The sequence below is a fragment of the Muntiacus reevesi genome, chromosome 2, assembly GCF_963930625.1.
Source record: "Muntiacus reevesi chromosome 2, mMunRee1.1, whole genome shotgun sequence".
NCBI lineage: Eukaryota > Metazoa > Chordata > Mammalia > Artiodactyla > Cervidae > Muntiacus > Muntiacus reevesi.
In genome coordinates, this window is record NC_089250.1 from 205,175,145 (window position 1) to 205,245,555 (window position 70,411).

A 70,411-nucleotide genomic window follows, 5' to 3' on the forward strand; every position below is an offset into this window, starting at 1 on the left:
AAACTGCCTGTCTTCTGCTCCCTCCAAAAACTCCAGAAAGAAGACAATCTAGACTGAGGAAATCGACCTGTGCTATTTGTTAATTCTTCAAGCATTCCAGTAGGGGAGAAAAAACAACTTTCAGGAGGGGTGAAGTTTATTTTTTTTGAAGTTTATTCTTTAAAAAAAAAATTTTTATTTGACTGTGCTGGGTCTTAGTTGTGGCATGTGGAATCTAATTCCCTGACTAGGGATTGAACCCAGGGCCCCTGCATTGGGAGTGTGGTCTTAGCCAGTGGACCACCAGGGAAGTCCCAAAGTTGATTCTTTTCCTTCTCAGCCTTCCCTTGTTCTTTTTGATTTTGCCATAGATCATTTCTCGCTTCTCCAACCTCCTGCAAGATTCACCTCGATTCTGCCTCGTCTGTCCTTCCCTTGACTGGCCAACTCCATCCAGAGTGGCCAATGAAATGAGGTGGTAGAGGCAGTGGGTGAGCAAGTGGTCAAGGGGAACCAGCCTGTTTCCTTCCATGATGGGGACCACGCAGAGCGTGAAGGGGAGGTGGGGGCAGGAGGCGGGCAACCCTGGAGGTGACACAGTTGGAGATTCAAGAAACATCTCCAGGGGCAGATGGCCCGGGACAGTGGCCCAGATCCCCTCAGAGCAAGAGGATTAAACACACAGAACCTAGAGAAGAAGCAAAGGCACATGTTGGTTGGTTTTGGTTTTTTTCTTGGTATGTCTCTTCTGTTATGACAGCTGAATTGAGATAGAATTCAAATACTGTATACTTCACTTACTGAAAGTGGACCATTCTGTGATTTTTAGTCTGTGATTTTGTACTCAACACAAAGTTGAGCAACCGTCACCTTAAGTTTAGAACATTTTCATCACTCCTCAAATCAACTTCATATCTATCAGGAGTCACTTCTTGAGCCCCTGATAAATCTCCCACCCTGCCCTTCCACTCCCACCCCTCACACCCTGACCTCTTCCACTGTAGGCACTCACGTACTTTCTGTCTCTGTAGATTTGCCTGGTCTGGACATTTTGTGTAAATGATCCACTTTGGTTTTGATTTTAGTTGGCTTTTTTTTTCCCGCCTTTTTTTTTTTTTTTTTTGGAAGGTGGGTGGGTGACCACTGAAGAGTCTTACAAATGTGGGTTTGGAACATTAGAAGCTGAGAAGCTCTTTTGGGGAGACAAAGGTGACAGAAAAGAAAAGCAGAAAAGAGAAATAATTTTTTTTTATTTTTTTAAATTTTATTTATTTATTTTTGTGCTGAATCTTCGTTGCTGCACTGGCTTTTCTCTAGTTGCAGTGAGTGGGGGCTACTTTTCCTTGTTTGGTGCAAGGGCTTCTCGTTACAGTGACTTCTTTTGTTGAACAGCAAATGCTCTAGGGTCCACAGGCTTCAGTAGTTGCAGCACGTGGGCTCAATAGTTGGGTTACTGGACCCCACAGCACAGGCTCAGTAGTTGTGACACATGGGCTTAGTTGCTCCTCAGCATGTGGGATCTTTCAGGATCAGGGATTGAACCTGTGTCTCCTGCACTGGCAACCGGACTTTTTACCATTGAGCCACCAGAGAAGCCCTGTTTTATTTTTTTATTGCTCTATTTCTCCTTTGTTTTTAAGACACCTCAGATGTCAGGAAGAGAGAAAACCTAAGTAAATGAAAGTGAGGAATGCTATAAATTAATATGTCTGCTTTTATTTCTGTGAACAATTTCTTTACCTGTTTTTGCACAGCTGTGCCTTCCCTTTGCCAATACTGTAACATGTAAAGAAACCAGTCATGGAGTCAAGTCAGGAAACCTGGTTCCTCCTATTAGCAGCCTGACTCAGCTACTCTCAAGTTCTCTCTTCTGTAAAATGAGGGGCTTAAAAGATTATTTCACCCTTTTCTCCAACATCATCTCCTGAGTGGCAGGCAGTCAGCCTTTTTGACATCTGTTCACAGTCCCTATTTTCTTTTTAGGTGCCATCATAGACTTTTCCTCTATTCCTGGAATTTCTAGGTATAGAATGTAAGGAGGATGAGAAGATAGCAATGTAACTTGCTTAAAATTTATATACTAGGGCAAACATTTATGAAGAATTTTACACGTGCTACTTGGGCTGTTTCACACTAGTAAGGAACACTAGAAGGGACCTTAGAGAACATCTAGTCTAATCCCTTCACTTCAGTATACGGAAACAGGCCTAGAAATAGGATATAACTAGTGAATGCCAGAGCGGGCCCAGTTCTGTAGCTTCCCGATGCCTATTCATTTACATTAGAGGAAGTCGAAGTCCAGGGGCTTCCATGAAGGACAGGGCCTACCAATCGAGGCAGGCTCGTTGATCAGCTAGAGTCCACTCCCTCTTTTAACAGCGGTTTAGAAGAGGTGCAGTCTCGGCCTGTTTTCTCGCAATTTACTGGGTCTGGATCCAGACCTCCGGGCTTGCACTGTAGCATGAATGAATGTGATCGTAGAGGTTCTGCCAGCAGAGGCACCTCTCCCTGCGTCAGGCCCGGGCGATTACTCCTGGGGAGGATTAGGTGTCCTGGCCTCTGAGGTCCCCTTCCCAGGCAGGCGTCTTCTAGGTCCCCGCGTAACCCCAGCCTGGGGTGCGGCATAATTGGGTTGGGGGCGTGGCCAAACAGCTGCAAACCAATCCCAGGCCCCACCGTAGGTAGGGGCGGGAGGTCCGCTCCCCGCCCCTCCCGTTTTCCTCTCAGCTGCTGGAATGCTGGGTGGTGACCTAGGCAACCACCTTAGCTTGGCGCCCACCTGCCAAATCCGCTTCGTCCCGCCCCTCTTGGAACAACCAATCGGGAAGCGAAGTCCTTTAAGGGGCAAAAGAAGAAAAAGGACGGCGATTTTGATTGGCTGATTGGAAGAGTCAAGTACAATCTCTGGCGTGACCCTGGGGCGAGGCTCTGGGATCTCGCCCAATTTGGAAAAGGTGAGCTAGGGACATACACTTTTGAGCTAGCAGAGAATGAGCTTTGGAGAACTGAAAATTCGGTGTTTCCAGTTCGAGGTAGCTTCTCTCCTAGGTGTAGGAGAAGACAGTGGGAGTCCAACAGCCACCCTGTATAGTTCTACTTCTTGGTAGTATTGCGAAGAATATAGGGATTTAATGTTTAAATTTAACATTTATTGAGCACCTGCCGGGTGCCAGACACTGGTCTAAATGAACAAATCAGTTTCCTGCCTTGGAGCTTGTATTCTAACAAAGGTAACGACAAGGCAATGTGGGGGAAAAGTAGAGCAAGTTAAGAGAGAGCAGGTTGGGGCTTCCCCGGTGGCTCAGTAACTCAGCGACTACTGAAGTCCCTGCGCCCTAGAGCCTGTACTCTGCAACTAGATAAGTCACCGCAGTGAGAAGCGCACACACTGCAACTAGAGAAAAGCCCTGGCAGCAAAAGACCCAGCACAGCCAAAATTCAATAACATTATATTTTTAAAAAAGAGGGAGCAGATTACATCGTTAAATAGGTGGCCAGTTTGGACACCCGTGCCAAAGTGAGATCTGAACAATGAACTGAAGGAAGCAAGAAGGTTAGCCAGTGGGCTAGCTGGGAGGGCATCCAAGGCAAGAGGGAACATCTGATTGGTGTTACTGAAAAACAGCCAGGAGAAGAGTGTTGCTGGAGAGTGTGAGTGGCAGGAGAGTAGGGCGGGGGCCGGGGGTAGGGGGGCGGGGATTGAGGGGCAAGGGAGTGCAGATCTTACAGGGTCTTGTGTGCTTGTTTTGAAATAGGGAGCCACCGCAGGGTTTCTATCAGAAGAGTACCATCACGTGGCTTATATTTAAAAATAGCCCTTCTGGGGAATTCCCTGGTGGTCCAATGGTTAGGGTCCTGAGCTTTCACTGCTGAGGGCAAGTATTCAATACCTGGTTGGGAAAATAAGATTCCTAAGATCCCTTAAGCCGAGAGGCCAAAAAAAACTTAACAAAACAATTTTGGCTTCAATCAGTAACTAATCGAAGGGGCAAGGATGGAAGCAAGGAGATCTGCTAGAAGGTAACTGCAATAATGCATGTTCGTGTGAAGGAGATGATGACAGTTTGGTCTGGACCAGGGTAGTGGTGGCACAAGAGGTGACTAGTGGTCAGATTCTGGATGTATTTTGAAGGTAGAGCCCAAATGATTTCCCAAAAGACTAGAAATGGAATGTGAGATAGAGACGGGAATTAATCACTCTAAGGATTTTGGATTGAATGACTGAAGGAGGACTTGCCATCAGTTTATATAGAAAAAGCCCGGGGTGGAACAGACTTGGGGTCTTGGAAAAATCAGTATTTATAGATGGGGTTTTTCAGTCAGAGAAACAGGTGTGCCCAAAGCACATAACAGAGTTCCTTAACTCAGTCAAGGGTCAAAAAAGCTTCCTCTCATAACCTATGATGGAAAATACTTAAAAAAATAATATATGTGTATTTGTATAACTAAATCACCTTGCTGTGCACCTAAAACATTGTAAGTCAACTATACTTCAATTAAAAAATATATAAAGAATGTCCTATGGGGGAAAAAAAAAGCTTCCTCTCACCCCAGTGATTCTCTAATCAACGACGAGGTCATATTAGGATCACTTGGGAAATATTTTTGCTCTAAACCACCGGGGCAATCTACTCTACTAAATCTTGATTATGGTGAAGGGCAGGGGAAGGAGTGGTGGCTACCAGTCAGTCCAGCAAGGAAAGACTGAGCCTCATAAGACAGAAGGAGAGATGGGTATCTACTCTCTAGTAAAGAGCTCATCTTGTGGAACAACTATTTCCTTCCCTCAGGTTGGAATTTGGCCATCAGGGGATAGGAGCCCTAACCACTGGACCACCAATGAATTCCCCACAATACCTTCTAAAGTTCTGCATGAAGAAGCATTCTGTTTACCAAATGTTTACTGGACAGAGAAAAAGAAAGAGGTTCTTAGAGAACGTTTCTCCACAAGAGAGGCCTTCAATACCAGGAATGGTTAGCCAGGAAACATAAAAATGATTATAACACTGAATTCTGGCTTTATTGAGCACTTGCCTTCTAAGCAGCATTCGAAATGCTTTCTATTCATCAACTCATATAAGCCAACAACTATACAAGGGACAGGGAAATACCTTTTTTTTTAATTTTCTTTAAAGGTTTACTGAAGGGCCAACCAAAGAGAATAGGCAGCTTTTGCTTAAAAAAACCTGAACTTGAAGATACCATTATTAGCTCCATTTTGCAGGTTTGGAATCTAAGCTGAGAGATGTTGGTTGGGGTGTGAATCCAGGTTGTCTGGACTCCAGAATGTGAGTGCTTAACATCACTCTCTGAAAGCCACAGTTTCAGACTACCCTGGTGGCCAGGGGGTTAAGAATCTGCCTGCCAAGGCAGAGGACACGGGTTCCATCCCTGATCCCCCATGCAGAGGAGCAGCTAAGCCCATATGTTGCAACTACTGAAGCCCGTGAGCCCTAGAGCCTCTGTTCCACAACAAGAGAAGCTGCCAAGATGAGAAGCGAACACACCATAACTAGAGAGTAGCCCCTGCTCACTGCAACTAGAGACAGCCTGAGTGCAGCAATGAAGACAGAACAGCCAAAGATAAATTATTTTTAAAAGGTATAGTTATACAACATAGTAAATCAACTATACTTCAATAAAAAATTAAATAAAAAATAAAAACTGTATTTCATAGTGAAGGGGCTTAATTTCTTCTGTATTAAATAACAACAAAGATCCATTCAATAAAATATTTAGTAACACAAGCAGAAACATGAAAAACGGTTTTATTGGAAATATTCTAACACGTGTTCTGAACAAATAACCAAAAAATAAATAAGGACATAAAAAGATAGGAACAGATGAAATTTTGACCTTGAAAACAAATAGTGTACCTTCATTTCAAGTTTCATGGACAGTGACAAACTTCAATAAATATTAAACGACAGAGAATATTTTGGTAAATTTTGAAAAGTGGAAATTCTAGAAGTCAGTCTCAGATCAAAATGCAGTACAACTAACAGTAATATAAAACACACCACTCAGAAACTGAAAACCATAAATAACATCTCAAATTACCCTTAGGACAAGAAGTAAATCAAGAATAAAAAGCAAACTATTTTGGGATAATGATAATCATAATAAAAGGATACAGTCAAAGCTACCTGCAGAGGCGAAATTAACAGCATTCAATGCCTTTAGTGTCAAAAAAAGAGAAAAAAACGAATGAATTAAGCATGCAAGTTGAGATCTCTGAAGAGTATAAAATACTCCCCTACTCCCCAAATGGGAAATACTTGAAGTAGAAAACGGAAAAAAAAGAACGCCCAGAAGCCCAAGAGGAGGAGAGATGTACCTTCTGGCCTGCGGACAGGGAAGCACCTTGGTGCTCCACATGAACTTGGCCCCTGACCTGTGCTCTTGAACATCCCCCTTCTCGCTCCGCCTGACATGCTCATCCACTCCCAAGGCCTCAGCATGCTTCAGCCCCTTCCCTGCGTCAGCACCGCAGCTCCTACGCCTTGTGCCTCTCTGGCGGCATCTACACGTGCCCTACAATAAATCCTCTCCACCTGAGACCCCCTTTCTAGCAGATGTGAGATCTTCGGAACAGGAGCATGTCCTCCTCATCGTCATATCCTCAGGGCCTGGGATGTGGTGGGTCCTTGGCTGAATGGAAGCGTGAGCAGGGGGGCTCAAGCACGGATTCCCGAGTTGTATTTGGTCCCAAGCTGCTTCTGCTCCCCCGCTGCCCCGTCACAGGCCCCAAGCCTATGTCATGAGGCCTGGAATGAATTATTCCCATGGTCAGAGAACTAGCAAAGGAGGATCTGCCTGCTGGGATATTTAGTCAACCAATAATGACTGTACTGACAATGTCAATAAAACATGAGGATGTGGGACTTTGATTTTTTTTTTCTTATTTCCTCTTTCACTGCATAATCCTCTATCCTCAAGGCCCTATTCAAACACCATCTTCCCCAGGCGAACCTTTCCTGACTTCTCCAACCAGAAACAATCTTGCCTTTTCTGGGCTTCCAGGGCACCTGCCCCTCCCTCTGGTCTCTTGAAATGCCCACCTTTGGCTGTCTGTGTCTCCATCCAAATGGGCAGCCGACACCGTCTAGGCAGAACTGCAGGTCCGCCACACAGCACCACCCCTGGTAAGAGGAGGATGCACTGAGATGTTCTTCCTGGCACAACCCACCTTCCCCTGCATGAGTGGGGGTGGGGAGGGGACAGCACACCAGTTTAAATGGGCAGCTTGCCTAGATGACAGACACCATGCTAAACTCAAAGCAGACTCCCACAAACCTCGGAGACCATCCCCTGCACATTTTACGCTGCACCTGGCTCAAAAGGTTCACCCCCACCCTCATCCCCCAGCAAGAAAAACTCTCCAGCCAAAAACGAGGCAAGGAGATGGGAGTTTGCCGTCACGTTACCCGGGGGTTGCTCAGAGCAGCTGGGCAGATGTTTTGATCATCTTGTTTGTGCCCGGATGGACAAGGAGAGGGCCTTCAGGCACAGGTCTCCATCTGAGTGAGCTCCAGGGGCAAAAGAGAAGCCGATTTACTTTAGAAAGAACCACAGCGTGACTACAGTCACGACCCTCCAACTCATCCCCACTTGGCTCCCGGAACAATCTTTCTAAAACTCGGATCATTCCCTGTCACTCAGTCCCCTACTTGGAACCCTTCAATGCATCCCAGGAACCTTCAGGATATGGCCTGACATTCCAGCCTCCATGGGATCTGACCCCAAGGACCCGTCCACTGCCATCTCCAGCCGTGCACCCCTCCAGGCCCCCAAACAGCAAACTCCCTTAGGATTCCCCGGTCTGGTCCCTCTCTCTCCTCCACCTTTCTCTCTCACAGCATTTCATCCAGGACCGTGGATTCAGAAATCATTCATCTGTAGCAGGGCCAGATTTTCTTCTGGTCTGGACTGCTCATGTCAGCTCCAGAACAGTATAAGCCATTGTCTACTGACATCCTCACTTAGATGTCAAACACATCTCAAGCTCGACTGTCTGAAAGACCCTTCCCACCTGATCCTCTTACGCAGCTTGTCTTCCCCGCATCAGTAAACTCCACCATCCACTCAGCTGCTTCAGCCACTCCTGACTCCTCTTTCTCAGATGGCTCACACATTCACCCCACCCCCACCCCACTAAGTCCTGTGGATTCTACCACCGAAGTTTCTCAAACATCCATCTATTCTTTCCATCCATCCGGTATGTCACCGCCCCAGTCTAAGCCATATCTCCCTCCTGGATCACACAAGAACTTCCCCACAGGGTCTCCCTACATCTGAGCCCCTACAACACACAGTCACACAGCCAAAGGTGGTCATCTGTGTAAACAGAAGCACGTTACTCCAGTGAATTGGGGATAACAACCAGGCTTCTAGTTTTAAGGGGCTCCCACTGGCCAAATCTGGGGCAATCTGAGCACCAAGATAAGTAAGGCTCATAACTATAAGATTATTGGAAAATAAAAGAAATCTTAAAGTCCTTATTGATAATAAATATTAAATAAGTAGGCAGAGGAATGTCAAGTGGAAGGAGTCCTGGAGTTGACATTACCATTTTGTAACCATCATGATAAAGACTTATCTGATTCAGGTAAGAATCAGAAAGAGATAGTCAATTTCATCTATTTAATAATCTAGGGAATAGGACATCAGCATGGTAGTCATATAGGCTTCCCAAGTGGCTCAGTGGTAAGGAATCTGCCTGCCAGTGAAGGAGACATGAGTTTGATCTCTGGGTCACGAAGATCCCCTGGAGAATGGCAACCCATTCCAGTATTCTTGCCTGGGAAATCCCATGGACAGAGGAGCTTGGTCTATGGGGTCACAAGAGTTGGACGCGACTTGGCAACTAAAACAACAATATGGTGGTCATGTATCTCCGTGACGGCTTGTCAGTTACAAGGGAACTTTTTTTAACTAGAGATTGGAGAAATAGGACAAAATTAAAATCACTAAGGAGAAGCAGACAGACATTGTACGCCTCTTGTTGTCACACTGAGAAGGAAACAACAACATTTATGCAGTCTTACAGCCAGGAATTCTTAACCCATGTATGATCATGAAGAAACAGTAGACAACGCTCAAACGAGAAACATTCTATTAAAGCGGAAGACTGCAATTTTCCACCACGTCAATGTCATAAAAGACAAGGCTTGGAGGTGGTAGGGAGGTTCAAGAGGGAGGGGACATAGGTATACCTATGGCTGATTCATGTTGCTGTATGGCAGAAGCCAACACAATATTGTAAAGCAATTATCCTTCAATTAAAAATAAATTAAAAAAGAATTTTTAAAGATAGAAAGAAGACAAAGGCTACTATTCCAGATCAAAGGAGACTAAGGAGAAATGACAATTTAATACATCATTTCTAACCTGGATTCTGGACTATGTGGGAAAATACTACATCAAGGACATTATTGAGATAATTGACAAAGTGGATGGTAAATGAGATACCATATTGCATCGATGTGAAATTTAGTGAAGTGGATAACTTTACTGCATGGAGGCAGGAAACACTAAGTATTTAAGGGTAAAGGAGGACTTCCCTGGTGGCTCAGAGGTAAAGAATCCGCCTGCAAAGCAGGAAACTTGGGTTCCATCCTTGGGCTGGGAAGATCCCCTGGAGAAGGAAATAGCAACCCACTCCAGTATTCTTGCCTGGGAAATCCCATGGACAGAGAAGCCTGATGGGCTACAGTCCATGGGGTCACAAAAGAGTTGGACGAGACTTAGTGACTAAACAACAACAACAACAACCAGGGCAAAGGAACAAGATGTATGCAACTGATTCTCAAATAGTTCCGAATAAAAGTCCCATGTATATACTATATATATATAGACAGAACAAGGAATTTTAACAGAAGCTTTGAGTAAAGGACATACAGATGCTCTTCGTACTTTTCTGTAACTTCAAAATTATTTCCAAATAAAAAGTTAAGCCAAGAAACCCAGGCTCCTTGCATGGCCCACAAGGCACCTGCCGCCATCCCCATTCAGCCAGGCCAGTCTTGTGTCGGCCACATGTCCCAGCATACTCAGCTCCATGGACGCGAGCTGCCTTTCAGTTTTCCCAATGCACCAAATTCTTGCCCACTCTGGGCCTGTGTGCAGCACCCTACTGTTAACTTCTAAGTGGAGTTCTGTTCCCTCAACTCGATTCTCAGGAATATAGTAACTGTCCCTTTCTCAAAATGGCCTTTGAGCTCCCCACCCTCCAACCCAGTATAGAGTTCTTTCATAGCACACTGAACATTTTCTTCACGATAATTGTCACCGTTGGTGAGTCTGTATTTGGGGAGGATTGCGTGAGGTCCATCTTCTCTAGTGGCCTGAAAGTTCCCTGAAGCTAGGGGTCCTGTCTGTTTCATTCATGAATGTTTCCTCCACTTCCGTTCCTAGACCCTGCCAACTGCCAGGCACTAGCAGACAGTTGATTAAATGATGCAATCCACCGTGCAAGTTCACCCCCGAACCATTGGCAGCTCTCAGAGCACACACCTCACAGTCTCTCTGTAGCCCCAAGAACTGACTCAAGAGGCTTTGTCTGGGAAGGCTTCTGGGGTTGGCTCTTCAGCCCCACAACAGTGTTTGAAACTAGGAGGCCATGGTAAGAAGGAGGGGGAACTCAGGAGGAGCGACATGGTAAGGGGGAGAGGATTAATTCAGTTGGGAGCCTGGAAAATCAGAGAGGATATCAAGGAGGCAGTTGGCTACATCAGGCTGGTGCTCAGAGGGGCAGTCTGGATTAGAAGGAGAGATGAGGAATTCCCTGGTGGTCCAGTGGTTAGGACTCTGCGCTTTTACTGCCGAGGGCCTGGGTTCGATCCCTGGTCAGGGAACTAAGATCCCACAAGCCACACGGCACAGTCAAAGAATTAAAAAAAAAATAGAAGATATGTTCGGCAGTTGAAGCTGTGGACTTTAAGACCTCTCACAGTTCTGTACAAAAGAAAAAGAGTCCAAGGATGGGGCCCAGAGAACCTGGACTTAAGGGCTAAGCAGAGGAAAACATCTCTGGAAGCAAAGAAACATTGTCCAGAAAAATAGGTATAATATCATGAGAGTTGTCACAGAAGGTGAGAGAGGCCCCTTGAGGCACTGAATCCCATACATCTATGTTTCCTTCTTCATGATCAAGCTCAGCATCTGGCACCTGGTGAGCTGAGGAAGCCTGGCGGAGGCTAGGGGTTCGGACTTTCTGAATCCTGACTCCACAACGGCTGTGTGACTTTGGGCGACAGACTTAACTTTCCCAGACTCCAGGCCCTCAGCTGCAGAACAGGACTCATGCTAGTATTTACTTTATGGGGCTGCTCTCAGAATTTCCCGAGGCCATCTTTGGAGAGCCCTTTGATCCATGTTTGACCTACCATCTAGGGATGGATGAAAGTACAGACACAGCAGGAACAGGGTGGCTGGTTCTGACTAATAGGATTGTTTCTTAAGCTCAGCCAATAACAGGGCTTCAAACAATGGTCAAATAGCCCCCTCACCACTTTCTATTCCATGTCCCCATCTCTTGATTTGATCCCTATTAAACAAACCTAAGGTGGGTAGGCTCTGTTTAATAATGTCCTCTTTCTAAAGCCTCCTTCTGAAAACTGGCTTTGCCTCCAAATCCCTATCAGATGACGCTGGAGTTTGCCTACCTGATTGCAACTAAACCTTCTTTTTCAGGTAATGATGGTGATATTGCCTCCTCAACACAGCTACCTTCTGTGGGTACAGGTAGGTATTCTCAGGCTCCTTCCTGGGAGAAACCACTGAGGTTAGCCAGTAGCTTCTGGTCATCTCATCTCTGAAGGAAAGGCAAGTGGATGACCATTTCACAGCTTAGAAAGCACTTCCACACCGTAACCTCCCTTTCATCCTCACAACTGCCCTGTGAGGTAGATACAGCAGATAATAACTACATAGGTCCACACCTATCAAGCATTCACAGCGTACCATGCTTGTGTGAAGCGTTTTCATAGATGATCTCATTGAAACTCGCCAAAATTCTATGAAATGGGTTCCATCAGTTTTTTGTGTTTTTTTTTTTTTCTTTTTTTTTGCCATTTTACAGAAGAGAAAAAGTGGGGCTCAGAGTGGTTAGACCTTGCCCCGGATCAAAGAGGTAGTAAATAATGGATTCAAACCTTAGCCCGTCTGACTCCAAAGCCACATTGTTAACCTTCCGTCTTCAGTACTGCCTCACAAAGCAACTGCATTATCTCCCAGGTATCATTCTATCCATTAGATCGAAGCTCAGAGAGGTAACGTGACTTGTCCAAGGTCTCACAGCCAGGAACTGGCAGAGCTGGAATCCATAACTGGCTTTTCTGGCCCTAAGGCTCCTGAAAGGGTGAAGCTTCATGAGTGGACTTTACTGTATATGAGATAATTATTTCCACAGCAGATCTGCCTTGCCAGTCCCGCTCAGCTTAGAAGAGTGTTTTGATGCAGAAGTCTTTCCCAATCACGTGAGAACAAATGCTTAACAATAAACATCGAGGTGTTCCTGGTTCGAAGAACTCCACTGATGTCAAGTAGAAAGCACAAGAAGGAAACTGACGGAGTCCAAGGTTAAGGTAGACATTTCTGGAACTTAGAATGGGAGTACATAGGAGAGAATGGGTCACAGTCTAATGACTTTTTTTGGTAGCTGTTGCCATATTAAAACATATTTGTGGGAATTCCCTGGAGGCCCAGTAGCTAGGACTCCATGCATTTACTGCCGTGGGTCTGGGTTCGATCCCTGGCAAGGGAACTAGGATCCCACAAGTCACTAAAAACAACAAACAAAAAAAGATATTCATGGCCCCATCTGCTGTTATCAGTGAGACATTCTCACAAATTAAAGTAAATAACCTGTTTAAATGTATTGCATATCCTATACAAATCCTATGAATGATGTGCTGAGAAAAAGTTTTAGACACAAGTCTTTAAATTGGCAATTTCAACACGATTTGTGTAGTGCAGTTGATCTTGTTGAAGGTTTAAAACATTTTGTTTTCCTAACCCTAGCCAGTAATGTTCTCTGGTACTTTCCTGGTTTTGAATATTTGCTATAGCCTATAATTCTTTGGAACTGCTACTAAAAGTGTATTTCTTATTTATTATAAAAAGATACAGAAAGTTAGGAAATATACAGAATAATATGATTCCAGGAGTTCCTAAGATTTCCAGGTTTCCAATCCCCAATCCTAGATTGATATCTGTCAGGAATTTGGAAACTTTAGGCCAGAGAAACTGGATGAACATCCTTAAGCAACTCAATGGGATGGAAAACTGGGGAAAGGCCATCTTCCTTGGCCTCCAGGAGGGTTCCATCCAGGAGCTGGTCCAGGGCAGAGCTTCCCTGGTCACCATCCCTCTGAAGGCAGAGGTCTGAGAAGAGGGCACCTCAGGTAGCCAGGGGCTGAGCTTGAAGCGTTGGACTTCGCATAAAATTCCTATGATGTCACAAGTTGCATCCCAACTGCTGGTGCAAATGTTCACTTGCATTCCAGTGAGTATCTGCTCACTGTAGTATAAAAAGTGTTTTATATAATCACCAGGAGAAAAATGGATGCTTCACAAGCAGATGTCCTGTCAGACCAGCACCCCTCACTCATGTGCCAGCAGGAGAAGCGGTGCCCTTGGGCGGGCTGTGGGGTCAGGCAGGCAGACCTGGGTCCGAATGCTGGTTTGGCCACATTCTGGCTGTGTGACTTTGAGCTGGTGCCTTGACCTCTCTGAGACTTAGTTTCTCCTTCTGTAAAATGCTGATAATGAGAACACCAATGGCCCAGGGATGTGGTGAGGATTGAATGAGATCATTTCCATAAATCGCAAGGCCTGGCACGGGGTAAGCCCTCAATCAACTGGAGAAGTCGACATTTCCTAGGACAGGCCCAGCAGTGCAGCCAGCGAGCCGCTCAAAGGGTTCCCTCGCCCAGGGCCTTCTCCAGGTGGGGATTTTCCGGTCCGCTGGAGCTGTGCCAGAAGCTTCCGGCGCTCCCCGCCCGCCCAGGTCGGTTTCCTCCTATCCACGCGGGCCTGCGGGGAGGCTGGCCCCGTGGGAAGGTCTTGCTGCAGGTCTTTGGGCGCTGGATGAACCCACCCGCTAGCTTGGCCTCCGGGGAGGCCGAAGGGAGGGAGTGGGGAGGGCATGTGGTCTCCAGGAGCAGAGGGGGCGCGTCCCGGGCTGCCCTTCGCCGGGTGGAGGCTCGGCACCCCGCCGCACTCAGGCTGCGATGCGTCCTAGGCGCTCGACGGGGTCAGATTGTGCCCGGAGCCTTTCCCGCACTTGCGGGGCTGTCGATCCTGCTCTGTGCGGGTGTCGGTGGCGAGCCAGACGAGTGCTGTGACCTTAGGTTCGGGGCAGGCTGGGGCCGCGCGCCCCTGATGATCCCACGGTGGCCGTGGAGCTGGGAAGCTCTCTGCGCCCTCGGGGGGAGCGGGTGGGTGGCTGGATCTTGGGGCGGCCAAGGGAAGCCTCAGGGCCTCGCCTTGCCTGGGGAGCCGGCTCACCTCCCTTTCCCTTGGGGGATCGTCCGGGGTGCCCTCGGGGCCTTGCTTCCTCCCCCTGGAGCTCTGGGCTCCGGCGGCGGCGGCCCCGCGGAACTGGGCCGGGCGTTTGTCCGGAGGCCTCTTCTGGGAAGAAGCCGCCTGAGAGGCTCTGTTTTCAGGCCTTTCTCGTGAAGGGCTCTCCTGGTCACCCTCACTCCCGAATCCTGCAGGGAGGAAAGAAGAATCTGTTGTGTTTTCTCCGCAGCCCACCTGAGACTAGGAAGACCCTGCCTTGGGAGCCCTAAATCGAGCAACTTGGTGGACAGTCTGTAACCGACCCATTTCTGACAGCAGGTAGAGGGTGAGGCCAGGTCCTGTGGGAGCTGTTTCTAAAATCGGATAGAACCAGGCAGCTCTACACTTATTTGCAGTGTGATTTTAGGCAAGTTACACAACTATTTTACAAAGCCTCGGTTTGTTCAGCGATCAGGTGGGGATAATAGCATGGGAAGCATCTTGGGAGCCAGAGGCCGTCAGGAAGGCAGGGCCTGGCACCCCTTTGTTAAACTGGAAAGATCAATATAAACCTGTAAAGGGTAATTCCCTGTTTGTCCAATGGTTAGCACTCTGCAATTTCACTGCCAAGGGCATGGGTTCGGGTCCTGATCAGGAAAGTAAGATTCTACACAAATATCCAAAAAGAAAAAAAAAATCTCCATATGAAAAGTTTTTTTTTAAAAGCATACAACACAAAGAGAGAGGAAGGAAGATAGAAAGGGAGGGAAGGAGAGAGGGATGGAGGAAAGGAGGGACTTAAAAGTTCCCTGTACATGGTTGCATGCTTAATCTCTGTCATGTCTGACTCTTCAGGACCCCATTGACTGTAGCCCGCCAGGCTCCTCTGTCTATGGGATTTTCCAGCCAAGAATACTGGAATGGACTGCCATTCCCTTCTCCAGGGGATCTTCTGGTCCAGGGATGGAACCTGGGTCTCCTATACTGCAGGTGGATTCTTTACCATCTGAGCCACCAGGGAAGCCCAAGAAGCTCCACAAGTAACAGGAAAATCTTTACCGTGAACAGGTGCTGGGGCTAATGAATGGTCAGCTCAGGTTTGCCTCTTTAGAATAGTCTAACCTGGTCCTATGTCTGACCGGAACTTGCAGCCTTAGCTGATTCTGAGACAGCTGCCTTTTTCTTTTGGATCGAGTAGGATTACCCAAACTCCAAGAAGGTATAAAAATAATAACTGATACAATTACTGAAACTCTAGAAAGGTATAAAACTGGAACCTCAAGAAGGTGTCAGAATAAGGACAAGAAAAAGTTAAATCCATAGTCTTAGCCCTTTTATAACCCTATTTGATGGTGGATTTTTAAAAAATATTTATTTTATTTATTTATTTGGCTGTTCCCGGCCTTAGCTGTAGCATGTGGGATCAAATTCCCTGACCAGGGATTGAACCCCGGCCCCCTGCATTGGGAGCACAGAGTCTTAGCCGCTGGACCACCAGGGAAGTCCCGATGGTGGATTTTTTAGGCAAGTGGCATGTGGGATCCTTCTGGACCAGAGATCAAACCCATGACCCCTGCATTGGCTGGAAGATTCCTAACCACTGGACCACCAGGGAAGTCCTGATGATGGGTTTTAATAAATTCTGTTGTTATTGTATTTGTGTATCCTTAAAGCATATGAAGTAATCAAAAGAATCTTTTGATACTGAATTTGTATTTGCAGTTTAAATTAGTTAAGATAATTTAATTGGTTAAATTTATAATCAAAGCCTAAATCCCCCATAAAAAAATGGCTTTCAGTTTTTTCCTTTTTTTGTTTAATGGAGTCTAATAAATTGAACATTAAAGTAGTGGATATTTTTGCCAGCTCAGAAGCCTCCTGAAATATGAAGTAATCTCATCATGCAGCTTGTTCCCCAACCAGGGATTGAAACCCGGGCCACACCAGTGAAAGCCTGGAATCCTAACTACTAGGCCACCAGGGAACTTCCTGATTCTTACTTCACTTTAAAGGAGAAAATGTAGATAAAACACTAGACACAGGGCCTGCAATCTAGGACGCTTTCAGATCCAGTTCAGATGCTAATTTATTGGAAAGGGAAGAGGTTGGTAGCAGGAGCAGAGGCCAGAGAGACAGAACACAGCGAGGAACTATCACAGGCATGCTGTCATAGGTGGCTATTCAGTCATTCAGCAAACACTAACTGTGGGCCAATAAGGTGCCAGGCATTGGAGATACCCTGGTGAACAAGACAAAGCCTACCATCTTTCCTCCTTCCAAGTCCCACTGGCCATCTCTCTCTTGTAGCCACAAACTACTCACTACCACCCTTTTCCCTGCAGGTCATCCCTATGAATACATATGTGAGTGCATGCTAAGTTGCTTCAGTTGGGTCTGACTCTTTGCCACCCGTGGATGGTAGCCTGCCATGCTCCTCTGTCCATGGGATTCTCCAGGCAAGAATACTGGAATGGGTTGCCATTTCCTTCTCCAGGGAATCTTCCTGACCCAGGAATTGAACCCAATCTCCTGCAATGGCAGCAGGAATTTTTATTACCACTGGGCCACCTGGGAAACCCTTTCTATGAATACAGCTAAGACATTCCACTTGGCCTCTTCCCTGTCCCAGATTGGGCCACTGGGCTCACCAGAGAGTAAACCTGGTTTTGATGAAAGAGGCAGAGAGCAAAGGCCTCGATTCAGAGCATAGATACTCAGCTAATTTCCACTAAGTGGTTAGGAGCATGGGCTTTGCATCAATCAGATGGCATAGATCTGAGTTCTGACTCAGCTTCTTTTCATCCTTAACTTTGGGCAAGTAACCAGGCCTCAGTTTTCTTGTCTGTCTTGTGGGAATAATAATGTAATGCCTAATTGATAGGGTTCCTGTGAAGGTTAAATGAGGTTATGTATATATATGAGTGTGTGTGCGTGCATATTGTGCTTATATATGCTATCTATATCTATATATCTATATAGATATGGGCTCTGAGTAATAGTGTCTTCTGTTTTTACCTTAATATTGCTGACTTCAGGGTTTGTTCCTTGGAAGTTCTTGGCTATTTACTTAGATATGACCAAATGGTTTAGATCCAACCAGTAGATAAAACAATTTTTTTTTCTGAGTACTAATTCATCACCCTATTCAGGTCAACTGATGACCATTTTATTTTGTATTTTCCCCAAGTCATCAACAGATAAAAATAAGCCAGTGGAACTTCTCTGGTGGTTGGGAATCTGCCTGCAGATGCATGGGACATGGGTTTGATCTCTGGTCCGGGAAGATCCCACCTGCTGCAGAGCAACTAAGCCCGTGAGCTACAACCACTGAGGCTGTGTGCCCTAGAGCCTGTGTTCTGCAACAAGAGAAACTACTGCAATGAGAAGCCCATGCACCACAACTAGAGAAGGCCCTCAAACAACAACAAAGACCCAGTGCAGCCAAAAATTAAATAAATAAAAATTAAAAAAAAAAAACAGTGAAGAGTGTCATAAAGAAGTGTTCTGGGAAAAAAAAAATCTCTATAGACAACAGCTAGTGTGAGCAAGTGGTTGGGAAGTACAGTGTATCTGATCCCACTGGGATTAGGGCCACTGCTCATAGCAGTACATGTTGTGCACTGCACAACTCTTGGCGGGGTGCCCCTCACACTGTGGCGAACAGAGATCTGTAGAAGGAAAGGGCACCTTTTTCTAATTCACACCAAGTTGCTAAGAATTTATGAACTAGTTGAGGAGCTGACTGGTCTCTCCAGAGGAGCACATGTCCCACATTTTCTCATCTTTGGTGCCAGGCTAGGATCTAAGAGGGCTTCCCAGGTGGCTCAGTGGTAAAGAATCCGCCTGCCAAGCAGGCGACTTGGGTTGAACCCCTAGGTTACAAAGATCCCCTGGAGAAGGAAATGGTAACCTACTCCAGTATTCTTGCCTGGAGAATCCCCTGGACAGAGGAGCCTGGTGGGCTACAGTCCACGGGGTCACACAGAGTCAGACACTACTTAGAGACTACACAACAAGGATCTAAGAAGCCTCCGGCAGAGGGGGACGGCTTTCTCTCAAGGCCAAGACGGGGATTCCTGTCTGGCAGACAGAATTCTAAAGATAACCCTCTAAAATTCCTGCACCTTCATTTTTCAATCAAACGCTAATCTAGGTACTGCTGTGAAGGGATTTTTGGAGGTGTAATTAAAGATCCAAGTCAGCTGAGGTTAAGATATAGAGATTATCAACCCATCAGGTAGCTGTTTAAGAAAGTTTTCTCCAGCAGGTGGCGGAAGAGGAAGTCAGAGATGTGAAGCATGAGGGGGACTGGAGCCCTTGCTGGCTTGCTGATGAAGGGACCCGTGTGATGAGGAATGCAGTGGCCTTTTTTTTGTCCCTGTGGGATCTTAGTTCCCTGCCCAAGGATCCAACCTAGGCCCCATACAATGGAAGCGTGGAGTCCTAACCACTGGACCACCAAGGAATTCCCTGTGGTGGCCTCTGGAAGAGCTGACACCCACCCTCCACCCCGACAGCCAGCATGGAGACATCCTACACTGTAAGGAGCTGAATTTGGCCAACAAATGGAACTCACATGGAAGTGGATTTGTCCCCACAGCTTCTAGGTAAGAGTCCACCTCAGTCAGCAACTTGACTTGGGCCTTATGAGACCCTAGGTTTCCCTGATAGTTCAGTTGGTAAAGAATCTGCCTGCAATGCAGGAGACCCTGGTTCGATCCCTGGGTTTGGAAGATCCCCTGGAGAAGGGTAAAGGCTATCCACTCCAGTATTCTAGCCTGGAGAATTCCATGGACTGTATAGTCCATGGAGTTGCAGAGTCGGACACGAATGAGCCACTTTCACTTTATGAAACCTTAAGCTGAGAACCCAGCCAAGCCCATAGTCTCTGATCAACAAAAATGTGAGATAATAAATGAGTCTCACTTTATACTCTAAGTTTGGGCTCATTTGTTACGGAGCAAAGGAAAATGAATACACTTGGTTTCATGAAAGAACCTGGCCAGAGGGATCTCCCTAGTGGTCTAATGGTTAAGACTTTGCCTTCCAACGCAGGGGGTGCAGTTCAGTCCCTAGTGGGGAAGCTAAGATCCCACAAGCCTGGAGGCCAAGAAACCAAAACATAAACCAGAAGTAGTATTGTAATAAATTCAATGAAGACTTTAAAAATGCTCCACATAAAACAAACAAACAAAAAAAACTTTAAAAAAAGAGCCTGACTAAAGAGGTGGGAATCCTTTCAAGGACTCCCTCTTTTCCGCCTTCCTTAGAAGAGAGTTTCTCTTGTGGCTCAGCTGGTAAAGAATTCGCCTGCAATGTGGGAGACCTGGGTTTGACCCCTGGGTTGGGAGGATCCCCTGGAGAAAGGAAAGGCTACCCACTCCAGTATTCTGGCCTGAGTCCATGGGGTTGCAAAGAGTTGGACATGACTGAGCCACTTTCACTTTAGGAAAGAGAAATGTATCTATATTCCAGTTTCTTGATGTTTTTCCACTTGGGAGTTCTGCTTTACTCCTCTATAGACCAGGTTTTACAAGGGGAGGCCTGTCATGGTCCCATCCTCCCAGTGATGGTGGATGGATAAATCATGAATTCTGGGGTTTAGTAACATGGCCTAGAACTCAGGAAGAGGGGCGTCACGGGGGATCCCTCTTTTCCCCCTGACATACAGCCCCGGAAGAGCCTCTCTAGTCTGCTCACCTCTGAGGACCTGGAAGGGAGCTGCAGAGGTAGACGGACTGGAGAAGATGGCTGCCGGCACGTGAGGAGCCGTCAGTGAGGTTTCCTCTTCTTTATGTCTTAGCAGCAGGATAAGGGTCTTCAAATGTGTTCAGTACTGGTTCCTAAGGGCTGAATTGTGCACCCCCCTCAAATTCATGTGCTGAAATCCTAACACCTGCTACTTCAGAATGTGAATCTGTTGGGAGATAGGGTCTTTTAAGAGGTAATGAAGTTAAAATAAGGTCATTAAGGAGGACCCTAATCCAATATGACTGGTATCCTTCTGAGAAGAGGAGATTAAGCGACTTCCCTGGTGGTCCAGTGGTTAAGACTCCCTGTTTCCACTGCAGGGGCCATGGGTTTGATCCCTGATCAGGGAACTAAGATCCCACATGCACAGTTCAGTTCAGTCGCTCAGTCGTGTCTGACTCTTTGCAACCTCATGAATCACAGCACGCCAGGCCTCCCTGTCCATCACCAACTCCCGGAGTTTACTCAAACTCATGTCCATTGAGTCAGTGATGCCATCCAGTCATCTCATCCTCTGTCGTCCCCTTCTCCTCCTGCCCCCAATCCCTCCCAGCATCAGGGTCTTTTCCAATGAGTCAACTCTGCATGAAGTGGCCAAAGTATTGGAGCTTCAGCATCAGTCCTTCCAATGAACACCCAGGACTGATCTCCTTTAGGATGGACTGGTTGGATCTCCTTGCAGTCCAAGAGACTCTCAAGAGTCTTCTCCAACACCACAGTTCAAAAGCATCAATTCTTCAGCACATGCATATGGTATGGCCAAATAATAAATAAACAAAACAAATTCATGACACAGACACACAGAAGGAAGGTTATGCAGGGACATAGGGAGAAGGTGACCCTCTACAAGCCAAGAAGAGGGGCTTAGGAGAAACCAACCCTGCTGACACTTAGATCTCTGGCTTCTGGCCTCTAGAATTGTGAGAAAATTGGAGACTTCCCTGGTGGTCCAGTGTAAGACTTCCTGCTTCCACTGCAGGGGACACGGGTTTGTTGCCTGGTTGGGGAACTAAGATCCCACATGCCTTGCTGCATCACCAATAAATAAATAAAGCTGTGAGAAAACAAATTCCTGTAGTTTCAGTCTGCAGTCTGTGGTACTTTGTTATGGCAGCCCAACCAAACTAATACCCTGGCCTATTCAGGAGAACATTGCTCTCTTATACTACTTGCCTCTGTTTGAGAGTGGAGAAGGCAATGGCACCCACTCCAGTACTCTTGCCTGGAAAATCCCATGGATGGAGGAGCCTGGTAGGCTGCAGTCCATGGGGTCACGAAGAGTCGGACATGACTGAGCGACTTTACTTTCACTTTTCACTTTCATGCAGTGGAGAAGGAAATGGCAACCCACTCCAGTGTTCTTGCCTGGAGAATCCCAGGGACGGGGGAGCCTTGTGGGCTGCCGTCTATGGGGTCGCACAGAGTTGGACAAGACTGAAGCGACGTAGCAGCAGCAACTGTTTGAGAGAAGCTAAAATGCTGTTCTGAGTGGTCAGAGGAAATAAACTCATGAACAGCTAAAGAGAAGCTAACAAACCACTGAAGAGGACTAAGAAACCAAACCAAAATGGCTGTCTGAAGAGGCCTTTCAAGTAGCTGTGAAAAGAAGAGAAGCAAAAAGCAGAGGAGAAAAGGAAAGATATTCCCATTTGAATGCAGGGTTCCAAAGAATAGCAAAGAGAGACAAAAAACCCTTCCTCAGCGATCAATGCAAAGAAATAGAGGAAAGCAATAGAATGGGAAAGACAAGAGATCTCTTCAAGAAAATTAGAGATACCAAGGGAACATTTCATGCAAAGATGGGCTCGATAAAGGACAGAAATGGTATGGACCTAACAGAAGCAGCAGATATTAAGAAGCGGTGGCAAGAATACACAGAGGAACTATATAAAAAAGATCTTCATGACCCAGATAATCACGATGGTGTAATCACTCACCTAGAGCCAGACATCCTGGAATGTGAAGTCAAGTGGGCCTTAGAAAACCTCGCTATTAACAAAGCTAGTGGAGGTGATGGAATTCCAGTTGAGTTATTTCAACTCCTGAAAGATGATGCTGTGAAAGTGCTGCACTCAATATGCCAGCAAATTTGGAAAACTCAGCAGTGGCCACAGGACGGGAAAAGGTCAGTTTTCATTCCAATCCCAAAGAATGCTCAAACCACCGCACAACTGCACTCATCTAGCACGCTAGTAATGCTCAAAATTCTCCAACTGCTTCAGTAATACGTGAACCATGAACTTCCAGATGTTCAAGCTGGTTTTAGAAAAGGCAGAGGAAACAAAGATCAAATTGCCAACATTCGCTGGATCATGAAAAAGCAAGAGAGTTCCAGAAAAACATTTTTTCTGCTTTATTGACTATGCCAAAGCCTTTGACTATGTGGATCACAGCAGACTGTGGAAAATTCTGAAAGAGATGGGAATACCAGACCACCTGACCTGCCTCTTGAGAAACCTGTATGCAGGTCAGGAAGCAACAGTTAGAGCTGGACATGGAACAACAGACTGGTTCCAAATAGGAAAAGGAGTATGTCAAGGCTGTATATTGTCACCCTACTTATTTAATTTATATGCAGAGTACATCATGAGAAACGCTGGGCTGGAAGAAGCACAAGCTGGAATCAAGATTGCTGGGAGAAATATCAATAACCTCAGATATGCAGATGACACTGCCCTTATGGCAGAAAGTGAAGAGGAACTTTTTAGCCTCTTGATGAAAGTGAAAGAGGAGAGTGAAAAAGTTGGCTTAAAGCTCAACATTCAGAAAACTAAGATCATGGCATCTGGTCCCATCACTTCATGGCAAAGAGACGGGTAAACAGTGGTAACAGTGTCAGACTTTATTTTTTTGGGCTCCAAAATCACTGCAGATGGTGACTGCAGCCATGAAATTAAAAGAAGCTTACTCCTTGGAAGGAAAGTTATGACCCACCTAGAAAGCATATTAAAAAGCAGAAAAAGAAAGAAAAAAGAAATAAAAAGCAGAGACATTACTTTGCCAACAAAGGTCCGTCTAGTCAAGGCTATGATTTTTCCAGTGGTCATGTATGGATGTCAGAGTTGGACTATGAAGAAAGTTAAGCACCGAAGAATTGATGCTTTTGAACTGTGGTGTTGGAGAAGACTCTTGAGAGTCCCTTGGACTGCAAGGAGATCCAACCAGTCCATCCTACAGGAGATCAGTCCTGGGTGCTCATTGGAAGAACTGATGCTGAAGCTGAAACTCCAATACTTTGGCCACCTCATGCAGAGTTGACTCATTGGAAAGGACCCTGATGCTGGGAGGGATTGGGGGCAGGAGGAGAAGGGGACGACAGAGGATGAGATGACTGGATGGCATCACCGACTCGATGGGCATGAGTTTGAGTGAACTCCGGGAGTTGGTGATGGACGGGGAGGCCTGGCATGCTGCAGTTCATGGGGTTGCAAAGAGTTGGACACGACTGAGTGACTGAACTGAACTGAACTGAAGAAAGCAAAGGAGAGACGACAAAGCTGGACCCCTGAATGAAATGGCTCCAACTGAAGTAAGACTGATGGAGGAAGATTGTTAAAAGAAGGGCTATAATGGACTTCCCTGGTGGTCCAATGGTTAAGACTCACGCTCCCAATGAAGGGGACCCGGGGTTCAGTCCCTGGTCAAGGAACTAGATTCTCCATGCTGCAACAAAGCACCCACATGCTGCAAATAAGACCCGGTGCAAAAAATAGAAGGGCTATAAGGACTCAGATTTCTTGTCACCCATTTTCCAATTCTGTTCCTTTCAAGTTCCTGACCAGCCAGCCAAACCTTAGCAACCATCCATCAATTAATACAAGTCCATACTTCTGATCATTTCACCCACCAGACATAGTGAAGAGCCAAAGACACTGCCCAAAGTTCTGTCCACTGTGAGGATTTTTCTTCACCAGTGTCCTTCAGGTTCACCCAGCTGGTGGGGGGAGCTGTGGCTGTCCACTGACAGCTCATAACAGCCAGAGTCACCTGTAAACAGGCGTGCGTCTTTTCTTCATCAGTCAGCTGGGTGTAAGGGACACCCCAGAAAGGCACAGCCAGTGATGGAGGGAGAGAAGATCTTGCAACAGAAACCACCTGCTCCTGTAAATGGCTCGTAACTTCTGGACCTTTCCAAGGTTGGTCTCTTATCTCAGGTGATGATAGATTGCTGCTGTGGACACCCAACCTCACAGCTAGGCTGGTCAGACAACACCCTTTCATGATGAGTATCTCAGGTTACTTGGTCACCCAGTATCTGCTGGCTACATGTTCAGTTCCTTCCACGTCCCAAGAGCAAGCCAGAGACTGTTTCTTTTTTAAGTTATACAGTTTAAAAACATATTTATTCATTTGCTTTGGGTCTTAGATCTAGTTCCCTGACCAGGGATCGAACCCAGGTCCCCTGCATTGGGAGCTTGGAGTCTTAGCCACTGGACCACCTGGAAGTCCCTTAAGCTACAGATTTTTTAAGATATGTATTTGGCTGCATCAGGTGCTGTGCAACGGACTCGAGTTATGGCACATGGGCTCCAGAGTGCGTGGGCTCAGTAGCTCTGCTGCATGTGGGATCTTAGTTACCCTGACCAGGGATTGAACCTGCATCCCCTCACAGCCAGGCTGATTCTCAACCACTGGACCACCAAAGAACTCCTCAGCGACTGTGTCTGAAAAGTAGAACAGTTGTCTATAGGAAAGAGCCTACACTTAAGGAAAATCCTGCGAGTCTGTGCTTTGATTCTGCTCTTGGTGCTTGCTGGAACACCACTGGCTTTGCTGGATCATAGGTACAGAGACAGGGCGCCTTGAAGGTGTTACAGAACCTTCTCTTGCCCTGCTCTCTACTCAAAACTGGCACCTCTCAGGGGGCTTTACTGACGAGCTACATTGCCTCCAAAATCCATACATGCCTACCAAGCACTGTTCCTCTATGAGGGGGAGTAGGTTGTATGAGGAGCAACTGGTCTTTCACCTTGGAGGAGATATCTCTACATACTCCAGGCCACTGAATCTCCAGAAACTTCAATGGAGTGACAGTCCCCTGAATCTTTTCTATTTTTTTGGCTGTGCTGGGTCTCCATTACTACACGTGGGCTTTCTCTAGTTGTGACGAGTGGGGTCTACTCTCTAGTTGTGGTGCGAGAGCTCCTCATTGTGTGGTTTCTCTTGTTGCGGAGCATGGACCCCAGAGCACGGGCTTCCGTGGTTGTGGTGCAGGGGCTTAGTTGCAGCATGTCGAATTTTCCCGGACCAGGGATTGAACTCATGTCCCGGCATTAGCAGGTGGATTCTCAACCACTGAACAGCCAGAGAAGTACCCCCTGAGCCTTTAGAGGGCATTTATCTCCCACCTTCTAGTTTGCATATGTCTAATTAGGACAATTAGGACAAGTTACTTGTTACTTGCTGCTCATCAGATCCAATAATATTCTCAATATAGTGGACCAGTGTGGTGGTCTGTGGGATGTTAAGATGCTTGAGATCTTTGTAGACTATATTACAGCAGATCAGAATTGACAGATCCCTGGAGCATCCTGAAGATATACAGTGGCGTTGCCAGCTAAAAAGGAAACTGCTCTGGTGGACCTTGCATGTTGGTATGGAGAAAAAGCCAAGTCGCTAGTCAATTACCAAATACCAGGGGGAAGGTACTAAATCTGGGACAGCAGCTGCAATTGGAATCATCACCTGATTCAGTTCATGCTGGTTCAGTTATTCTCCATCTGACTTCTGAACAGGCCAGACTGGCGGGATAAACGGGTATGTGATATGTCTCACTACCCCAGCTTCTTTCAATTCTTTGGCATGAATTTCTGCACTTCTCCCAGGGATGTGGTATTTTTACTAGTTTGTTGTCTTTGTAGCAAGGAGGACTTTCACTTAGCCTGTCTTGCTGTATTGGTCCCCAGTCTGTGGTTCACAGAGACTATGTGGGGATTCTGCCACTATGACAGTTCTCAAGTTACTGCCTCTCAGCTCCAAATTCACGCTTTTGTATTTGCTCTGGGATACTGAACTGGATGGACTATGTACACGTTTCTCCTTGCAGTGAACACGATGTTAAGCTTTGTCAGTAGAGGGCGCTAGAGGGACATTGAAAGAGGAAGGAGCTGCTCTTCCTGGTTCTGGTACTGTTGAGGATCTTTTCTTGCTCCTGTTGCAGTTTTGCATGGACACATGTATGTGGGCATATCCAGTGGTTCCCTGCCTTAGAGGTGAGAGTGAGGAGTCGTTTGATGAGCTCACAGCTCCCAACTTGCAACCACATTGCCTTACCTCTCTCTCTACCTCCATGCGGACACCGCTGACCCCAGACCACACGCTGCCTTTGCAGTGACTGGACTCAGCGCTTGGACTCCTTTTGTACACCACCAGTCCTGACCCTCACACAGCTTTCTCTCACACTGATCTGCAGAGCATGCTTTTTCCAACACTTGACAACAGGAGCAGGCTGATTTTCTCCAGTACTGTGTTCTTACCAAGCTCACTTTCTCTAATGTTGACAGGGCTTGATTCCTTTATCAGTGCCGCTTTCTCCAGCACCTGGCTCTCACTGGGTGTATATTCTCTACCACGGGACTCCACAATGGCATGACTTTCTATTGTGCTGACCCCTGTACTGATAAAGCTCTCCAGCACCTGGCTCCTGTAGAGAACACCTCCTGCGATCTTGGTTCTAGCAACGCTCCATGATTAGCAGCTTCACCTGACACCCCAGAGGGCCGATTTCCAGGAAGTCACGTAGAAAGGCTGTCAGTAATTTGTCTGCCAGGTCCTTTCAAATGAAGTCTGATCTCAGCCTGGTGGGAAAGGGATCTTTCTTGGGCTCTCTACATCAGTCCTAGGGATAGTAGCTGATCTTAATATCTAATTCTGTATTCTTTAGAATTCTCTTTAGCCCTCGTTAGCCATTTCCCTCAGAGAAGGCAATGGCAATCCACTCCAGTACTCTTGCCTGGAAAATCCCATGGATGGAGGAGCCTGGTAGGAGGCAGTCCATGGGGTCGCTAGGAGTTGGACACGACTGAGAGACTTCACTTTCACTTTTCACTTTCATACATTGGAGAAGGAAATGGCAACCCACTCCAGTGTTCTTGCCTGGAGAATCCCAGGGACGGGGGAGCCTGGTGGGCTGCCGTCTATGGGGTCACACAGAGTTGGACACGACTGAAGCGACTTAGCCGCAGCAACCATTTCCCTATTATTCCTATCAATAGTTCTTTATGTTAAACTTTCCCATGGTGGCTTCTGCCTCCTGGTTGGACCCTGATTGATACAATAATTGGTTCTGGGAGTGGTTCTAGCAGGAAGACCCACAGAGATGGGATTTTGCAGTGATATGGTCACAACCTTGAGTGCTGAGCTCTAGTCAATGGGAAATGGAATGCTAATAAACCACACTATGCAGTTGCATCACAGTTGATCAAACTATCACCTGTGGCTGATTGTGATGGGGTGCCAAGTAAAGCATATGCCTTGGGAGTCCAACTGGCTGCTTCTCCTGGCTCCTATGGCAGTAGTAATAACTCTAGACTGTGTGGTAGGAGGGATTCTTTGCAGTGCACTTGAGTGATTAGAGAGAAAATGACAACTGAATTCACTGTCTTAACAAATTTGTTATGGGAAATCTAGGGTATCAATCAGGAAAGAATAGGGTGCAGAAATTTGGAAGGGTGCATCTGGTTAGAATCAGACAAAGGAGACAATATTGAACTCCCAAGTCATTCTGAGTCTCTTTTGCCATTGGAAGTAGCTTGCTCTCCTGTGTCTGATGAAACTAACTTTTCTCTGTTTGAAAACCCTGTGATAACTTTACCTGGGGCAAATGCCTTGAAAAGGGGTGCTCATTCCACTCAAAATTTGTCTCCCCTGCTGCCTATAAGTCTTTCAGTTCAGCTCAGTCATTCAGTCATGTCCGACTCGTCGCAACCCTGTGAACTGCAGCATGCCAGGCTTCCCCGTCCATCACCAACTCCCAGAGCTTGCTCAAACTCATGTCCATCGGGTCAGTGAGGCCATTCAACCATGTCATCCTCTGTCGTCCCCTTCTGCCTTCAGTCTTTCCCAGCATCAGGGTCTTTTCCAAGGAGTCAGTTCTTTGCATCTGGTGGCCAAAGTATTGGAGTTTCAGCTTCAGCATCAGTCCTTCCAATGAATATTCAGGACTGACTTCCTTTAGGATGGACTGGTTGGATCTCCTTGCAGTCCAAGGGACTGTTAAGAGTCTTCTCCAACACTACAGTTCAAAAGCATTAATTCTTCAGCGCTCAGCTTTCTTTATAGTTCAACTTTCACATCCACACATGACTACTGGAAAAACCACAGCTTTGACGAGATGGACCTTTGTTGACAAAGTAATGTTTCTGCTGTCTAGGTTGATCATAGCTTTTCTTCCAAGGAGCAAGCATCTTTTAATTGCATGGCTGCAGTCACCATCTGCAGTGATTTTGGAGTCCTCCAAAATAAAGTCTCTCATTGTTTCCCCATCTATTTGTCATGAATTGATGGGACCAGATGCCATGATCTTTGTTTTTTGAACGTTGAGTTTTAAGCCTTTAACTAGGGTCAAATCTCAACATATTCCAGGGGAACAGGTACACATTATGATCCAGAAAGGAACATCTTATACATTGGAAGAATTGTACTTTCCCAGGTGGCTGCCGAAGATGGCAGAGGGGCAGGTCCTGGTGTTCGATGGCCGAGGCCATCTCCTGGGTCGCCTGGCGGCCATTGTGGCCAAGCAGGTGCTTCTGGGCCGGAAGGTTGTGGTCGTGCGCTGTGAGGACATCAACATTTCTGGCAACTTCTACAAAAATAAGTTGAAGTACCTGGCCTTTCTCCGCAAGCGGATGAACACCAACCCGTCCCGGGACCCCTACCACTTCCGAGCCCCCAGCCGCATCTTCTGGCGGACAGTGCGAGGCATGCTGCCCCACAAGACCAAGCGGGGCCAGGCTGCTCTGGAGCGCCTCAAGGTGTTCAATGGGATCCCACCGCCCTATGATAAGAAAAAGCGAATGGTGGTTCCTGCTGCCCTCAAGGTTGTGCGTCTGAAGCCTACTTGCAAGTTTGCCTACCTAGGGCGCCTGGCTCATGAGGTTGGCTGGAAGTACCAGGCAGTAACGGCCACCCTGGAGGAGAAGAGAAAAGAGAAAGCCAAGATCCACTGCCGGAAAAAGAAGCAGCTCATGAGGCTATGGAAGCAGGCCGAAAAGAACATTGAGAAGAAAATTGGCAAATTCACAGAGGTCCTCAAGACTCACGGATTTCTAGTGTGAGCCAAATAAAATTGACTGTTTATTCTTCATGCTTGGCCTGGCCTGCCCTTCCTCCATCGCCACCCTAGGATGTGGGGGCCCCCAGGGGCTGCCATGCAGGTGCCACAGGCAGACGGGGTATAGCTGAGGGGCGTTAGTCAGTGTAGGCAGGTCCAGGGGCCGCGCAGGCATCGTTGGCCTGCGGCCTATTTGTTCGTGAGACTTTTAAGACATGAACAGTTGGAAAAACCAGTCCAGTTGCAATATTGGCAGAAATGAGCTGGAAGACTTAATTGGAATGGACTCGCATGACTTCCAGGGAGTCTGCTCATGCTTCCCCTGTGGTCGGACACTATACTCTGCAGCTGTTAGGATGAGAATGCCCAAACAGGGTCTCTGGAAGAGAAGTTTCAGCCGAGGGGTCATAGGCATCGCCCTCGTGTCTTCCCCATATTCTGTGATCCAAAACCAATAAATAATTTTGTTCAAGAAAAAAAAAAAAAAAGAATGGTAATACATTGCTAATATGCTGACAGAAACCTAAGAAGTGCATGAGAATGGGTTTTAAGGGTGTTAGAGCAATGAGGGTAGATTATAACTCTAGCTAGAGCCACATTCATTTATGGGTATATTTACTAAAGATCCCAGATTTAATGTGCTAAGAAGTTGGCACTAAGAAACTACTTGGTCAGCTAACTGAATTTTGGACTTAATAGCAGCCTACACTTAGTGAGGTCAAGATGCTACAGTGTTCCTGGCATCACACAGAAGAGAGAATCTAAAGACTTAGTGTGATTGATTAGATTTATCATGTGCAATCTGTCAACTGTATTCAGTGAGAGGACCCAGAAGATAATTTCTTTGCTAAAGCATTGAAGGGAGCACCTCCATGCTTTAAGTAATTATTCTCTTTTGTAAGCCAGGTATGACTATAGAGGATATCACTATTTGAGGAGGGGCTCCCTAATATCAGTGGGTATGATGGGATCTGGGCTTTCCTGGTGGCTCAGACCATAAAGAATCTGCCAGCAATACAGAAAACCTGGGTTCGATCCCTGAGTCAGAAAGATCCCTTGCAGAAGGGAATGGCTACCCACTCCAGTATTCTTACCTGGAGAATTCCATGGATAGAGGAGCCTGTTGGGCTACAACCATGGGGTTGCAAAGAGTCAGACATGATTGAGCAACTAATACACACATGAGGGGATCCAGACAAGGTAGACACATCAATTGTAAAGGGCAGCAGGGACCACCAGGCAATCTGATTTCTTGGCTAGCAGAGGTCGTTGGCAATGGTACTTGATCATAGTTCCTAGGAATGAAATAGATCGGAAACCTACTCCACTATTGTTGGATTTGTTTCCTTTCTGATCTTCTGTCTAGTTATTTTATCCATTGTCAAAAGTACAGTATTGAAGTCTTCAACAATTATTACTGAATTGTCTATTTCTTCCCTCAGTTTTGTCAGTTTTTGTTTCAGGTATTTGGGGGTTCTGTTTTTAGGCACCTATATGCTTATAATTATTAAGTCTTCTAGATAGGTCAACCTTTTTATTATCATAAAATATCTTTTGTCTCTAGTAACAAGTTTTGTTTTGAATTGTTTTGTCTAGTAGTTAGCATAGCCACTCCACATCTCTTATAGTTACTCTTGTATATCTTTTTCTATTTTTTTAGTTTCAACCTATTTATGTCATTGATTATAATGATATATAGTTGGATCATGTTGGGTTTTTTAAATTAAGATTTAAAAAATCTGCCAAATCTCTATCTTTTGACTGCAGTGTTTATTTACACTTAATGTAATTGCTAACAGATAGGATTTACATTTGTCATTTTACTATTTGTTATCTATATGCCTTTCACTTTTTGTTCCTGTTCACTACTGCTTTCTTTTTATGATAAATATTTTCTAGTATTCCATATTAATTACCTTGTTTCTTTTAGTCTATTCTTTTGAGTTACTTTTTCAGTGGTTTCCTTGGGGATTAAAATTACCATCTCTACACAGTTCTCATCTCTCCTTCTAGGACTCTCATTATGTGTAAATTAGTACACCTGATGATATCCCACAGGTCTCTGGGGACACTATTCATTTTTTTTTTTTTTTTTTTAATTCTTTTTTCTTTCTGTTCCTCATACTGTGTAACCTCAATTGACCTGTCTTCAATTGTATTGATTCTTCTGCCAAGTCAAATCTGGTACAGAGCCCTGTTAACTGAATCTTTCTTTTCAGTTGTATTTTTGTATTGTTAAGCTCCAGAACTTCTATTTCTATTTGATATGTATGTATGTATGTGTCTCATAATTATTTTGTTGTTGAAAATGACATCTCTTTTTTTGGCTGCACTATGTGGCTTGCAGGATTTTTTTTTTTTTTAATAATTTTTATTTTTTTGGCAAGTGGAATCTTAGTTTCCTGACCAGGGATTGAACCTGTGCCCTCTGTGTTGGGAGTACCAAGTTTTAACCACCAGGGAAGTCCTGGCTTGTGGGATTTTAACTCTTCAACCAGAGATTGAACCCAGGCCCTCAGCAGTGAAAGCATGGAGTCCTAACCACTGGATTGTCAGAGAATTCCCAATGATGACATCTTAAATATTATAATGTGGCAACTCCAAAGTCACATTCTACCACTCCTCAGGCTTTGTTGTTGTTCTCGCTGCTATTTACGAACTTTCCTACGTTAATTCTGTAAAGACTGTATTCTTTGTGCATGGCCACTAAAGTCTGTGCTCAATTAACTTGCTTAGTGGTCAGCTAATGATTGGACAACTAATGCCTTCAACTAGTAAATTTCCTAATCTTTTCTGAGGGACTGTGTGTATGTGTGCAACACTGCTTTAACTTCCACTTCTTGCTTGCACAGAGCATTAAGGTCAGCTAGAGGTGAGAGTTTAGGGTCTTCTCGGGTCTTTTCTACACATGCTTGTGACCTTCTAGGGATACCCAGGAATATGCCAGAGCTTCTCAAAGCCCTCTATGAATATTTCATTCCCTAGTTTTTCCTTTTGAACTTTTTTGGTTCAGCTTCTCTTTTTAAAAAAGTTTTTATTTTTTATTATATTGGCTGTGCCACATGGTTTGCAGGATCTTAGTTCCCAAAACCAGGGATTGAAACTGTGTCCCCTGCGCTGCTATGGAAAGTTGGGTTCAGATGCCAACTCCTGGGCCCATCGGGGATTTGAGAGGAAAGTAGGGTGTGGCATTTGCTCAGAAGGGACTTTACTTAGAAGAAACTGAAGATGCAGCTGCCTTGTGGATTAGGGGGACACCTCTCTAGTACAAGGTCTTGAATTCCTTAACTGGAATTTCTCCCACCATGGAATTAGACTCTCCCTGGCACCAAAACACACATGCCACATCTCTAGTTATCCAGGCAACACCTCTTGGATTCTTGTGTGCCCTTGAGAGAGAAAGAAAATCCCAACCTTGCCTCAGATGGAATTTCTGCTTAGAGTCACAAATTACAGTGTGCGTGTGTTTTGTTTTGTTTTAAATAATTGATCATTTGTTTGAAGGTGCTTCCCAGCTGGTGCAGTGGTAAAGAATCTGCCTGCCAGTGCAGGAGATGCAAGAGATGTGGGTTCGCTCCCTGGGTCGGGAAGATCCCCTGGAGTAGGAAATGGCAACCCATGCCAGTATTCTTGCCTGGAAAATTCCATGGACAGAGGAGCATGGCGGGCTACCATCCATGCAGCCCCCAAAGAGTCAGACACAACTGAGCACACACATACTTTGAAGGTGTACCCAAAACAACTTAACCAGCCAGGTCCCCACAAGTTTTGGTCTAGTGGCTAGGGTCCTCTTTGAAGTCTGCTAGTCCATTTCTCACCTCAAGTTTTACTTTCAAACTTGGTTAAAAGGTGGTTGTTGGGTTAAATCTAGGTTCTGTCACGAGCTGTGTGACCTTGGGACAAGACACCATAGTTAACTTTGCTATACCTGTTTCTTCATCAGGAAAATGATGCACTTCTTCTGAGAAATCGTTAGGAGAGTGAAATGGAATAATAGGGTGGTTTTCTAACTACATCCTGGAAAGCCTCAAATCAGACAATCTAGTGTTTTCCAAACTTCATTCACATCCCATCTTCCCAACCTTCAGACATTCATATACCATTTCTGCTATTTGCTTAATCTTGTCATTTAAAAATAACTTTCAAAATGAAAACACATTTATTCAAGATGGACACTACCACAAACAGGAACTTACCCTAAGGTGGTAAAAAATAAATACAACAATGTCAAAATGATGGTATCTATGTCAAAATGATGGTATCTAATTCTCACTGGCTGTGGTTATAAGCCAAAGCTCTGAGCTCAAGGCCTGGACTTTAAGAAAGGGGATTACCCCAGTCATAAAAGGCCTTCTATGGCTGTATATGAAATGTCCAGAAAAGGCAAATCTATATAGACAGAACATATAATAGATTAGCGATAGTCTAGGGCTGGAGGAGAATGGGATGATTGCTAATGCGTATGGTTTGAGGGTGATGAAAAATGTTCTAAAGCTGACTGTGGTGAGATTTGCACAACTCTGAACATACTTAAAGAACCACTGAACTGTCTATTTTAAGTGGGCAGATTGTATGGTACATGCTGTGGGACTTCCCTGGCGGTCCAGTGGCTAAGACTCCGCACCCCCAATGCAGGGGGCTGGGGTTTGATCCCTGGTCAGGGAACTAGATCCCACATGCCACAACTAAAGGTCCTGCATGTGGCAACGAAGACCTAAGATCCCAAGTGCCACAATTAAGACCCTGAGGAGCCAGATAAGTAAATGTGTGTGTGTGTGTGTGTGTATACATATATATATATACATTTTTTTTAAGAGAGAAAGCTGCTAAATTTTATTTATTTTTTCTCCTTCAGGTAAAGGATGCAAAGATACCTCAATCAGGACCACTATTACAGCTCACTATTACTTGACTCAGCCAGATCTGTGAGTACCACAACTTAGCCAGATCTCTGAGTACCACCCCCCATCATCTCCCTGTGGTAAGCTTTTGCCCCTTTATGAAAAGATTCTAGTTGTAAGCACTCAGTATTAGTTAATATTCCCCCAAACAGATCTGTCAGTCAAATCGCAAAAACTTGGTTTATATCCTCCCTACTTCGCCCCCGCCGTGCATCATGACTGTGGAGAAAATCGCCCTGAACCTCACTTTTCTTACTTGTAAAATGAGAACATGCTCCCGAAGTTGTAGTAAGGAGGGGACATATGCTGGACTGAGGATAACGGGGATATAGTAGTTTCCCTGGGCGTAAGTAATTAGAAAAAACCGACTGTGATCGGCTAGTCCCGGGATCCTCATGCCGGCACTACAGCCAAGGAGACTAAAGGCCCAGAGTGCCTCACATGCTGCCCCTGGGAGAAGATGTTGGTCAGAAACTCGGAGGAAGGGGACACGTCGGCACGGTGACCCTGATCTGCCGCAGCTAGGACAGAGAACCAGCCACACACATACCTTTGCTGGTTCCTCGCAACCCAGGGAGCAACCGCGCCCAGAGCGTCGGCGCCGGAAGTCCGCCCGCGGCCTCTCTAGGATGCCGGGCTCTGCGCTCTGTGCCCTTAACCCGTGCGACGCCGAGGCGCGCTTTCCTGGCTGTCGGCCGTTTGGAAGGCGTGCTGCCCTCCTTTGTTTCCAGAAGCTTCACCAAAGGCAGTGAGGGGAGCACGGCCTGTGGATCCAATTCTACAGACAAGGCGACTGAAGTCACCTGGCAGCTGAACCAGACCCCCGCTGCCCCGTTTAGGGCTATCTTCAGTGATTCCAATCACCCCGCTCCAGTTCCCTCACCATATCTTAAAATAGATACAGTAAAACCTCAGCTGAGGTTATTATCGATACAACGGACTTTTACTTTCTTTTCTTTGGCACTGCATTTCCTAAATTTCCTAGAGTGCTTGCAATCCTATCAGTGATTGTGAAACTTAAAGTTTCGAAATATTATTCACTTTACAAAAATTTGGTGTCCATATAGCTTCTCAGGGTACATGATCTGCACTTGGTTCACTCTGCTCCTGGTATATATATAGTAAGTCCCCTACATACCAACCAGTTCCTTAGGAGAGTTCATTCATAACTCCAATTTGTTCCTAAGTCCAACAAAGTTAGCCTAGGAACCCAACTATCACAATCAGCTACAGTAGTACTGTACTGCACTGTAACAGGTTTTTTTTAAATACTTCTCACACACATAATACATAAAAAACAAACACACAAAAATAAAACATTTTTAATCTTAGAGTACAGTACCTTGAAAAGTACAGTACAGCAGCTGGCATCCAGGGGCTGGCATCCAGTGAACAGGCAGGAAGAGTTACTGACTGGAGGAAGGAGAGGAGGTGGGAGATGGTAGAACTGAAGGGTCGTCAGCAATAGGAGATGGAGAGCAAGCTGCAATTTCACTCATGCCTGATGCTGATGGCACAGATTCTGGTTCCTTGCTGGATTCAATTCTATCTAGCCTCTTGAAAAAAAAAACAATCCAGTAATGGACTGAGTAGTAGCACTTTTTCTCTCATTATAGATGACCCAGTAGTGCTGGATAGCGTCCTGAACAACATTCACGTACCATTCTATGTTCAGGTCCTATGCCTCAAAAACTAAAACTGCCTCCTCAGATAAAATCATCTTGTCATTTCCATCATTGTGTATCACTTCAGTTCTTCTGTTACTTCTTCCTCTTGTCTCTCTTCGTCCTTCCTCTGGGCCTTCAATTCCATCAGGTCTTCATTAGTACAGTACAATAATTTCTCAAAGGGTTTCGGGAAGTTCCCAGGCAGCTACCATATCTGCACTCGTGGCCTTGCCACTTTTCCATTGTGAAGGTTGACTGTAGCTTTGAACCATGGCTGGCATTAAAGATGCACCCTCTGATTCTTCGCCCTGTTTCTTCTTCAAGCCTTCATAAAGGCTTTTTAGCTTTCTCTTGAATCAGCATTAAGGTGAGCCAGATTTGACACTGATGCTGATCCTGCATCCACACTCTGAGAAGTTTCTCCATCCCCTCTATCAATTTTCCATGCTTCTTTGACACTATTGTTGACATCATCGGCACAGTGGACTTCACTTCACATGTTCCATGATCTTGTCCTTGTTCTTTAGAATCCTGCTGATGGTTGAATGATTCATGTTTTAAGAATGAGTGACATCTACCATCTTTTCACTTTGCTCCGCTCTCTCAATTATTTTCATTTTTGTTTCCACCGTTACCACTTGCTGCTTCTTAGCAGCTACACTGCTGCTGCTTTTACACTTGCTTCTGGGCATCCTGGGCTTGGAATAAAGATACTGTTCTACTGTACTCTATACAGTACTGTACAGCAAAATACACCAAAGCACAACCACTCGTAGAGGATGCACGTGACAGTGTACACCAGACACGTGAACTAACTTACGTGACTGGACATACGAACACATTTGCATCGTGGAAAGTTCGCAACTTGAAGGTTCTCATGTAGGGGACTTACTGTATATGGAAAAGATAATATTGGCTCCATGTATCAGATGAGACAACTAAGGTCTAGATAGGGAAATGACTTGCCCAAGATCACACAGTACAAATCACCTGAACCTGGAATACCTCCATTCCTATTCTGTGTCCTGAACCCTTCACATCACCACAGCTGCATCCCAGAGCTGGAGCAACAAAGGAGGGGACAGGCAGAAAAGTCATTGCCAACAGACAAATATAAGGGAACAGAGTAAGTTATTGTGCTCTGCCCTTGCACTTGCCCGGTGCAGGGACCTGGGGGTCACCAACCAGCTATAGCCCTGCCTTCAACTGACTTGGAGAGTTCACCCATTGCTGAGTATGCCAATTCCAGATATGCATTCTGAAACTGGGCAAACAACTACAGGATGGGTTTGGGACCCTCTGAGCCCACTGTGAGAAGGACCTGAGTTAAAACTCAATGGATCATTTGATCTCAGTAAAGCTACGGGTCTCCAAGAGAACAGAGAGTTGAATGCTATAGTAGAAATGTAATAGGAAAAGGAGTAGGATTTGCCAATGGAGAAGGGAGATGGTCTTTCATTCACTGATCACTAACAAATGCCTACTACTTACCAATCACTACAGAAGGCCGTGCAACAGAAATGAACAACGTGGCCTTACTTTATCACAGGAAGTGAGATGTCAAGTGAAAGAGGAAGTCTGGTGACTAACCCAGAACCTGACCTAGTCTGAGGATCAAAGAACCTCCCTAAAGGAGGTGAGTGCTAAGCCAAGGCCTGAAAGATAGGTAGGCATTGGCCAGGAAGAAAGAGAAGAGGAGGAAGAGAAGGGTTTCTCTGGCAGAGGGAAGAGCGAAGGCTAAGACGGGAACTAGCTTGGTCAGCTTCTGTATGGTCGTGGGTCAGATGGTAGAGAGCTCAGGCAGAGGGGTGAGAGTGGTGAGTGAGTGGGTGAGTGAAAGTCGCTCACTTGTGTCCAACTCTTTGGGACCCCCATGGACTATAGAGTCCATGGAGTTCTCCAGGCCAGAATACTGGAGTGGGTAGCCGTTCCTTCTCCAGGGGAATCTTCCCACCCCAGGGATTGAACCTAGGTTTTCCCCATTGCAGGTGGATTCTTTACCAGCTGAGCCACCAGGGAAGCCCAAGCGAGAGAGGTGGACCGGGGCCAAACTGAGCAGGGCCTGGTCTGCCACGATAAGGAGTTTGGTGGGAGAACTGCATGGGTAAAGGTAGGTGGGAAAGAGCACCACGAGGCCCATGTGGCAGGTCAGGAATGAGGCAAGCACCCTGGAAAAAGAAACGAAGAGGCTGAGGAGGTGAGCAAGGACCAGGCTGGAGAGTTCAGACTGGCCTACTGGCCATGCAAGTGAACCTGAACAAGCAGAGCAAGGCGTGAAGGGGTGATGGGGACTGTGGGGACCAAAGAACACATGCTTCACCTCCATGGGCAGCCAGCCCTCTGTTCCTCTGGGTGATGACCATCCTTGTTAGCAGATTCTAATCTCGGAGCATCTGCTTTGTCAACGGAGGCCGGGAGTCCAGATTTTTACATGAAATCACTTGATTTTAAGTGCTGGCAACATGTTCAATACCATGTAAGTCAAGGAAGTCCTAGCCATAGGCCACTGGTTCTCAAATTTTGCAGGATATTAGCATCACCTGTGGAGCCGATGCCCAAGTCATGCCCTATACCACTGAACATGTCTGGGGCTAGAAGCTAGGCATCAAAAGTTCCCAGGTGGTTCCAATGTGCAACAAAGTTTGAGAACCACTGCTGTAGGCTGAGGATATCCTTTGGGTTGCCAGACAAAGTCATGGGGAGTCATGTGAAGTTTTAGAGCTAGGGAGCAGCAGAACGGTTGTATAAGGAAAATCAGTCCTTAGAAGGAAGGACGTGTAGTGTGGAGTGAGAAAGGGCCTGGGGCTCAAGAGGCAGTGGTGGGATCCTGCTAGGGTGACCAACCATCCCAGCTTGCCAAGGACTGAGGGCTTCCTGGGAATGGCACTTGAAAGGTTAACATAGGGAAAAGTCCTGGGCAAACCAGAATGCTTGGTCACCCTAGATTCTACCTCTGATATAGTTCTGTCTGGGGACTGATGGCGCCAGATATTCTAGAAAGGGCCCTGAGAAAAGGCTATCCATCTCTCTGGGATGCCCTTATCCAGGGCTCTGAGCACCAGCCTTGACATACTTGCACAGGGAGCTAGAATCAGCGAGGGGACTTGGAACCATCTGCTCTCTGCCTGGCAGAGCACTCCCAGTCAGAGCTAAGTGTACAGCCTACAACCCAGCAATAGGGAGGAACAAACCACTGATCCAAGCAACAGTGTGGCCGACTCTCAAAAACATTACGCTGGGTGAAAGAAAGCAGACACCAAGGAATGCCTACTATCAAATTCCATGCCTGTGAAGTTCAAGAACAGGTTAACCTAATCAAAAGCAAAATTAGATCAGTGCTGCCTCTAGGGAGTTGGGACAAGGAAGAGCCAACAGGAAACTTTCCAGGGGGAGACAGTGATGTCGTTGATAAGGGCTTGCATTATGCAGATTATATATCTGTTGAAACACAGTTAACGCCTGTGCATTTTGCTATATGGATAGTTTGCCTCAAAGGAAAAGAAAAACCTGGACTCTAGTCAACACTGGACTCTAATTGACATATATGCCAAAGTGTTGAGAGGGAAGTATGCCATTTTGTGCAGCTTATTTTGAAATGTATAAAGAAAATAAGAAAGGTGGATGGGTGGGTGGATAAGGATATGTGGTACAGCAAACAGTAAAATGTTAGAGCATCTAGGTGGTAGGTGTTCTCAGTGCTACCTGTACAATTCTTCCAATTGTGCTGTAAACTTTAAAACTCTATATAATAAAATATCGAGGAAAAAAAATCCTCTAAATCTGATCATGTTACTGCTCTGCTCACACCCCTTCAATGGTTTTTCATCTCACTGACAATGAAAGCCAGGTCCTCACAATGGCCTCAAAGAAGGATGACCTTACACTCTAGTTATCCCAGGTTTCATCTGTTATCTGGGTATAACTGTTAATACTGGGTTGGCCAAAAAATTCATTTGGGTAAGATTCATAATCCGTAACATTATGGAAAAACTCAAACAAACTTTTTGGCAAACTCAATACATCTCCTTTTATCCTCAAAGTTTGAATGACACATTATGGGCCTGACTTGCCTCTGAGGCCCTACTGACCTCACTTCCCTCCCCTCTGTCCTCCCATCCCTCCACTCCAGAGGCACTGACCTCATTTCCAGCCATGTGCCCCCTCAGGGCCTTTGCACTGGCTATTCCCTCTTTCTGGAATGTTCTTCACCCAGGTAAGCACAAAGCTCTCCCCCTTACTTCCTTCAAACTTTTCATCAGATATCTGCTCCATAAGGCCTCCCCTGAATTTCCAATTTCACAACTGCAGTCTCCTCTTTCCCCACCTCCCTTACCCTATTTTTTCTAAAGTACTTATAATTTTTTACATAAGATCTAATTTACTGATGATAAGGTCCATGAAGGCAAAGATTTATTTTCCATTAAGTCTATGCTGTATCCCCAGGGCCTTGAATAGTGCCAGGCAAACAGTAAGTGCACAATAAATACATGTTGCTATAATTAGCAGCTGGGTGGACAATGGATGGGTGATGGACAAGAGCAAAGCAGAGAAACTCATTGAGAAGCACCAGCAAAACACTGGGACCCCAAAGAAAGGGCCAGAAGGTGGGAAGATTATTTAGAACAGGGATTTCATGAGACAGAGTGCCTCATCAAATGTTGACTCTGACTTCTGGGTGCTCCCACCTTGGCCAACTCCTGGGATTGTGGGCCATTTCTGGGGAATCGCAGGGGGGCAATGCTGGGAACAGGTTGGGAGGAGGATGAGGCTGAGGACCTGTGGGGCATCCCAGGGGAGATGCCTTGAGGGCATGTGGCCCTGAGTCTGGAGGTGGGGGCACAACTTGAAGACAGAGACTTGGGAATCTTAATTCCAGGAGTAGGTGGAACCTTGCAAGGAGAGTTTTCATGAAGAAAAGAACTAGGTCAGAAAATGTTCATAAGGGATATTTTAGGGGTTAGGAAAAGGAGAGAATGACAAAGGAAAAGAATGGTGGGGCATTGGAGGCTAGGGCCCAAGTGCCAAGGGTGAAGAATTTCCAAAAAGAGAGTGTGGACGTGGGGAGGGGGCAGGGAGGGTATGGCAAGGTGATGGTCAGGGGTGTGGCTATGGAAGAGGTGGCCTTTAAAATTACAGAGTAGACTACAGAAAGGGTGCAGGCAGGCTTGGGCCGAGGGACAGATGCCCAGAGGCATCCACTGAGGCCTTGGGCCAGGAGAGGGATAAGAATGGGGGAGACTGAAACTTCAGCTTTTCAAGGCTACTTGGAAATAACTTCTTTCCCAGTCTCACTGGCAAGTGAGTCTCTGCCCTCTACCCCTACTGCTGAACATCCTCATCTATAAAATGGGGTAATAGGGAAAACAAAAACCATTTATTGAGCACTTACTATGGACCAAGCTGAGAACTCTCTCTCTCCATGTATCCCTTCATTTAATCCTCACAATCATCTCACCAGGCTGATATTACTATTATCTCCATTGTACAGATAAAATAACTGAGGCACAGAGAAGTTAAGTCCCTTGCTCAAGGTCACAGAGAGAATGAATGGAAATGCTGAGATTCAAACCCAGAGTCTGAATTCTGGGCCTTAATACTGTACTAATCCATACAAAGCACTTTACAGAGCACTCTCGTTACCCCATGGGGTGATACATGAGATGACCCACACAGCCCCAAAACGGTTGAGATTATTACCACATGTGCTGGGCTGAATCATGGCCCTCCAAAGATGTCCATGCCCTATCTCTGGAACCTGTGATGATGTTACTTTACACGGCAAATAAGATTCTGCTGATGTGATTAAATTAAGAATCTTGAGATGGTAAGATTATCCTAGATTATCCTGTAGGTTCAAAGCAATCAACTGAGTCTTTAATAGAGGGAGGCAGGAGAGTCAGAGAAGAAAAGGTGACAATGGAAGCAGAGAGAGAAAGGGAGTTTGGAGGATGCTACTCTTGCTGATGGATTTGAAGATAGAGGCAGGGGCCACAAGACTTGCAGGTGGACTGCAGAAGCCGGAAAAGGCAAGCACACACGTCCTCCCCTATAGGCCCTGGAAGGAATGAGCCCCTGCTGACACTTTTATTTTAATCCACTGAGAGTAATCTTGGAAATCTCTCCTCCAGAATGCTAAGGTAATAAATCTGTGTTGTTTTAAGCCACTAAGATTGTGATAATTTGTTACGCGATGACAAAAAATGAATATACCACATCACTGCACATCTGGCTCCCCTGACCAGCCTGTCTCAAATATTACTACTGCAGCTGCTATCAGGAAATACCCCTAAATTTTTTAAAAAGTTCTTTAAAGTTTCAATATGGTCTTCTCTGAACCTCAGTCTCTTCCTTTGTTAAAAATAGAGTTAACACACCTGACTCTGACTCTCTGCCAGGCATAGAGTGAAGGTTTCTTACATTATTTGAAGGTTCCCACAAACCACTGCAGCAGATGAGGCCTAGCTATTGTCCCCATTGCTCAGATGAACAAACTACAGCTCAGAGAGGGAAAGGAGCCCAGCATCGAGTCATAGGGCTAGTGAGTAACAGAGCCAGGACTTCTGACTTCAGATCTACCATGCTGAGGTGCGTGGCTCAGAGTCCAGCTCACGTGCCACCTCCTCAGAGAAGCCTTCCTGGAGAGCCTCAGCTCACTCATTCATTCATCAAATAGTTACTGTGACTGTTCTATGCTGAGTGTGCTGCTAGGCATGGCTGGGACCAAGTTCTGCTCTCAGCGGCCCACAGCCTAGTGGATGAGACAGATGCACAAACCCACCGTCCCCCAACACCCTGATCAATACTGGGACAAAGGGAGAGAAACAGACAGGGTGGTGGTGTGGGGGCCCAAACGGTGGGAGAAACTCACTAAGCCTGCAGTCAGGGAAGGCTTCCTGGAAGAGGTAGCAATTGAGATGAGGACAAGGAAGATTCCACTAGGAGTGTGGGCAAGGATCCACTGGAGGAATGGCTGACCAGAGGCAGGGAGGCACCAGACTGTAGCTTCCTGGGGGCAGGGAACAGGTTGGGTCATTGCACACCCCAAAATCCCACTGGGCCTCTATGTTCCTGTGTGTGAATGGGAATCACAGGCCTAGTAGCCTAGAGCTTTGGTAATTGCTGGGCCTGGGCAGGGCTGAGCAGGAAGAAAAGGGGTCCTGGGGATTCCCAAGGGCGGGACAGCCAAAGGCAGGGTCAAAGGTAAGGGGGACAAGAGAGTGGAGAGAGGGTGGGGGAGGCAGGGTCCTGGCTCGAACCCCCTTCCATGTCTGACTCAGGGTGTAGCTATAGGTAGATCCTCCTAGAGCCTCAGTGACCCCCTCTGAGAATTGGAGCATGAGACAAAACTGTCTCCAAAGACCCTCCCCAGCCCTGACGGGGAAACGACATGACACAAAATTACAAAAGGGTCTTTATTTGTAAAAAGCCAAAGGGGCCCCGGGGGCGACAGGACAGGCAGGCCGGCTTCTCAGGGGTCAGGGGCATTTGGGTAGATGCGCTTGAGTGGGGGGGCGCCCTCCGAGTCCTCGGGATCACCCTGGGCTGCCTCGGGGACAGATGGCACGGGCTCAAAGACGGGGTAAGCTTCAGGGGCCTGGAGAGGAAGGGTGGACAGGCGTGAGCTCCACCCCAACCCAGGAGTGCAGGCTCCTAGCCCTGCCTTCTCCAAAGCCTCCACTCCACTCCCTTCCCGGACTTGGGAGTCCAGCCCAGGGCCAGGACCCCAGGACGCAAAGTGCGTGTATGCTAAGTCACTTCAGTTGTGTCCGACTCTGTGCGACCCTATGGACTATAGCCCACCAGGCTCCTCTGTCCATGGGTTTCTCCAGGCCGGAATACTGGAGTGGGTTGCCATGCCCTCCTCCAGGGGATCTTCCCGACTCAGGGATCGAACCCACGTCTCTTATGTCTCCTGCATTGGCAGGCGAGTTCCTTACCGCTAGCGCCACCTGGGAAGCAGACTAAGTAAGGCGCCGGAAACAACAACACTGTTTGGGGGAAAGAGGTTGATAATTCTGGAAAACGAATCACACGGTAGTCCTTGTAGGAAACGTCAGAAGTTTGTGGGAGACTTTTTAAAGCTAAATTACATACTTAGGATTCAAAAAATAACTTGAAGGTGCACCACGATCTTTTCAGGTTTTTAATGGTCTTAAGTCAGCCCCCATCCAGCCTGCACGATTTTGTTTCTAAAACACCCTTTTCTTTTCAGTCCCAAGAACCCAGCCTAGAAACCTTTAGCTGTATCCAAGGCCTACATTTCCCACCTTGACCTCAAGAGTGCAGCCCTCAAGCTTTTAGCAACCCCACAGCTCCCCATTCCTTCCAAGACCTGGGAGTCCAGGTGGCCACTCTCACCTCAGCCTCCAACAATTCTGGAACAGGCTCCTCCTTGGTCAACATGGGGGGTTCATCCGTGCTGCCTGCAGGTATGCCCCCAGGATCTGAAACATGAAATTAACAGACGTTCCCTGAGCCACTGCAGAGACCAGGAGGGAAACCCCCGAGTCACATAAGCCTGTGGGCTATGGGAGCACTCCGTGGGGAGCCAGATCCCTAGCTGCAACCCAGAAAGAAAACACAGGAAGGACATGTAGGTGGGATCTTGACAGGTGAGTAGATCTGATCAGGTAGACAAGTGGGGAGCTGGAGTACATTTCAGGTAGAGGCAACAGAAGCTTGGCAAGCACAGATCTGGGTGCTGGACTCCGTGCGTGTGTGTGGGTGCTAAGTCACTTCACTCGTGTCTGACTTAGTACAACCCAATGGACTGTAGCCCGCCAGGTTCCTCTGTCCACGGGATTCTCCAGGCAAGAATACTGGAGTGGACTGCCATGCCCCCATCCAGGGGATCTTCCTGACTCAGGGATCAAACCCGAGTCTCTTTATGTCTCCTGCATTGGCAGGTGGGTTCTTTACTACTGAGCCACCTGGGAAGCCCAGGGTTGGACTGCCTGGGTTCAAATTCTGACCTTGGGCAATAACTTTATTTCTCTAAGCCTGTTTCCCTGTCTGTATAATGGGGATAATTGTAGTAATGACTGGGTTCCCTGATGGCTTAGTGGGTAAAGAATCTGCTTGTAAAGCAGGAGGCACAGGAGATGCCGGTTCAATTCCTGGGTGGGGAAGATCCCCTGGAGGAGGACATGGCAACCCATTCCAGTATTCTTGTCTGGAGAATCCCCATGGACAGAGGAGCCTGGTGGGCTTAAAGTCTAAAGGGTCACAAAGAGACACAACTGAGTGACTACACCACATGCATAGTAATTACCACACGAGACTGTTGTAAGGATTAAATGAGACAGGAAAAGCCAATTAGCACAGGGTCTGGCACATAGTAAGTGCTCAATAAATGCGAATTATTGTCTTTATATTAGTAAAGGTACAAAAGTGTGTGCTATGATCTATACATGGAACATAGGCCCAAATCAGGGTGTTCTTGGATGGGAACAATGAGGTCAGCAGGGGACAGTTCATGAAGGGCCCAGAGTGCCAGGTTGAGGAGTCAAAGTCATAGGGAGTCACTGAAGGCTTTGCAGCAGGAAAAGAACCTTGTCAAACTTGTGCTCAGTGGGGGTACAACTAGAGGAGGGGAGAGCCCGGAGACTGGAGCTAGGCGTGGGTGGGAGAGATGACAGAGCTGGGGAGGCAGGGGAAAGCAAACGCACGGGGGAAGTGAATCTGACCAGACAGGGGACTGACTCTAGGAGAAGACACAAGAGGAGGGCTCATGCCCAAGATCCTAGCTCATTGGCTGTGTGTGCTTAGGTAACTTACTTAACCTCTCTGAGTTTTGGTTTCTCATCTATAAATAGAGATCATAACCCTCACTGGGTTGTAGTGAGGGTTAAATGAGATAAAACATGGAAAGAGCTTAGAAAGGTGCCTAGCATACAGTGAGAGTTCAGTAAATATTAGCAGTTATATTATCACTTATTATTAATTACTCTTATGATCATCACAATTATTTTATCGTGCATGCATGTTCGGTCGTGTCCAACTCTATGGGATTCCATGGACTGTAGCCCACCAGCCTGTCCAGCAGATTACCCTGGCAAGGATACTGGAGTGGGTTGTCATTTCCTTCTCCAGGGGATCTTCCCGACCCAGGAATCGAACCAGGGTCTCCTGCATTGGAGGCGGATTCTTCACCAGCTGAGCTACCACGGCTGTTGTTGTTCAGCCACCCAGTCATGTCTGACTCTTTGAGACCTGATGGACTGAGCCACCAAGGAAGGCCCAGCAAATACATACTGGGCACCTCCTATGTGTTCCATGGTGTTCTGAGGATAATACCAGTGAACAAGGTCAACGTGGGCCCAACAGTCAGGAAGCTGACATGAGGTGGGAAAGAAAGCTATTTAACTAGTACAAAGCTAAATCTACATGAAGATCTCAGACAGTGATAAACGATCCACAGAAGCTAAGAAGCCAGAGAAGGAGAGAGACAGTCCCAAGAGGAAGGGCGGTGACTTTCCACAGAACTCAGGGAGGCAACTTAGGAGGAAGGGCTGGCAGAGGGGCAAGCTGGTGGCTTCCACTTTGGAGGGGAGAAGGCTCAGAAGAGTGGGCTCCTGGGAGGCACCTGGTCCTACCTCTCTCCTGGCCCAGCTGTGGGGGCTGAGCATCCTCTGGGACCCCTTCCGGTGGTCCAGCAGGTGACACAGGGCGGCTGGGCTGGGGGGTGCCCCCAGGGCTGGGCTCCGTGCCCTTCTGCAGGGAGCCTTCCGAATGGAAACTCTGGTTACTGTTCTCATCTGTGGGGGAAAAAAGCCAAAAGGGTTGGGTCTGAGGCCCCAGTCCTCTCCCTTAGTGCCCACAGCCCCCCACATCTCAGCATCCCTACCTACCATTGAGATCCAGCAGGATGAGAGGGCCGCCCCCTCGGGGACTGGCGCCCCTGCCCCTCCGCTCCCGGCCTCGGGATCTCTCTGCCCCTCCACCTGCCCTCCGGCGCTCCTGGGGGTTAGAGGGCTAAGGGTCAGAGGCAGCTTTCCGGTTAGCACTTGCCAAGCCCCCACTGTGCAAATAAAGAAACTGAGGCAGAGAGAAGCGGAAGGCCCTGCAGGAGGTGACAGGTTGTGCACCGCTGGGTTAGGTCTTGAAGCCGAGGTAGGGGCGGCGGGGGACCGAGGTCTGGTCGGGGGGAGGGGAAGAGGCGGAGTTGCTATTAATTGTTAACATCTGTCTGTGCTCCTGCATTTGAGCTCTGAGTGGAGACTGGAGGTGGAGGCCAGGGTGGGGAGGGGCTTGCCTGAGGTTACACAGAAGGGCGGCCTGGGACAGGGTGGTGGGGGAAGGGGGGAACGTGCTCACCTCCTCCTGGGGGTCCACCACTGGCACCCACTTGAAGATACGAAGGGAAGTGTCGCCCACAGTCACCCAGCGCTTCTCCCTGTGGGACAGTGGGGGGATTGGGTCAGAGAGGCCTGAGGGGAGGGCCACCCCGGGAGCGGGACACATCTGGGGATACCCCGAGATGTGGGGGTAATGCCCTGATGGAAGGGGCACTTTTGCTAAGAGGACACAGAGGGAGAAACCCTGCAGACCCGAGGGCACAGATAGATGGGGGGGGGGGTGCTTCTAGACAGAGTGTGACTTGGGGTCGCGGCTCTGCAGACCCCTGGGGTAACACATGGAGAGCTCGGACTCTGAGGCCGGCTGGGGACCTTAGCAATGAAGATCCTCGGGCACACTCGCGGGAGGAGTGTCAAAGCTTCAGGGGGCGGGGCATAAACGGGGGCTCCAGCTTCGGGAGGGCAGGACTGGAGAACACGCTTTGTAGACCCCAGGGTGTAGCCAGAAGGAAGATAGAGCCCCGCAGCTCCGGCGCGCAGCTGGGCGGCACACCTAACAGCTGGGGGCCACAGCTGGCGAAGCGGGGGTAGACTTATCTGGGGGAGGAGTGGCCCACTGGGTCCCGTCCCTGGCCCCGGGGCAGCGCTCACCATCTCCGGACCTTCTCGATGGTCGCCATCACCTTCTTGATGTCATCCTTGGCCCGGCTCCGGGTCTCGGCCCGCACGGTCCGGCCGGCCATGCTGGCGGGGCTGGGGCCCAGGCCGAGCCCGCGGCTGGGCCGCCTCCCGTCCGGCGGGCTCAGGCTCGGCGCCAGGCCGGGGCGCCGCTCTCTCGGCCCGTCGTCCCTCCGGGAGTTGGTCGCGCCCTCCCTCGCTCCCCCAACGCCTCCGCGAGTCCCCGCCCCGCTTCCTGCCGCCGCGCCCCGCCCCGGCCCGTCCCCGGAGCGGCCGGGAGGCGCGGGCGGCCAGAGCCCAGGCCTGGAAGTCGGCCGGCCCCGCCCCAACCGGGCCCGCCCCCTCGGGGCACCCGGACGCGCAGCGCCCCCTGCCCGCCGCCGAGAGGCAGGTTGGGGGCAGCTGGGCGACTGGACGCGCGCGGCGGGGCTGCGGCCGTGCGTTCAAACCACGTGGGCGCCAGGGGGCGCGAGAGGGTCAATGTCCCGTGTGAGACCGCTGAGCGTGGGGACGGCCCCGGGACGCTGCTTGTGTGTGTGTGTGTGTGTGTGTGTGTGTGACTATCAGGTTCTACACTGTGTGTGTGTGTGTGAGACTATCAAGTTCTACACTGTTCTACTACCCTTTCATCCATTCACTCAACAGTCTATTAACTGAGTGCCAATTACGTGCCTGACGCTGCATATAACTGATTCTTCACCTACCAGAACGTCTAAAATGAAAACGACTAAACCTACCAAGTGGAGGCGAGGAAGTAGAGCAACTAGATCCCTCATATTTTTGGGGGAGTGGTAGAGATACTACTTCGAAAAGCTGGCGGTTTTTCAGAGAAGCTATGATCCAACAGTTCCACTCCTAGGTCGTTAACAGCCAACAGAAATGCGTGGGTATGAGCACCAGGGGACCTTTACTGGAATGTTCATATCTCTGTAATAGCCTCAGACTGGAAACAACCCATCGACAGGGGAGTGGAAAGTGAATTGTAGCCTGTTTACACCATGGAGGACCCAGCAAGAAGACTGAGGTCCTGCTACCCCCAACAACGGGGACAAATCTCATGAAAGGAGTAGGATACAGAAGCACACATTGTATGATTTCATTTACGTAAATTTCAGAACCGACAACATCAATTAAGGGTGTGAGAAATCAGGAGGGCCGTCACCCATGGGATTGGGAGGGGCTAAGAGGGGGGTTGCGGGAACAGATCATGCTGTTTCTTAATCTGGTGCTGATTCCCAGGGCATGTTTACTCTTGGAAAATTCGTTGAACTGTACCCTTATGATGGTGTGCACTTTTCCCTACTTGAATGAAAAGTTTACTTAAAATGAGTATGTCTTAGTTGATTTTGTTTGAAGCTGTGTTTATCAGCAGACATGCTAAAGTTGTGTAGCTATGTGTGTGTGTATTTCAAGGGTGTGGGTACTGTGTCTGTGTGTTTTCCAGTGACTATGTTCAGAGGGATTAAGGTATAGGAAGGTGGTCATGTCAACATTTCTGGAGCCAAACTGCTGGGGTAAAATTCTACCTCTGCTTGTCCAGTGACCTTGGAGAAGTCACATCTCTATTTCTTCAACTACAACATGGGAATGAGTTAATATGTGTATAACTCTTAGAGCAATGCCTTGCACACAGTAAATACCCAATAACAGTCTCTGTTAATAAGTGTGATGGCCTCACCTGCTATGCCATCTGCCAGTTCATCCCTTTCTTCCTTTATTCTGGCAATAGTCTCCTCATGGCAATATACTCCCACACTCACAGGTCTCCTTCCCAATTTCTTCATTCACAAACCCTGCATGCTGTTGTCTATGGTCGCCCCATTAGATTGTGAGCTCCTTAGGGGCCCAGAGACCAAGAATGGATCATCATCTCTGGGTGCCAGAGCCCAGGACAGACTGGGTTCTTGGGAACCACGTGTGGGGATAAGTAAATGTATAAAGACCCTACAGCATTTTTCTGCATCAGGTTACTGGGTTGACCTTTGGGTCTGTCTTTTTCAGCTTGTTTCTGTTTGAGAACCCTTCAGGAAATGCGGGTGTGTCAGAAGTTCTCTTACTGGGTCTGGTCAGGTGCGACGAGTGGTCCCCTAGTAGGTGTGTCTGTGAAAGCAAGGGCAGAAGGCATCTGAAACAGGCCAGGGGTGTATGTCCTGGCAGGTGTGGTCTAAGCCTGAGGGCCCCCACCTTGGCCTCTCAAGCACCCGGCTCTCCCCTCCCCCAGACAAGAGGAAGGGCCGGCACATTCCTGGCCTGCCAGCTGCGCCCTCTCCTGCCCTCTCCCTCCCCTCCCCCCTCCAACAAGCTTTCTCCGAAAAGAGGGCCGGGCCGCAGATCGGAGCCTGAGCCTTCTCCTCCCATCGGACCTCAGGGCTGCCTCCAAGGCTCGGGCACCCCAAGCCTGAGGTCCCGAGTCCACCCTTCAGACAACCTGCTGCCCTTCTCAGATCCCCTTCGCGACTAGGCCGAGTGAGCAGAGAGGTGAGCTAAGGGCCAAGGAATCCGGCCTGGGACGGCGGGGGTGGGGTGGGGTGTGTGTGGAAGGGGGTAGATTGTTGGGGTCTGAGCCCTGATTGGCTACGCCCGGGCCACGCCCCTACCCTTTTCCCCCTTCTCCCCCCCTCGTAAGGGGGGCGTGGAGGCAACCAGGATCAGCCAGGGGCCAGCATGAGCCGGAGGGAGGGCAGTCTGGGTAAGGGGCTGAAGGGTCGGATGCCGAGCGCCCGCGGGGAGCAGGGGTCAGAAGGGCTGGAAGCTGGGGTCCGGGTCACCGCCACCCCTAAGTCCGGGAAGGGAGCGGCCTGAGCGGGGGAGAACAGGGCAGCGGTGTCAGGTAACGAGCGGGTGAGTTGTGGGCGAGCTGTGGGAAGGGCCAAGGGCCAGAGTTTAGAGGAGGCTTGGGGCTGTGCCTTCAGAGACTTGGGCTCAGGAGATAGATCACCAGTTCGAGCACACGACTGGGGTCGTGGCTGGAGTAGGACACCGGGATCCTGAGTATCGGAAAAGAATCAGAACTGGGAGCCAGAGAGAGGGGTAAAGTTAGGGGAGGAAGTCTTTGGGCCACAGGGGTAGGTGAGTGACAACAAGAAGCGAAAGTTGAGGCTGTTAAGGATAGGGACCCGCGGGGCAAACTCTGGCGGGGGGCGGGGCGGAAGTTGCCGGGCCAGGACTACATTCCCCAGTATGCCCTGGGCATGCGCGCTAGGCATCTCGGGAAATGTAGTCTTCCTCCCGGAGCGCCAACCTCTAACTCGTGAAAGCTGGTTACTGATTCACTGATGGGGCCCAGTGCCCCGCCCACGGTCTTGGGAGGGCCGTCTGGGAAGGAATGGGACGTCAGTCTCCTAATCTGTAAAATGGGCTTAAAGGCTCGTTTCAGTTTGAAGTTCTGTTCTTTGATGATGCTGAATTCCACCAACAATCACTGAGGTACAGAGACATGTGAGCCCTGTTCTCAAAGGGCTCCCAGGCTGAGGCAGATTCTCCTAGATAAAGAAGTCGTTAAAAGAATCACCTTGAAAGTATGAACTAATGGCCCTTAGTAGAAAGAAGAAGTTAATTTAAAAGAGTGTATCTGGAGGCTACACTGACGAATTTGAATTTGGCTTTAATAGGATTTCAACAATGGTTTGGGGACAGGGAATGCATTTCAGGTGGATCAACCATTTGGCAAATGTCTGGTGCCCTATTCTCCCTCAGTTGGAATGGGACAGAGCCAGCCTGGCTTAAAAATTGGAGAATTCAGAGTGGAGCCTCTGGGTTCAGGAAGAGCGAGCCTGGAAGAAGTGGTCAAGAAGCAAGGGGTTGGGGTGCTCTCATTCCTCCCCTGATTTTCCCACCAGAGGACCCCCAGGCTGACTCCTCAGCCTCACCCCTTACCCACTTGGAGGCCAAGATCCAACAGACACACAGCCTTGCCCGCCTCCTCACCAAATATGCTGAGCAGCTTCTCCAGGAATATGTGAGTTGGGTTGGGGGTGCGGGTACCAGGGGCCTGAGGAATGGGGAAGTATAGATTAAGGGGTCCTTGACCACTCATTTTCTTAACCTCTCTTCACAACTGCAGAAATTGGGGCTCCCAAGAGGGGTCAGCAACTGGCCATTGGTCATCATCCAGTAATTTGGAGGAGGACTTTCTCTGTGCCTCAAATGCCCCTCCATAGAGGGTCCCTCCTTGGTGCTTTAAGATAGAGGCAACCTGAAAGAGTGAAGGGAAGTTTGGCCTCGGGGTCAGAAAACCTAGGTTCTAGGCTCTGTATGATCTTGTCATCTCACCTCTGTGAGCCTGGATCTCCCCAGGTGTCAAAGGAGGCAGTTGAATAAGAGGAACTATGAACGCTTCTATGTGTGTTATGGAGACGGGCCATTTCAATCTAGGGCAGGGGAATGCCATCCCAAGAGGGCACTTTTACAGAGGAGGGAGGTTTGCCAACACCTTTGGTTGACCAGAGAACTCTGACCAATGAAACAAGGTGGTTCCCCAGATTACTCTGGTGCAGTGGAGGGAGCCTGTAGTTTCGAATCAGATAGACTACAAGCCTGCCAAATGGTGACCTTGGGCAGTGATGATAACATTAGAAATAATAACTTAATAATTATGACAGCAATAGTAGGATAATAAAACTAGGTTTGTAGTCCTGCCAGCCTTGGTTCAACTTCCAGCTTCTGCCCCTTCCTAGATCTGTGACCTGGGACAGGTCAGCCTGAGTATCCTCATTTATGAAATCATCACCATTGTCAATGCATCCATTATTGGGAAGATTAGGAATAGTGTGTTTAAAGCAGGAGAGACAGTGCCTGAACCAGGAGCAACATATTAGCAAAGGATAAATGTTATTGTTATAGTATCTTTACAAATTACAGACCACCTTTATCTTTTCATTTGTTCATTCTCATGACAGTTACTCATGGAGCCCCTGGCTGTGTATTAAGCAGGTGGAGAGGTGGGGGAAGATGGGGAAGGGAGTGGAATGGCCTCGGCCCCTGTGCTATCTTCTGTGATCCTCAAGAGGTTCCTGGTAGGAAGGAAGGACAGAGAACTGTCCCTCATCTTATAGAAGAGACCATTGAGGCTCAGAGAAGGAAAGGGTTTTGCACCCGACTGCACAGCTAGTGAGTGGTGGAGAACAGGATTTGAACCTGGGTCTGTAAGATAGCATTAATAAAAGAGGTAACATTTTTTTGTGCCCTTCTAATGAGTCAGGACCTGCCTTAAACTTCTTAGCACGCATATAACTACCTTAAGAAGTGGATACGTTTATAATCTCTATGGAGGAGATGAGAAAACAAAGGCCTTTGTGTAAAGTCCACAGTGGTTTTTGTTGTTTTGTATTCTCTCGAACACAGCCATCCTGTTGTCCCCCACTTGTGAGACTGGGGACTCTGAGGGTTCCAGGAGAGGGGTGGAGGGTTGACTTCCCAGCCGAGGAGCCGCCCTGACTGCCTCGTCTCCGCAGGTGCAGCACCAGGGAGACCCCTTCGGGCTGCCCGGGTTCTCGCCGCCGCGGCTGCCGGTGGCCGATCTGAGCGACCCTGCTCCGGGCCACGCGGACCTGCCAGTGCACGAGCGCCTGCGGCTGGACGCGGCGGCGCTGGCTGCGCTGCCGCCGCTACTGGACGCGGTGCGCCGCCTCCAGGCCGAGCTGAACCCGCGCGCACTGCGCCTGCTGCGGCGCTTGGAGGACGCGGCGCGCCAGGTCCGGGCTCTGGGCGCCGCGGTGGAGGCCCTGCTGGGCGCGCTGGGGGCCGAGAGCCGCGGTCCCGGGCCCGAACACGCGGCCGCCGCCGCCACTGACTCCGCGGGCGTCTTCCCGGCCAAGGTGCTGGGATTCCGTGTGTGCGGCCTCTACCTCGAGTGGGTGAGCCGCACTGAGGTCGACCTGGGCCAGCTGGCGCCCGGGGGCCCGGCCTGAGCGCCAGGAGCGCGGTCCAGCTCGCGGTCCCCTCCCTGGCCGTCTCCATCTCTCCCCATCTCTGTCAGCATCTCTGTGTCTTCCGACTGTGTCTGTCTCTCTGTTTTCTTCGTTCGCTTCTCTATCTTTTTCTCTCTGGGTCCTTCTTGTCTCCCTCTGCGACTTCCCGTATCTGTCATGTCCTTACTTCCCCATCACTCCGGTCTGCCTCTCTGAGCGTCTCTTTGTCTTCCCGTCTCTTGTTTCCTCTGGGCCCCCTGGGAGTCTCTGTATATGTCCACCTCTTCTCAAGGAAGGGACACCTGTCACTCTGTTTGCCTCTGTCCTTCTCTCTGTCGTTCCCTGGCCAGGAACATGCCTGCTGGCCCTGTGGTGGAAGGGCTCCTCCAGGCACATTTCAGCCCCCTTCCCGCAGGGTCACTCCACCTGCTGCTCTCCCTGTCCCCATCCCAGCCCTTGTGGCCCTCCACCCTCTCCCTTTGATGCCCTCCACCCCTTCCCCTCCCTCTGCCCTAATCCTACACCTTCCCTTCTCCTCAAGTCAGGTTTTTGGAGACAAAAAAGAAAAAAGAAAAATCTCACCCCTTTGAAGAGTTTTATTTACGAGCATAAATTAATATTTTGTAAATAAAATGTTTTAAAAGAACCTAGAATTTTCCAGTATATGTAGTCGTTGAAAATGGGAGGACACATTTAAGGAGAATAAGATCCTTGGGATATGACCTTGTCCCCCCAGCCATCCCCAAAAGCCACACTATAAAGAGGAGGTTCAGGAGAGCCCCAGTCCATGGGTGCCATCTGTCATCCCGAAGTGGATGTATCCTGAGCAAGAAACAGATGTGACTCGAGTCCTGAGCTTTTCAAACTCACACATCCATTGACTAGGAAGTGAAGCACCTTAAGATGGGAACTTGGAGCAGTGGCCACAGTCAGAGAGGTAGTCTCGAGGAGGAAATGAACCCCAGGGAAAAGGGGGCCTCATTGCTCAGAATGTCTATATCTTCACACAGGAAGTGAGGTAGGTAGAGACAAGAAGGCAGTCCTTGGACCTCCCCTAAATGACAGGAAGGGGACCAACTGTACTCCCCCCTGTAGAGTGGGAAGTGAAAGTGAAGAGTGTTAGTCACTCAGTCATGTCCGACTTTTTGTGACCCCATGGACTGTAAGTGAAGCGTCTTCAAAGAGGTATTTCTTTCCACCCGGGAAGTGAGCAACCAGTACCATCGGAATGGGAATTCATGACATGCTGTCCATGGAGTCCCACCCAGATCTGGAAGGGAGGCCACAGGACCTGGGCAGGAAGGTCCAGGTATAAGGACTAGTGGCCGGGTCCCCAGGAAATGTTCCCAAGTATGTGGTACACAAGCCCTGTCTCCTAGACAACACGTGTCTCCTTTCTAGCCAAGAGCAAGGCAGAAAAGAATCCCTTGTGAGAGAAAAAAAAGGGGGGAAAAATCCGCTGTGAAGGGGAAGGGGTTGCAGCCTCTAACAGGAAGTCCCACCTCTATTCAGAGTATTTGGCCTTGAGCTCACCCAAGAAAGTCACAGCTCGGTCTGTCCAAAAGCTGTAGTCCCGGATTATTACATACCCTCGACACTTCTTATGGAAGGCCGAGTCCCCGAAGGGGACAGTACCGATGGGGTTTTTTGGGGGTGTGGGCAGGCCCAGGGCAGTCATGATGCTAAGCAACTTGATTGCTAGGGCTTTGACCTTGAGTCTTGCTTCCCAAAGCTGATCCACCACGATGGAATCATCATTCAAAGGGCTTATGTCATTCTGGTCTTGCACCGCAAGCAGGAGGTGCTGGCTGAAGGACCAGAAGGCCTGCTGGGTGAGGCTGAGACGTTCTCCATCTTCCAGGCCATTCCAGATCTCGATGGGCATGTCGGTCGAAGGCAGGGTTCTGAGCGAGAGTTCGGGGATTGAGAAGCCGGGACGACTAAATGGACGGCCTTGGTGCTCGAGCTGCATGAGAGACAGAGGCAGATGAGAGTGAGGGGACCCAAACGCTGCCCTAGTGTGCCCCTGAATTCACATCTGCCTTCCATGAGACTGGCCTCTTAGGGGGAGTCAGCATTCCCTGCCTCTCAGGGAGCTGATGAAATGTGCTAGCACAGAGCCCCAGTTCTGTTAGGCTTCAATTCAGCCTCCTCCACATACAAGTTGTGCAACTTTGAATCACAGCTTCAGTAATTCCCACGTGGCACTGTAATGGGGAAGATGATAAGATGTAATAGACATAAAGGACTTAGCACCTGGCTTTTGATTAGGGCGTTAATATCATTCACTAATGATATTTATATAAGTATCATGAACACTATGATTATGTTACTTATTACAGTATTTGCAAGCTAAATATATTGGTGACAATGTGGTTAAAGCCGTATTTCTTTTTACTCACATTCTTCAGTGGTTAGTATATGTTCACTTTTAAATAATCATTGATATGCAATTATTAATACTGAATTGAAATACAATATTATTTAGTTAATGCCTTCTCCATTAAATTTCTCACCTCCACAAACCTAGACACACAGAATTGTAGTGCACACTGATCAATTCTGTAACTAATAGATCACCTCGGCCTACATCCCCATTTACAAATGGAGAAACTCAGAGTCCTCAAAGCTACCCAGAGGATGGTGGCAGATATGAGACTAGAAATTAGAGGAAGGGACTTCCCTGGTAGTTCAGTGGTTAAGAATCTGCCTGCCAGACTTCCCTGTGGCTCAAATGGTAAAGAAGAATCTGCCTGCCAAAGCAGGGGACATGGGTTCGATCCCTGCCCCAGAGAGATTCCCCATGCTATGGGGCTCCTGAGCCTGGGGACCACAATTCCTGAGCCCTCAGTCCTAGAGCTGATGCTTCATGACAAGAGAAGCCACCGCAATGAGAAGCCCAAGCGCCGCAAAGAAGAGGAGCCCGCGCTCGCTACAATTACAGAAAGCCTGAGCACAGCGACAGGGACAGCACAGCCCACACGAGAGAAATTCGACTTTAAAAAAGGAAAATGAAACTAGGTTAGGTAACTTCACGTGGGCCTAGAATACAGTTCAGTGGAAGAGTCACAAAACCAGGGCCTCCAGGGGCCAGTAGATCACATCACCTGGAGAAGAAGCAGATGGGTGCGGGTGGGGCACAGTGACTGGAGGTCAACAGCAGCCCTGTGCCTGTTTCTGACAGGTTTTCATGTGCAAAATTTGAACAAGCATCACATGGCCTAGACAAAGCATCTGTGAGTCAGACCCAGCCAGCAGGCTGCTGCTTTGAACTTCCAGACAGTTTTGTGATGTCAGGAAAATTATTCCCCCGCTAAAGCTCAGTTTCCTGGCCTTTCCTTCCTGGTCCAGTGGTTAAGACTCTGCCCTCCAAAGCAGGGGTTGCAGGTTCAATCCCTGGTTGAAGAGCTAAGATCTCACATGCCTCGCAGCCAAGAAACCCAACGGGTAAACAGAAGTGGTATTGTGGCAAAGTCAATAAGGACATTTATACATGGTCCACATCAGAAAATCAAAAAGAGAGCTTCCCTGGTGGCTCGGTGGCTAAGAATCCTCCTGCTAATGCAGGAGACACAGGTTCCTGATCCAGGAAGCTCCCACATGTTCTAGATCAGCTAAGCCTGTGGGCCATAGCCTCTGAGCCTGTGCTCTAGAGCCAGAGAGTCGCAACTACTGAGCCCATGCGCCACATCTACTGAAGCCTTGCGAGCCCTAGAGCCTGTGCTCAGCAACGAGGGAAGCCGCCGCAGTGAGGAGCCTGCAAACCGCAACTCGAGAGTAGCCGCCACTTGTCCCAACTAGAGAGGTGCTCAGAGCTCAGTCACTTCAGTTGTGTCCGACTCTCTGCGACCCCATGGACCATGGCCCGCCAGGCTCCTCCGTCCATGGGATTCTACAGGCAAGAATACTGGAGTGGGTTTCCCTTTCCTTCTCCAGTGAAAGAGTATGAAGTGAGTGAAGTGAAGTCAGTCAGTCCTGTCTGACTCTTTGCCACCCCATGATCTATAGCATAATGGCTCCTCCGTCCATGTGATTTTCCAGGCAAGAGTACTGGATTAGGTTGTCATTTCCTTCCCAAAACTAGAGAAGAGCCAAAACTAAATAAGAAAGATCCAGCACAGCCAAAAATAAATAAAATTATAAAAATATAAAAAAATGTCAAAGTCTAAAAAAGCCCCCTGAGTTCGCTTATTGATAAAAACAGGTCATAATTCTACCTCTTAGAGCTATCCAAGGAGCCAGTAAGATCATGAGGCTAAATCTCCCAGCATGGCATAGGCTCAGGAAAGCATAGGGCAGGAGGTGACTGTGGAAAGACTCATGAGCCTGGAAAAATCTTCCCTCTAGGTGCTTCGTTCCAATCTTCTAACAGTCTTGAGAGGTCAGTCAAGGCAAGATCACCATCCCATTTGGCAGATGAGGAAGCTAAGACAGAGAGAGAAGGAATGACCTGCCCAGGGTCACCCAGCCATCAGTGGCATCATTCCTGTGGGCGTGTCTCTAGCTGGCAGAGCCTCTGTAACCCAGGACCCACGGAGGAGGCTTCTTCCAGCCTTGTTCTGCCTCCCTTCCCCAGGGCTGGGCCAGGAGGGGGACAGCCTCCTCCCCTCACCCCCTGCTCATGCCCTATCACTCACGTAAGTCTGCAGCAGGGCTGAAGTCTGCAACTGCATGTCGAGCGCCAGGTTATAAGCTTGGGTGATAGACTCAGCTGTGGACGTGGGGGCTCCCAAACTGAGAGGTGGCAGCAGCAGGGTCAGCAGGCAGAAGGGGGCTGGCAGGAAGAAAACAAGGTCAGCACCAAGTCCCTGACCTCACCTGCTGATTCACTCATTCATCAGAACAGCCCCTCATATGGATACAACCCTTGTGGTTACAACGGTCTTGTGTGTGCAACTCAGGGAAGGATCACCCTGTAAGCAGATTATTTCTAACCCAGAATATTCCCGTGGGACTTCTCTGATGGTCCAGTGGCTAATGACCTCAGCTCCCAACGCAGGAGGCCCCGGCTTCAATCCCTGGTCAGGAAACTAATCCCACATGCCACAACTGAGAATTTGCATGCCGCAACGACTAAGAACCGGCAAACCAAATAAGATAAATTTTTATTTTTTTATTTTTATTTTATTTTATTTTTAAATTATTTATTCTTTTTAAATGCAATTTTATATAAATAAATATTAAAAGGAAAGAAAAAATTCCCCTAACCTCCAGACACATGTATTCAACTTCCCAATTGACGTTTTCCCTTGGATGTTAATAAGCATCTCAAGTCACAGTATCCACTGCTCAGCTCTAGCTGCCCTGTGTCCCTCCTTCCCTGGTCTTCCCCATCTCAGAAAAGTGCATGTCCATTCTTCCAGGTGCTCAGGTCAAAGTCACGGGGTCCTCTTGGACGCCTCATTCTCTCCTTCTTCCTATGTTCAACCCACACAATCCTGTTGGCTCTGTCCTTAAAAGGTGGCCACAAGGTCTGTGGGATTTTGTGTTTGTGTTTGGTCAAACCGTGACACTTCCAGGATCTCAGGTCCCTGACCACGGACTGAATGTGGGCATGAAAGCCCAGATCCTAACCCGCAGACCACCAGGGAACTCCCTAGGTCTGTGTTTCTGGACCTGAGCACTTGTGACAAGTATACCTAGACTCTGTGAAAGCTCATTGAGCTATATACTTCGGGCTTGTGCACGTTTCTCTGTCCCCATCTGCTATTTTCAATACAAAGTTTTAAAACCTGTGGATTTTCCTGCTGGGTCAGCAGTGCAGAATGCACCTGCCAACGCAGGAGACATATGTTTGTTCCCTGGTCTGCGAAGATCCCGCACACCACAGAGCAACCGTTAAGCCCTCACACATCTACTGAGTCTGTGCCCTAGGGCCGGGAGCCACAACTACTGAAGCCTGTGTGCCTAGAGCTTGCACCAAGAGAAACCACTGCAACGAGAAGTCCACGCATCTCAACTCGAGTGTCTCCCCCACTCACTGCAACTAGAGAAAGCTTGAGCACAGCAACGAAGAGCCAGCACAGCCATAAATAAACAAAAGATGTATCTAGAAGCTATTTCTCTCCCCTCTGATGTCTTTGCCTCCACCTCTGTCTCCCTCTGCCACTTGGAAGCTCTTCAAGTCCAGCTAGATCCCTCCTTTGTCCACACCTTTCCATGGTTTCCACTTAACACAGTAAATATTAAAGTCCTCACTGTGGGCTTAGGGCCGGGGCCCTCTTTTCCTCAGCACCCCCTACTCAGACTTTACCCTTGCTGGGCCCTCCAGGACCACCTTGCAAACCCACCCAGGGCTTCTCCTAATTCTTCAGGGCTCAACTCAAAAGCCCCTCTGGGGGACATCCCTGGCGGTCCAAGGCCTAAGACTGCACTGCCAATGCAGGGCGCTCAGGTTCAATCCCTGGTCAGGGAACGAGATCCCACCAGCTCCAACTGAGACCTGGTGTAGCCAATTTAAAAATAAAAACAAAAAAACTTAAGGTCATCAGCAGTGATGATGATGAGAGGCTGACCAGGATGTCTTCGTTAGCTTCCCTGTCTATATTCCTGAGCTCCAGACATTCAGAACTTAAGGGAAGGCCTGAAGTGAAGCCCTCTTCATTCATTTTCTCAACAAACTTGGATCACTGTATTCAAATTCTATCACATTTGTGTGGGTGCTCAGTCGTGTCCAATGTGTTGCGACCCCATGGACTGTAGCCCGCCTGGCTCCTCTGTCCATGGAATTTTCCAGGCAAGAATATTGGACTGGGTTGCCATTTCCCTCTCCTATGGTTCTTCCCAACCCAGGGATCGAACCCATGTCTCATGTCTTCTACATTAGCAGGCAGTTTCTTTACCACTAGCGCTAACTGGGAAGACACACTGCCATGATAATTTACTTATGATCACATGTACTGTCTGTCTGCAGAAAGAAGTCTCATTTTTTGTCTGTTTCTTTCCTGCCGTGTCCCCAATGCTTGGGTTTCCCTGAAAGCTCAGTGTAAAGAATCCGCCTGCCACTGTGGGAGACGTGGGTTTGATCCCTGAATGGGGCAGTTCACCTGGAGAAGGAAATGGCAATCCACTCCAGTATTCTTGTCTGGGACATACCACGGACAGAGGGCCCTGGAGGTCTACAGTCCATGGGGTCACAAAAGAGTTGGACACGACTTCCCGACTAAACAGCAACAATAGCCCCAATACTTAGACTACTGTGCGTGTGTGCCTAGTCAGCTCAGTTGTGTCCAACTCTCTGCTACCCCGTGGACTGTAGCCCACCAGCCTCTGTTCATGAGACTCTCCAGGCAAGAATACTGGAGTGGATAGACATGCCCCCCACCAGGGAATCTTTCCAACTCACAGATCAAACCCAGGTCTCTTCAGTTTCCTGCATTGCAGGCAGGTTCTTTATCACTAGCGCCCCCTGGGAAGCCCACTTAGACTGCTACCTAGCATCTAATAGGAACTCCAGAAGTAAGTTTTGAATGCATGAATGATGAATGAAGTCCTCTGTGTGTAAGGCTTTTGAAGTTCCCAGCAGATGCAAGAGCAGCCAGGTCCCTGAGTCAGATGGGCCAGAGAGCCCAGGCGGTACCCCTCCCTCCTGGTCTCAGGACCCTCGCACCCTGTCTCCTTCACTCACCCAACAGATGAGAAGTCATGGTCTCTCCTGGATCCTTCCTCTCTGCAGTCTCTCAGTGGGTCTGGGATACCTGTCCTCTTACCCCTCAGGTCGCTATATACTTGGGTCTGAGCCCTCGGGCCACCCATGAGGGAGGGAAAGTCATACCTTGGGGGTTGTGGGGGGAGGTGCAGAAGCCCCTGAGGCAGGGGACAGCTAGGGAAGGTGGCATTGTGGTGACACCCTAGTCCCCTCAGCCCTCGAAATCTGACCTTACACTCAGGTTGCTGGGAGAAAGGGAGCCAGGCAGGGAGGGGATTATCTGGGGGGACACAGCGGCTGCCCTGCTCCCTGCGGCTCTGCACGTCCTGGGATTTAGTTTCCTGGGAGGAGGTGGCCCCCTGCTCGGCCCCACCGGGACCCAGCTTTTGGGCCCTGGACTGGAGGAGTTTGGAAATGGGACATGGGGTGGGGTGTAAGCAACATCACCCACACCCTTAGACACGGGAGCATGTGATACGGTGCACAGCCCTGTGGGCTCCTTGTCTCAAGGCCTTTGTGTCCTTCACTTCTTTTAAGGGTTTCTTAAAATGTACTTTTAATATAATTTTATTTATTGATTTTTTCTGTGCTGGATCTTTGTGGCTGTGTGCACTTTTTCTCTAGTTGCAGCGAGTGGGGCTACTCTTCATCACAGGGCACAGGCTTCTCACTGCGGTGGCTTCTCTTGGTCCTCTAGATCCCGGGCTCTAGAGTGAGGGCTCAGCAGTTGTGCACACAGACTCAGTTGCTCTGAGGTCTGTGGGATCTGCCCGGATGAAGAAGTGCACCCATGTCTCCCACACTGGCAGGTGGATTCTTTACCACTGAGCCACCAGGGAAGCTCCCACCCACCATCCATTTCTCTGATATTGCAGGAAGCAGCCTCCATTCATTCTCCATGATCTGCCCTGAATTCCAATGGGCAGGTGTTCATTAGGGAAGGGAAAGATTGTAAAACCAGGGAGAAATAAAATCAAGAGCAGCCTTGGGGCATCGTGCTGATTCCCGATCACGAGATGCATACAACAATATCATTGAAGGATTTTGCAGGTACTGAAACCCCCTCCGGGTGGGAGAAGTTGTGGTATGCTGCCCTCAAACATGCAGACCCAAGACCAGTTTTACCTGAAGGTTGAATATGGTGATTTGTACCTGAGACCACCAACACATCAGGAAAATGTTCACGGGCTGATCACGTCTTCTTTTACTAGAAAACTTCTCAGTATCTCTCCCAGGGGGGTCATGGTTTTGGAACATGAGCCTGCTGTATCCCCCTTGGCCTGGCAAAGAAGTAAGCTCTCCTTTTCTATTTCACCCCAATCTTTGTCTGTGAGGTTTGATCCAGCACCAGTGTACAGAGAAGCTGAGCTTTTGTCATCACCATGTACATGTCTTGGGCTTCCCTGGTGGCTCAGATGGTAAAGAATCTGCCTGCAATGTAGGAGAGTCGGGTTCGATCCCCTGGTGGGGAAGATCACCTGGAAAAGAGAATGGCTACCCACTCCAGTATTCTTGCCTGGAAATTCCATGGACAGATGAGCCTGATGGATTACAGTCCATGGGGTCTCAGAATCAGACATGACCGAGTGACTAACACTGTACTGTACTATTTGCACAGGTTGGCACGTGGATCCACATCAGATGTGTGTATGCACTTTCATACATCTTGACAGTCAAGGAGGTATTGATTCCAGCCATGTGCTTGTCCCTGTTCCAGATTGAGCTGGGATAGAGCAGGAAACAAGTCAGACACAAATCCCTGCCCCTGTGAAGCTGACACCCTAGTGGACATCCCCACAACTGTGTTATACCACACAGGCTGCCAGGGAGCGCCAAACACAGGAGTGCACGTGCGTCCGCGCTTGTGAACACACAGTCATATCCAGAGCCCCACCACAATGCAGGAGCTGCATCTGTTCCTTCATTCACACATGTAGACCTTTAGTCAGCAGGTGTCAGTGGATCCCCTCCTGCGTGTTGGCACTGGGGTGAACAATAAGGGCCACACAGTCCAGTGGTCCCCAACAACCAACCTGTGAGCTCAGTAAAAATGAAATAAAGTTTCCTAAAGCTCCAAGGTGCTTAGAGGAAGCCAGAACAGGCTGATGTGAATCACTGAGGGTAGAGGGGATTTAGACAAGGAGACTGAGGCCCAGAGAGGGCCAGCTAGTTACCCAGAGGCACACAGCAAGGCCAGGACAGATCGTGGGCTCGGCCTCCCAGTTTGGGACTGACTCTAGGGTGTCCTGAATTTGAACTGTGAGCTGAAGGAGGGAAGAGGCTGAGGGAAGAGATAGTTCTGAGGTGGGAGATCCTAAATTGGGTCTCTGAGTGTGGGGGCTGTCAAGGCTGCCAGGGAGGGCCTGTGCTGGGCAGGCGGTGATGTCAGAGGATTAGACTAGGCCCATTGAGTGGGTGCACTGAGGCGTGGGCAGGGCCAGGTAGTGGAGGAGGAGGAGGAAGAAGAAGAAGAGGAGGGCAGGAGGGGAGGAGGGAGACAGACACGCGATCTCGAGCTATTCACCTGTGGGCAGCCTACATAGGCCGAGCCTCACCCCAGAGGGCAGGTTCACTCTGACCCAACTCCACCATCTCCTGTTCCTCTTGGGGACTTCACTTTCTCTCTGGACCCTTCAGGGACCCTTCACAACTGAAGCATTTCCCCCCTATCCCGGGCCCAGTTCCGTTTGTCCCAGGCATTTGTCTTGGCAGATGTCAGAAGCTCTCCAGCCTCTCGAGCCCCACCTTATAGCCCACATATCTCCATCTCCATTGCAGTCTCACCAGAGGCTGATGCCTGGGAAATCCTAGCAATTTATGAGTCAGCTGTCCCTGGGTGGGGAAGATCCCCTGGAGGAGGGCATGGCAACCCATTCCAGTATTCTTGTCTGGAGAGCTCTGTGAACAGTGGAGCCTGGGGGGATACACTCCATGGGGTCACAAAGAGTCAGACACAACTGAGCAACTACACTTTCACTTTTCTTTCAGACTTGGGTAAAAGTCCTACCTTTGTCCATCACTAATTTAGGCAAGTTACTTAAACCTCTCTGAGCCTCAGTTTGTTTCCTTATCTGAAGACAAGAACAGTTATCTTGGCATCTTAGGGTCTCTCTGATTTTACCCACCAGGCGCCTCGACCTCTGCTATGAGACCCCCTCCTGAGCCCCTCAAGAGTTGTTGCAATGGTACCTATTGCCTCCAGTTCAGTTCAGTCACTCAGTCACGTCAGACTCTGTGACCCCAGGGATTACAGCAGATGGGAAACTACAGTGTCACCTTCAAAATGAGAAGGAAATGGAACTTTTCTGGTGTCTAGTGGTTCAGATTCTGGGCTTTCCTTACTGTGGCCCAGGTTCAATCCCTGGTTGGGGAACTGAGATCCCACAAGTCATGAGGCTCAGACCACAATGAAAAAAACATTCCCTCACTTTGCATTATCCCCAGTGACTTCCTTGGGGAATTTGTGCTCACAGTCTCCCAAATTTAGGTCCTGTGAGTCTACAGAGTCTAATTCCTAGACTGGGGAGGGACCTTTCTACCGGAGCAGACAGCCAGAATCCATTAAGTTTTGAGGTACATCTGCCGTCTGGTCACTTGTGTCTCCTGCTGCCAATAGACCAGCAGGCAACAAAAGGACATGCCATTCTGTTGCAGGAAGGGGGACTCCTTCCAGGACCCAAGAGCGGGCTCTTGTCTGACATTCAGGAAAGAGTTGTCCAAGCAGACGCACGAGCTGACAGAGTGACAGACTGTATTGGGAAGGGGCACCCAGGCAGGGAGCAGAAGTTCAAGAGAACCCAGGACAACGGATCTGCCATGAGGCTTTCCGACTCAGGTTTTATGTTGATGGGATTAGTTTCCAAATTTTCTTCCGCCAGTCACTCTGATTCAGCATCCTTCCTGGTAGTGCAGGCATGCTGCAGCCAAGATGGATGCCCCGAAGAAGGATTCTGGGAGGTGGTAGAATGCATGGCATCTCCTTCTGACCTTTCCTGGTCTCTTCTGGTTGGTGGTGGCTTCTGAGTTCCATCTTCCTTTCTAGGACTTCCTACTGAAGAAGAACTCACGCCAATGGTTACTATGGTGTCTGGCTAGGGTAGGCGATTTTGGTCAGTGTGCTTCCCCCAACAACATGGATGGGCAGAGGGTAAGAGACTATGGTCAGAACAGGGAGCAGGACCACCGCCATGTCCTGGGGGACGGCAGGAATGTGCTTAGCATTCAGGTGATCCCCTGGAATATCTCCAGCTACCCATGCTGAGGGTTTTTTTATCTTTAACAATTGAATTTGTCTATTATTATTTTTTTTAATTTTTTTTATTAGTTGGAGACTAATTACTTCACAACATTTCAGTGGGTTTTGTCATACATTGACATGAATCAGCCATAGAGTTACACGTATTCCCTATCCCGATCCCCCCTCCTGAATTTGTCTATTATTATGTGTTATTTCTGGCTGTGCTAGGTCTTCATTGCTGTGTAGGGGCTTTCTCTAGTTTCAGAGAGCTGGGGCTATTTTCCTGTTGGGGTCTATGGGCTTCTCATGCGGGGCTTCTCTTGTTGCAGAGCACAGGCTCTTGGTGTACAGGCTTCAGTGCTGGCTGCCCATGGACTCCGTAGTTGTGGCTCTCGGACTTAGGTGCTCCGAGGCATGTGGGATCTTCCCGGACCAGGGATCGAACTGGTCTCCCCTGCATTCCCAGGGAGATTCTTAACCACTAGACCACCAGGGAAGCCCCCATGCTAAGTTTATTTGTAAGTCAGCAAGTACCACTGTCACGGGCTCATAAAGCATGCTAACTGGGGACTCAGACCCTTCAGAACTGAGGGCCAGGCTCCATCCCCAGACACAGTGTAGAGAGCAGCAGAAACACTGGCTGAAGCCAGGAGCAGAAGGGAAGGGGTGGGCTAGATTGAGTGGATGTAGGAGAGAGAGCTGAGAGATATCAGTTGTGTGTCCAGAACTAATCCTCCTTTCCTAAGTTTACCCAGAAATTGTGATCAAGCAGAATCCTGGGGACGTTGTACTGGGATGAAGAGAACTTAACAGGAGAAGCAAGGAGATCTGAGCTGTGCCAAAGTGGACTGTAGGACATTGTTGGTGCCCCACCCAGATTTTTGCCAACAGTACACCCATCTCCCATGTCCCTCATCTCTGGAGAATTGCCCAGCACCTGTCCTCCTGGAAGAATTTGGCCAGTGGTGAAATTAACTTGGTGATACAATTTTGGCTTCAGAGCTTTCTCTAGATCAAATGTGGTCAGTTGAGACCACATTCTTGCTCAGCTTTTTATCACTGACATACCTTGATAACCCTGTTCTCATTCTGAGAACATTTCCCCAGTCACTTGATTCAGAATTTCCATCTTGGCCTACATCAAACTCAAAAGCTTCCACAGGGCAGAAGAAACGATGAACAAAATGAAAAGACAGCCTATGGAAAGGAAGAAAAAAGCTTGAAAATCATATATCAACAAGGATTAATACCTAAACATGTAAAGAACTTAGTCAACGGAATAGCAACAGAAACAACAAAATGACAAGAAAAAATAAAATAAATAGGAGGGGACTTCCCTGGTGGTGCAGGCAGAATCTGCCTGCCAGTGCAGGGGACTTGGGTTCAATCCCTAGTCCAGAACGATTCCACAGGCTGAGGCCCAACTCTGCTCTCACAGCCACAAATAAATAAATATTCACCACTTTAAAAATACAATAAGAATCATCTCATACGGGTGAGAAAATTGAGTTTCTAAGAGGTGATGTTACACAATGCCCCAAAGCTAGAAATAATGCTGAAAGCTCAGCTTCTTTGTACACCAGTGCCGAATAAAATCTCAGAGACAGAGTTTTGGGTAAAGTAGAAAAGGAGCGCTTTATTGCTTTGCCAGGTAAAGGGCAACAGAGTGGGTTCATGCCCTCCAAACCATCTGTTCACCATTTGGAGAAGATAGTGAAAAGTTTTACAGGAATTGTTCAGAGAGGGCATGATCAACTCGTGACAATCTTCTTTTTTTCTTTTATTGTTTTATGATATTGTATTAGCCATACATCAATGGCGTGAACATTCTTCTGATGGGTTGGTGGTGAGGTAAGTAGGGGTCCATGGTCTCAAACTTCAGGTCCAACTGGTCAGGTGCCTACATGCTTGTGGGCAGGATACCGTTGTTAACCATCAAGTTCTCCCACCTAGAGGGGGTTTCGGTATCTGTAAAATAGCTCAAAGATATTGGGTGCATCCCTTGATGGGGAATCAGGCTCTTGGCCCAAGGCTACTCATAATTTTCTTGGCTGCTCCCTGGTTTTGCATCCCTCCCCTTCACTAATGAACAACTGCTTGAATCTGCCCATTAGAATTTAGGGAAGGCCATGGAGCCTGAATGAAGCCTGTTTCCTGTAATCAAAGAAATAGAGGAGGGGACTTCCTTCGTGGTCCAGTGGCTAGGACCTTATGGTCCCAGTGCAGGGAGCCCGGGTTTGATCCGTGGTCAGGGAACTAGATCCCACATGCTTCAATCCAGTGCAGCCAACTAAATAAAGAAAAGAAAAAGGGAGGACACAAAGACCTTGTGTCCAGGAGCTGCACAGGGCCCTGCACCAAGGGAAGGCCAGATCTCCACACTGCGTCTCATTCTAGATTTCCGTGGAAAAAAGAATCCCCTGGGTTACTGTTACAAATAGAGATTCCTGATTCTCACTCAGACATTCCATAGGTCCTAAGGAGCCGCTAGAGATAATGAACCTGCCTGCCAATGCAGGATAGTTAAAAGATGTGGATTTGATCCCTGGGTTGGGACGATACCTTGGAGGGGGGCACAGCAACCTACTTTAGTATTCTTGCCTGGAGAATCCCATGGCCGGAGGAGTCAGTGGGCTGCAGTCTCTAGGGTCAAAAAGAGTTGGACATGATTGAAGCAACTTAGCAAACATGCCCCAACCACTAATGCCGAAGAAGCTGAAGTTGACTGGTCTATAAAGACTCACAAGATTTTCGAGGACTATCAGGAAAAGAAAAAAAAAAAAAAAAAACACCAGATGTAGAGATGTCCTTTTCATCATGGGGATTTAGAATGCAAAATAGGAAGTCAAAAGATATCTGGAGTAACAGGCAATTTTCACCTAGGAGTACAAAATGAAGCAGGGCAAAAGCTAACAGAGTTTTGTCAAGAGAGCACACTAGTCATAGCAAACAGTCTCTTCCAACAACACAAGAGACAACTCTACACACGGACATCACCAGATGGTCAGTACTGAAATCAGATCGATTTTCTTCTTCTCAGCCAAAAATGGAGAAGCTCTATACTGTCAGTAAAAACAAGTCGTGGAGCTGACTGTGGCTCAGATCATTGACTCCTTATCGCAAAATTCAGCCTTAAATTAAAGAAAGGAGGCAAAGCCACTAGGCCATTCAGGTGTGACCTAAATCAAATCCTGTATGGATTATACAGTGAAAGTGAAAGTTGCTCGGTTGTCTTCAACTCTTTGTGACCCCATAGTCTATACAGTCCATGGAATAATACTGGAATGGGTAGCCTTTCCCTTCTCCAGGGATTTCTCAACCCAGGGATCGAACCCAGGTCTCCCGCATTACAGACGGATTCTTTACCAATGGAGACTCAAGTGAAGCCCAAGAATACTGGAGTGGGTATCCTATCCCTTCTCCAGTGGATTCTCCCAACTCAGGAATCGATCTGGGGTCTCCTGCATTGCAGGCGAATTCTTTACCAACTGAGCTATCAGTGATTTTACAGTGGAGGTGACAAATAGATTCAAGGAATTAGATCTGGTAAACAGACTGCCTGAAGAATTATGGACAGAGGTCTTTAACACTGTACAAGAGGCAGTGAACAAAACCATCCCAAAGAAAAAGAAATGCAAGAAAGCAACATGGTTGTCTGTGGAGGCTTTAGAAATAGCTGAGGAAAGAAGAGAAGTGAACAGCAAGCGAGAAGAGAAGGAAAGATATACCCAACTGATTGCAGAGTTCCAGAGATCTGTAAGGAGAGATAAGAAGGCCTTCTCAAATGAACAGTGCAGAGAAATCAGAAAACAATAGAATGGGAAAGACTATGGCGATCTCGTCAAGAAAACTGGAGACATAAGGGGAACATTTCAAGCAAAGATGGGCATGAAAAAGGACAGAAAATATAAGGACCTAACAGAAGCAGAAGAGATTAAGACAAGCTGGCAAGAATAAACAGACGAACTGCAAAAAAGGTCTTAATGACCCAGGTAACCACGAGGATGTGGTCGCTAACCTAGAGCCAGAAATACTGAGCATGAAGTCAAGTGGGCCTTAGCAAGCATGCCTATGAACAAAGCTAGCGGAGGAGACAGAATTCTAGAATCCTAAATCCTAAAAGATGATGTTGTTAAAGCGCTGCACTCAATATGTCAGCAAATGTGGAAAACTCAGCAGTGGCCCCAGGACTGGAACGGGTCAGTTTTCATTCCCATCCCAAAGACAGGCAGTGCCAAAGAATTTTCAGATTACAGCACAATTGCACTCATTTCATGTGCTAGCAAAGCTATGCTCAAAATCCTTCAAGCTGGGCTTCAGCAGTCTATGAACTGAGAACTTCCAGATGTATAAGCTAGGTTTAGAAAAGGCAGAGGAACCAGAGATCAAATTGCCAACGTTAGCAGGATCATAGAGAAAGCAAGAAAATTCCAGGAAAAAAACATGTCTTTTAGCTCATTGATACTGGAGAGCCTTTGACTGTGTGGATTACAGCAAACCATGCAAAGTTTTTAGAGATGGGAATATCACACCAACTTACCTGTTTCCTGAGAAACCTGTATGAGGCT

General features: G+C 48.1%; 2 protein-coding genes, 1 non-coding gene and 1 pseudogene across 5 annotated transcripts; 3 read left to right on the plus strand and 1 right to left on the minus strand.

Annotated features, from left to right (window-relative positions):
* Positions 1-5,884: 5,884 nt before the first annotated feature.
* BCL7C (BAF chromatin remodeling complex subunit BCL7C) lies at positions 5,885-48,366 on the minus strand. 2 transcript variants are annotated; one of them, XM_065924677.1, is made up of 6 exons: positions 48,023-48,366; positions 47,391-47,469; positions 46,925-47,033; positions 46,670-46,831; positions 44,433-44,518; positions 5,885-14,693 (listed from the first exon to the last, which is right to left on the minus strand). In XM_065924677.1, the coding sequence occupies exons 1-6, from the start codon at positions 48,112-48,114 to the stop codon at positions 14,487-14,489; spliced, it is 735 nt and encodes a 244-aa protein (XP_065780749.1). In that variant the 5' UTR covers positions 48,115-48,366; the 3' UTR covers positions 5,885-14,486. The 2 variants fall into 2 exon arrangements, with proteins under 2 accessions (XP_065780749.1, XP_065780747.1); XM_065924675.1 differs by lacking the exon at positions 5,885-14,693 and adding an exon at positions 43,473-43,668 and having other exon boundaries at positions 48,023-48,362.
* TRNAK-UUU (transfer RNA lysine (anticodon UUU)) lies at positions 10,763-10,835 on the plus strand. The gene has a single exon. It is a non-coding gene; the product is annotated as a tRNA-Lys (tRNA).
* LOC136158545 (large ribosomal subunit protein uL13 pseudogene) lies at positions 28,883-29,997 on the plus strand (annotated as a pseudogene).
* A 2,315-nt stretch (positions 48,367-50,681) lies between the features above and the next one.
* Positions 50,682-54,611, plus strand: CTF1 (cardiotrophin 1). Of its 2 annotated transcripts, none has more exons than XM_065924679.1 (3): positions 50,682-50,738; positions 51,889-52,007; positions 53,503-54,611. In XM_065924679.1, the coding sequence occupies exons 1-3, from the start codon at positions 50,714-50,716 to the stop codon at positions 53,956-53,958; spliced, it is 600 nt and encodes a 199-aa protein (XP_065780751.1). In that variant the 5' UTR covers positions 50,682-50,713; the 3' UTR covers positions 53,959-54,611. The 2 variants fall into 2 exon arrangements, with proteins under 2 accessions (XP_065780751.1, XP_065780750.1); XM_065924678.1 differs by having other exon boundaries at positions 50,699-50,738; positions 51,661-52,007.
* The last annotated feature ends 15,800 nt before the right edge of the window (positions 54,612-70,411 follow it).

What these genes read in the sequence shown, in the direction of transcription:
- BCL7C (XM_065924677.1), bottom strand. Translation starts at nt 48,114, where the DNA reads ATGGCCGGCCGGACCGTGCGGGCCGAGACCCGGAGCCGGGCCAAGGAT. An exon ending in ATCGAGAAGGTCCGGAGATG is followed by an intron (nt 47,470 to 48,022) that starts GTGAGCGCTGCC and finishes ACTGTCCCACAG; the next exon opens with GGAGAAGCGCTGGGTGACTG. An exon ending in TGGTGGACCCCCAGGAGGAG is followed by an intron (nt 47,034 to 47,390) that starts GTGAGCACGTTC and finishes TCTAACCCCCAG; the next exon opens with GAGCGCCGGAGGGCAGGTGG.
- CTF1 (XM_065924678.1), top strand. Translation starts at nt 50,714, where the DNA reads ATGAGCCGGAGGGAGGGCAGTCTGG. An exon ending in CCGGAGGGAGGGCAGTCTGG is followed by an intron (nt 50,739 to 51,660) that starts GTAAGGGGCTGA and finishes TGGCTTTAATAG; the next exon opens with GATTTCAACAATGGTTTGGG. An exon ending in AGCAGCTTCTCCAGGAATAT is followed by an intron (nt 52,008 to 53,502) that starts GTGAGTTGGGTT and finishes TCGTCTCCGCAG; the next exon opens with GTGCAGCACCAGGGAGACCC.